The sequence below is a fragment of the Dermacentor andersoni genome, chromosome 7 (genome assembly GCF_023375885.2).
Source record: "Dermacentor andersoni chromosome 7, qqDerAnde1_hic_scaffold, whole genome shotgun sequence".
NCBI lineage: Eukaryota > Metazoa > Arthropoda > Arachnida > Ixodida > Ixodidae > Dermacentor > Dermacentor andersoni.
In genome coordinates this window covers 112,445,624-112,517,712 of record NC_092820.1, presented here as the reverse complement: position 1 = coordinate 112,517,712, position 72,089 = coordinate 112,445,624, and the positions used below count along the sequence as shown (strand labels likewise).

The following is a 72,089-nucleotide window of genomic DNA, read 5'->3' as shown; positions in this document are numbered from 1 at the left end:
GGCCCAGATGAACGATACATCGTCCCTCGTGAGTCTAGTCAGCGGCTCCACCATCTTCGAAAAATTTTCGATGAAACGCCGGTAGTATGCGCAAAGGCCCAGGAAGCGTCGGACACCTTTCTTGTCGGTCGGTGTTGGAAACGTGGCTATAGCGGCAGTTTTCGCGGGATCGGGGCTAACGCCTTCCGCGCTGACCACATGTCCCAAAAACATAAGCTCCTTGTAGCCGAAGTGACACTTCTGAGGCTTAAGGGTGAGGTTAAGCGATCGGATGGCTTCGAGAACTTGCCGCAGTCGTTTCAGGTGGTCGTCAAATGTCGCCGAAAAAACAACCACGTCGTCGAGGTAGACGAGGCAGGTTTTCCACTTCAGACCAGCGAGAACGGTGTCCATCATTCGCTGGAAGGTTGCTGTTGCCGAACAGAGCCCGAAAGGAAGTACCCTGAATTCGTAAAGGCCATCTGGAGGAAAGCAGTTTTTTCGCGGTCTCGTTCATCTACCTCAATTTGCCAGTAGCCGCTCTTTAGATCGAGAGACGAAAAATACTTAGCTCGCCGCAACCTGTCTAAAGAGTCATCGATACGTGGTAGTGGGTACACGTCCTTCTTGGTGACATCGTTGAGGCGTCGATAATCAACACAGAAACGAAGCGTTCCGTCTTTTTTCTTGACCAGAACGACCGGGGACGACCACGGACTGTGCGAAGGCTGAATGACACCATCATCTAGCATCTCCTTGACTTGGGCTTGAATTGCCTCACGTTCTTTCGGCGAGACACGATAAGGCTGTTGTTTGATGGGGCATGCGTCGGCGGATGTCGTTATTCGGTGCTTCGTGATCGGCGTTTGGCCCACCTTAGTAAACCGAGCGAAGCACGCGCGGAATTCGTTCAGAAGTTCCTGCAGTGCGCTCTTTTGGTCGTCCGTAAGCTCGGAGTCTACATCGATGTCTCTGAGTGAACCGTCGTCTGTGTCCACTTCACAAGCAAAGCACTCGATGATGTCCGTTGATGCTTCGGCGTAGGCGGCGGCAGTGCCATGAAAAATGTGCCGATGCTCAAAGGTAAAGTTGGTACCGAGGACCGCTGTCTGGCTATCACGAAGTTCCACAAGGCTTCGCGCTGCACAAATACCTTGGGTCAGCAACATAGAAATGTTGCCTTCTACAATGGCTTCACCGTCATGTAGCTCATCGGACTTGACCGGAACCATAACACTTGCACGCGGCGGTATCTGTGGTATCTGCGGTATCTGTGTCCAACGGCGTCGGTCTGTGTTGTTGCCCTTTGCGTCGAGAAGGTGATGCAGTGCTCGCGGAGGTCAATAATGGCGCCATATTCCCGGAGAAAGTCCATCCGAAGGATTAAATCGCGGGAACACTCGCGTAGAACCAGACAAGTGGCTAGAAAAGCAGCACCACGAATTTCTACTCTCGCCGTGCATAAGCCAAGTGGTGTGACGACGTGGCCACCTGCAGTGCGAACTGGTGCCCCGTTCCAGGGCAACGTAACTTTTTTCAGAACCCTGGCCAGTTTGCCACTAAGAATGGAGTAATCGGCGCCGGTATCTACAAGTGCACTCATTTTTCTGCCGTCGATCAACACAGGTATGCCCAGTGAAATCTTGTTCGCGGAAACTGGTTCTGGCGTCATCGTGTTTTCGTTGTTCTGCGGTCGGCACGATACGAGGTCTTGAGCGCGTCGAGCATCAGCGGCCCCGCCTCGGAAGGTCGCTGACGTCAGTTTTCCCGGCGTGGACTTGGTGATCTCCCTGGCGTCGTCCTCGAGGTGGTATCACGAGCAGGGAAATATCGCCGCGGTGATGGTGAGCGTGACTGCCGCTGCGATGTGCCCGGACTGCGCTGCTGTTCGATGAATTCTGCGATGTCGGGAGGCCTCTGGCCAAACCTAGGTCGAGGCGAATCGATGGAAAAACCCCGCAGCCCGAGTCGTCGATAGGGGCACTCCCGATACACATGGCGAGCTTCGCCGCAGTTGTAGCACAGCGGTCGTCGGTCGGGTGCTCGCCAAACCTCTGATTTCTTCGCGGGCGTTCGGCGGTCGTCGAAGTACGGTAGCGGAGTTGTCGGAGCGGCTTGCGCCGATTGCAACGCGACTGGTGACGCAACATAAGTAGGTGCGAAACCTTGGGCGGGGCTCAGTAATGTTTCTGCGTAAGTCTTCCGCCGGGAGTCACTTGGAAGAGGTGGCGCTTCACTGCTGGAAAGAGATGCCTGCAGTGCCTGCTGTACTTCGTTGCGTACGACGCTGGCGACGGAGCTGACTGGCGGTGGCGACGTACCGTGGTGCTTCTGCAGCTTGTCGCGAACCACTGAGTGAATCAGCTCGCAAAGCAAGGCGACGTCGCACCCGAAGCCTACCGGCGTATCCGGGGTGCAGGCGGAATTTACTTGTCGGTTGTACATGTTCGACCGTTGCTGCAGCGTCTTCTCCATTGCGGTGGCTTCGGTGAGGAACTCCGTGACAGTCTTGGGCGTATTCCGAACAAGACCACCAAAGAACTGCTCCTTTACGCCTCTCATCAGATGACGCACCTTCTTCTGTTCCGACATGCTCGGATCGGCACGCTGAAAGAGACGCGTCATGTCCTCCACGTACGTCGTGACGCTCTCGTTGGGCTTTTGGACGCGTAACTGAAGGGCTCGCTCCGCTTTTTCCCGGCGATCAGGGCTGGAGTAAGTCTCCAGTAGCTTGCGCTGGAATTCAGGCCATGATGACAGGGCACTTTCGTGATTCACAAATCACGTGCGAGCGCCATCCTGGAGGCTGAAGTAGACGTTCCTGAGTTTGGCGTTGTTGTCCCACTCGTTAAACGCAGCCACGCGCTCGAACTCCGCCAGCCAGTCTTCCACGTCTTCAAATATGTCGCCATGAAAAGGCGTTGGCACTTGGCGGTTCAGCAGCGTTAGGTAAGTCGGTGTCATCCTTTCCGTAGAAGTCGCAGTGGTCGTAGTCATCACTTTATCCTGGAGGTTTCTAAATTCTGGGGCGAGGCCTCGTATTCGCCGGCTTGTGCGCTGAACTGGAGTCAACTCCAATTGTGCGAGGTTCTTGCTGCCCAGTGGGGTCTCCTGCATAAGTTGGGTGTACCCAGCACCTCCACCAAATTGTCGCGTATACCTTGCCGAACTATACACGCTGAATGGGGATGCAGGCGTTTGTACTTCACGAATCCTAACCGTTGACGCGCGATGCCGAGACGAACCTCGTTCTCTTCCTCTTCAGTCCCCTTGCTGTGCCAAACCATGTGGCAATATTTAGCACCTCCATAATTTCGACACCTGTCCATGAAGTGCATGCCATTGCACTGTCGCAAGACAGATCCGAAAAAAAAGGCGGTAAGGCGAATTAAGAAAGCGAAGCGGCCCCAACCGTGTCCTTCACGAAGTGCAGTGTGCGTGAAGTAATAAGCGTCGAGCCAGACGAGCCGCAGAGCTACCTTCCCAGTACTGTCGCATGGCTACGGCAGATGGCGGCAGAGTAGCCGCAAACTCGACTGTACGGAGCCTATACATGCCTACGTGTAAGAGAGAGTGCTTGATAGTACTGACTCATTGCAGAGGACGAAATCGCACGTTGTATAGACTCTGGTATGTCCTGTTCAGATTTGTGTCGCGAGTGTGCTGGGTGGATAGAACCTATAGAAGCTATGCCTATGAGCTATTTGATGGATCTCCTATTCACTTGAACAGCGTTATGCAACAAGAGCCTAACGAATACTATCTTTTACTGAGTTTTCATGTTAGCTATTTTCGTGATGTTCTTGTCGCATTAGGCTATTTGTAAGTGCCTCCGGGGACGCAGAGAGATGTATGCTTGCTAGCGAAGCTGCATGCCTTCGGAAGGAAATTTCGAAGCTCAAAAAGATCGGCACGGGTTGTTATTCGCTCTGAGATCATAGAGTAGCGCCCTCTCGGGGGTGACGTGAGAGGCGCCCCCAGCCAATGAGCATTTCAGCAGCATACGAAATGGACGTGTCCACTAGGTGGACACTTAGAGGATGCACCCCTTGCTATTGTGCTTCGATACAAAAGTTGCGTAGACTCTCATATACCGCCCGGCGCGATGTTTTATGACTGAGTCACGAGATTTTGTTCCTGCCCGCGAGGGCTGCGGTTAATGATAATAGTTTTATACAAAAATGAGATTCTGGGATTTTACCTTGCGAAATGACCATATGATTATCAGGCATGGCGTATTGGAGGACTCCGGATTTCTTTCGCCCACTTGTGATTCTTTAATGTGCACTTAATTTTAAGTATATGCGAGTGACATCGAGCTTCGCAGCGCAGCGCCATAGCCGCTAGGCTACCACACGAGGTAGTGATCGATATAGCAGATACTATAAGTATACAGCGTTCGTTGTCTTTCAAATGCTGTCATTTATAGAACTAAAGCAAGAAAAAAATACAGACAGTGTTTGGAGAGCGCCGCGCTACGTAAGGCGCAGTCAGAGCGCGAGAAAACGCATAAATATGAAAGTTATATCATCTGAGCGTAGCAAACGAGAAAGACGGGTCCGCCTACTGATGTCACCGGATGGATGGGTGGATGTTATGAGCGTTCCCTTTGGAACGGGGCTGTGGGTTGCGCCACCAAGCTCTTGCTATTATACTGCCTAATGTCCTACCTACGCTCTTAAGCCAATAGACACCCTTTGGGTTGTATATTTGCCGCACAACAATATTCGTCATCTGTCTTGCTTGCGTTGCCTTCCTTGAAAACGCTGCGCTCGATACTTTCGTGTCGAGAATGCTATCCGTCCCTTGGAACTACCAGGCTCACTGCGTTAAAGAAAAGAAATGCGGGCAAGATAGATCACGATTATTGTTGTGTGGAAAAAGGGTGTAACTTTCCTAAAGAGTGTAGGTTAAAAAAGAAAAAAAAAACCACTCTGAACTCCGACAACCAAATTTTCTGACCCCCTATTGCGATCTTTGCTTTTGTACGTCGCCGTCTTTGTCGTTTCCCTACTTCCACCAATCTTCCCATCCCCTCTTACACCGGAGAGACCTTTATAAGGTACCTTTAACCAATTCCTCACAAAAAAAGATAAGAAGGAAGAAATATTAGTGTTCTGTAAAAGTGCAATGAAAATGGTGATTCGCACTATAGCAGGCTAGAGGGCTCACAGTTGGATTGTTTTGATGTTCGTATTAAACAATCAATGAAAATTACAACAAAGCGGGCGCTAAGTACTTTCAAAGTATGCAGTGCTACGCTTTCATGACTGCTCGTTATATTGCATGTTACTGTGCTTGTGGAAAATGGCTACATCTTTATGGCTACAGCCCCATAAAGATGGCTCAGTTTGCGTGGCGGCCGACCGGGAGACGCCACAAGACGTCAACAATTGACTTTTTGCGTAAACATGCTTTGTTGCGCTCCTCAAGCACCCAGTTTGAGTTTCCCAGCGCAAAAGTGAGACAATTTCTCGTGAGGGCAGGACCTAGGAGAAGGACATTTCGCGCAGTTTGAAAATTCATGTCAGATCTAATCGTCCCTATCTGCCAACACTTCATAGTCAGCAGCCACGTACCTGCGCTGTATATATATAGTATTATTTTATTTGACTAATCAGCCAGACAATCAGAACAGATAACCTGCTTTTGAACAGACAACGTCTGCTGTTCCCGATAATGCAGTTTTCTTAAAAATAAATATCTTGCCTTCAGTTGTTTGCTTTCAGGAATTTTCTGCAACCATCGCTGAAACACCCGGTATAAAATTGTTATTCACTTGTTCTTACTGTTGTAATACACAACTGCGTGTCATTAATATGTTTCTGTAATTTTTAGGCTGTGAACCCGGCTGGCGTTGTTTTTTCAACCTTGATGTAGTCGCTTGCATCGCACTTTTTTTTATGTGCGATGTATTTTTTTATGTGCAAGGTATTTTACAAATGAACAAATATAAAAAACAGCAGTTTTGATCGCAGAGCCCTGTGGTCTGCTAGATGTTACCAGTCTACAAGCCTAAAGATGTGTTTAAGTTTAACGGAATGATGTTTTATTTTGTTCAAGGGGTTCTGTATGATTAATACTAATTGCTTGTATTGGCAAAAAAAAAAATACGTTCACTAGAAAAATGAATGGTACGTTGTTGCAAACTTCTCCCGGACAGCTAATCCAGTGTCTGGATGCAGCCCCTCACACAGGCCCGCAGTACCACCGGCGGTTGAGTGAAACCCTTGCGGGCGTTCATTAGCGTCTTCGATATAAACACGCCAGGCATCATACCCCAGGTTGGGGAGACAGCGTCGTTTATCCGCAATGTTTCGACCCACCGCCTTCCGGTATTCACAGTATTGACATGCGGATATCACACCACATGACTGTGAAACTGGTACTGACTTGTGGGGTAAAAGTGATTAATGTAGCTTTAGAGTGTCCTATTGGCTTGTTGGTTGTATTGGCAGCATGGCTGAATGGAAACGTAAGTGAAGCGGATATCAGAATCTTTCGGGCCTGCGGACAGCCCGAGACCGAAAGTGCCATGCGTTAGCCCACGAGAGCCCGGCGCGCTTCGGTCCGTGATTCTTGATTAAGGACCGAACCTATATATATATATATATATATATATATATATATATATATATATATATATATATATATATATATACATATATATATATAAATATACATATATATGCGGTGAACGGGCGCCGGGTGGTCCTTAAGCTGCATCAAAGTAGATTTTTGCCCTACGGACCATTTTCCTGGCTACTCTGTAACTTTGAGAGAAATAAACATTTCATTGCAAGAAAAACTCGCACAAAGTATTATTCGATATTCGATTGCACGATTACAATGGACAGGGAAGAAAATAGGTAGAGATCAGGGATAGAAGCTGTTATTTGAAGTGGCACACCTCCTGCTTACTTCAGGAGAGACGATATACGAAAATAAATTGAACATTTATTTATTTATTTATTTATTTATTGTGACTTCAAGGCTTTACAGCATTGGAGAGGGGAGGGCCACAGAGAGAACACTTACAAATCTGGCAAGAAGCACGTTACCTAAAACAAAATCAGAAAGAACAGCAAAATGTAACTGTGTGAAAGATAATGGCATGTTGACAGAATGTACATGGAATGACAAGGTGTCACATAGGTCAATGCACTATGCACGCATACACGCGCCAAAGAACCAAAAAAATGATGAACAAGAAAGAACAAAGTACATCAAAAGGACCTGTTAAGTTGCTCGCGGAATCGTTCTGGGTTCTCAATACTGACCTTTGAACCTGGAAGGTGGTTCGAGTCACGGCTAGTTTTGGGTATAAATAAATGGGAATATGTTACCGTGTTACTTCGACGAATATTAACTTTGAAATTGTGATCAAGGCGCGAAAATATGTTAGGAGCAGGGTGTACCTTGCGCGATTTAAGTACGTCATTGTGATAATAGATCTTTTGAAAAAGGCAGAGGCGAGATAATTTTCCGCGCATTACAGGTTAGGGAGATTCAGGCTATTTTTCATGGTAGTTGCGCTTGATGTTCGACGATAGTTCGAAAGTACGAACCGTGCTGAGCTAGTTTAAAATGCTTCAAGCTTATTGATAAGTGTTACTTGGCCGGTGCCTCATAGGAAAAAAGAAAAACACCACAGAGGACGCAATTGCACGTTGTATATACTGTGATAGGGCTTATTAAGTTCTTTAGCACAACTTTGCTGGGTGGCTGGCACCTATCTAGGGGATGCTTATAAGATATTTGATTCATTTCCATTTTTATTTAACAATGTTATGCAGCAAACGCATAACGAATACTATCTTCTACTGCGTCGTCGTATTCTCGTATTTTCGTGATGTCCATGTCGCATTTGGCTATTTTCAGCAAGTCGATGAAACTGCTTCCAAGAGCGCAGAGAGATGTACGCGTGCTAGCGAAGCTGCATGCCTCCGGAAGCTAATTTTGAAGCTCATAAAGAGCGTCACAGGTTGTTATCAGCCACGAGATAATTGATGGCGCCCTCTAGTGTGCGACGTCAGAGGGGGATGCCGCACCGCATGCGCGCTTGCTATGTGAAGGCAACTTGGCGGTGTCAGCTGACCTGTTCTGCTCAAGTTTTTGAAGTGCGAGTGTTCCGTTGTCGCGGCGCACTCACATGTTGTCGACGGTGAGTTGCAGCATTTGGCATTCAGCAACTGCGTCTGCGCTGTAATAGTGCGTTCGTCTCTCCAGCGCGTACTGCATGTTTGGTCGCGCGCTCTGTTGGCCAGACATGCCATTTTTGTTGCTGCCAGCGCGTTAAGCAAATCACGAAAGACGTTCGATGCCATTCTCATGAAACAAAGTAGTCGCTGCGGTGCGTTAATGCTTGCACTACTTTAGCAGCATTGACTCAAGATTCAGTCTGGAATGTCTGATAGAAGGGCGGACAAAATTAGTGGGACAAACCAAGTTAACTAGATTTGCGCTGCTGTGCTGACCTTCGAAATATAATTTCATTTAAGCCTAATTACTTTCATCGTGACACAGCTCGCTCCTGCAACTTGCTCAGCCTAACCATTTTTTTTTATTTGCTCTTGCCTTGGGTAGCGAGAATATTTTCCGGGCTACGCTCGTCCAGCGGTGAGAACTAGCGCTGTAAAAACAGGTGACAACCTTAGCTTAGATCACCGTTGTCAATATACTTTGTTCTGTAAAAGCGCCATACGTGTTTAATACCAAAACAAGAAAATTCAGAAATTCAGGGTGGCTGGTATATGTCAGAATAAGTAGCGGGAGCGCTAAACAGATTACAATAAAGGGAGATGGAAATGTCGACGTACAAAGTCGCAATAAAATGTTCACAGGCGTCCCGGCGTTTCTTTTTTTTTAATACTTTTATTTCTACGCCGACAAAGTGACGTCTTCCGTGTGATGTCCAGTATTCTGAAAGTCCGTTGCACAGAAATTATCCTACGCTAATTAAACAAACCATACTTTTGCATTAGAAAGTGGGCATGAGATTTGCTTGCAAGAAGATAGTATAAAGCATGCTTGAGGATTGCGAAACATGATAGAACTGATAAAATTATTGTTTCATATATGTAACACTAAGTGACTAGAACTGTCAGCGAAATTAAAAATTTGTATTCAGCTAGAATACAAGTGAGCCAACGTGAAGTTTAGTCAATGAGCCGTGAGATCATGCTTCAGTACAAATGATGCGTAGACTCATTTAGTCGCTCGGCACGATGGTTTATGGCTGACTCACGAGATCTTTTTCCCGCCTACGAAGGATATAGTTAATGAAAATTGTTTATTAAAGAAATGAAATTCTGGGATATTACGTGCCAAACTTGCGCCTAATATTTAAGTACGCGCCAGCGTTTTCGCACTCTGCCCCCATCGACATGCGGAGTTCGTGGTCGAATCAGCGGCCTCGAGCTTAGCAGCGCAACGCCATAGGCGCTGGACTACCACAGTAAGTGGTGATATAGTAGATAAATTAAATATACTGCGATCGTTGTCTTTCCGATGCTCTCATATATAGAACTAAAGCTGGAAAAGATACAAACAGCCATTGGAGAGCGCCGTGTTCAGGGCGGAAGGAAATATGTCGTCTGCAGCAGCGTCTGCCATTTTTGCGCCCATTGCTTCCGCGCGCACAGCCAGATGCTGGCGTTAGGGGAATGTTTTAAAAATACAGCACCAAAAATTTGTATATGCCAAGGGCCAGGTGTACAAAATAATGCAAATAAAATACCAAATAATGCAAAACGCGTACTTGGGCTTTTGAGTACGCAACGCAGATTGGGTACTTTATTTCTAAAGTCCCTGTAATCAAGTTCTCACTAGAAGCAAAAGCAAAAAAAAAAAGATTAGTGTTCAGTAAAAGTGCAAAGGAAGCGGTGATTTTCACAATAGTAGACGATGAGCCTCACATTTGGACTTTTTTGGTGCCCTTGCCTGAAACAAAAAAAATCACAAAAAATAAAAACAAGAAAGGAGGTAAGTACTTTCAAAGGTCGCATCTACGTTTTCGTGGTTTCTTGTTATATTGCATATTACTGTGCATGTAAAAAACGCGGCGTGCAATACATTCTTCAGCCCCAAAAAACAAAGGCTCGGCTTGCGTGGCGGCAGACAGGAAGACGACAGAAGACGTTAACAATTGACTTTTTGCGTGCGCGTGTTCTGTTACGCTCCTCAAGAACCACGTTTCACTTTCCCAACGCAAAAGTGAGGCAATTCCTCATGTGGGCAAGGCCTAGGAGAAACATATTTCGCGCAATTTGAAAAATCATGTCGGATCACCTCGTCACTATCTACCAACTCCGCATAGTCAGCAGCCACGTAACTGTGCTAAATATTTACTATTATTTTATTTAACTAATCAGCCAGACAATCAGAACAGATAACCTGTTCCTGAACAGAGAAGGTCTGTTGTTTCCGATATTCCAGTTCTTTTAAAAATAAAAATTTTCCCTGTATCAACATGGCCCCATGCTTGCGGTAGCCAGAGCACGAGTGCCCGGGATTTATTGAACAGTTATTTTATAGAGTAAAAGAGGGCAACGCCCCTCAGATGATCAGGCCACGATATACAGAGAAGCGGGACTACGCCCCCTCAGCTTATGATGCATAGCACACGTGTGAGACGCGATACGATACATCCTCGTTCGTTACGAGAAAGAAACAAATATAATATTGACACAATGATGTGGGGCTCCCGCACCGCGGGACGGCGCGAGCAACGGCCGGCGCCATGGAAGACGACGAAGCTCGTACGCTTCACGCTCTTCTTCTGGCCCGCCATTAAAGAGAAACGTATATTTTGTAAGACTCGTCTTCAATCTACGTTACATTTTTCTGGTGGAGGTGCGGGGTACATGCTACCACGACCAGATCGAGCGCCGTCTACAAGCCCAGTACGAAGTCCGGTCGAGCTGACTCCTGTTCACGTACGGACAAGCCGTCGACTTGAAGGACTGTCACCTGAGTACGAGCCTCTACCCAATCGAGTCAGAAAGATGAGTACATCAGTTGCGTCTTCTTCTTCAACGGCACCGACCGAGGTCGTCCTTAACCAGCCGCGAATCCCCACATCCTTCCATGGCGACATATTCGAGGATGTTGAGGACTGGCTCGATCACTTTGAGCGTGTCGCAGAATTCAACGGCTGGACTCCAGAGCGCAAGCTACGCAACGCCTACTTTGCCCTCGAGGACTACGCGCGGGCATGGTTCGAGAAGCGTGAGGCGGCCTTATCGACATGGGACAAATTCCAACGCCAGCTAATCAGCACATACGCCAGCCTCGATCGCAAGGAGCGAGCTGAATCTGCAATTCAGGCGAGAGTACAGCAGCCGAAGGAAAGCGTCGAAATGTTTGTCGAAGATATGTGCCGACTTTTCCGACGCGCGGATCCATCCATGCCGGAAGAAAAGAAGGGCAGGAACCTGATGCGTGGTGTCAAGCAAGAGTTATTCGGTGGCCTAATACGCAACCCATCAAAGACCGTCGTAGAGTTTCTCGCGGAAGCCATATCAATGGAAAAGGCACTGCAGCAACGAACAAGGCCGTACAACCGCGACGTGTCGATCCTATCGCGTGAGCGTCTCGTTATACCCTTGGACAATACCCACGCCTTGCGGGAGCTCATTAGGCTTGTTGTCCGAGAGGAGCTCCAAAAGCTTCAGGTGGCTCCGGTATCGGTACCGCGACTCGCTCTGGCTGAGGTGGTCCAGGAAGAAATCAGGCACGCAGTACTAGTCCCGGAGCGAAGCGAGGCACCACAGCACGAGGTACGGCAGCCACCGCCTCACATATCGTAAGCGGAAGCTGCGCGAAGTTCGTTGTCTCCAGGTTTTCACGATGCGCGCGATGTCCGAGACTTTCATGGTGTGCGCGCCGTTGAACAAGCAACTGCCGACTTCAGGACTCGCCGCACGCCATTCATGGCTGAAACACGACTACCCCGCAGGAGCGACGTATGGCGCACTGCAGACCGGAGACCCTTGTGTTTTCATTGCGGTGAAGTCGATCACCTCTACAGGGCCGGTCCTTACACCGAGCTGTGCTCCGTGGATTTTTACTGAATGCGCCTTGCCCACGCAATGGTGAACGTCCCCTCGACAGCCTACCTCGCGGACGCCAGGAGCTCGTTTGTCCCACGATTCCGTGACCCCCGGTCACCGTCACCTGCCCGATACAGGTCTTCCAGCCCCGTTTTCACGCCGAGCGCAACAAGGCGTCGCTCACCGAGCCCCGCCTCCCGGGAAAACTGAGTCCAGCGACCTGCGGAGTTGAGGTCACTGACGTTGCGAACGCTGAAGATTCTCTATTACGACGACCGCGAAATGACGTAATTGAGACGCAGAGAAAGCAGTGTAGTTCGGTGTCAGTATCTTGCGACGTACCAGTTGCCATAGATGACCACGAAGTCACGGCGCCAACCTACACGGGTGCGGACACGTCTGTTATGAGCCAGAATCTCGCACGTACAGTGAACAAAGTTTCGACGCAAAAGACCGGAACTCAGATTCGTACTGCAGGAGGGCACCTCATTACTCGAATGGGCCGGTGCACGGCACGAGTCAACATTCGGGGCTACACGTACATAGGCGACTTCGTCATTCTTCCCGTATGATCAAAGGGCCTTATACTCGGCATGGATTTCCTTCAGGCGAACGGTGCCATCATCGACCTGCAGGAGTCCAGAGTTAGCTTCGCTACTACGCAAGCCATAGCGAACAGTAATGACAACGACAGTGACATCGCGCTTCGCGTAGCTGACGATCACGTCACGTTGCCACCAAAGAGCAGCGTGCTTACCCTTGTCCGATGCGACATGGAAGACGACGCCGAAGGAATTGCTGAGGCCAACATCCCCCTGCTTCTTAAGAGGAAGCTTTAGCTCGGCTGCTCCTATCTAAATACATGTAAAAGGAGAATTCGTTTTTCTCGGCAACCACTGCACTAAATTTCACTGGGTTTGCTGCATTTAAAAGAAAAACTTAAACTCTAGTGACTGTTGGTTTCGAATTTTTCAGTTAGGTCGTCAATATTTTATAAAGAATTGACAAAAATTGCAAATTTTCAGAAAACGAAACCATCAAGTTTACAACTCTGTAACTCAACAAGAAAAAATGATATCGCATTTCCGTGAATTGTATCTGATAGCACATTTAAAGCGGACAAAATTGATATGTTACACATGAACCTCAAGAAATGTATTAATATGTAATTACAACTTTTGCAGAACCCTTGTAAACAATGTAACAAATTCACGTAAGATGTAAAATGACATAATATTTGTCCGCTTTTAATGATCTAATGGATGCCGTTTACAGAACCGCAATATCTGTTCTTGATGTAGAGCTATTAGTTTGTAAACTTCATTCTTCTATTTTTTCCAAACTTCTGAATCTTTGAAAATCTCTCTAACAAAATTCAAGCCCTAAATCAAAATTCTGCTTCCAACAGTCACTAGAATTTATTTTACTCTCTCAAATGCAACAAATTTCATCAAAATCGGTCCAGGGGTTATCTCAGAAAAACGTTTTTGCGTTTTTACATGTATTTGAATAGGCCGCGTCGGAGTTGGGCCCGAGCTAAAGCTTCCTCTTAAGCGCCACATTTGCATAGCCAGAGGGCTTCTTGAGGTGCGAAACAAGTGTTCAGTCGTTTTGCTAACAAACTTTAGCAAACAGTATCGGCATCTTCCGCGAGGAACGACAATCGCATTCCTTCGCGAAATCATTGATGTCACTGACATTGCCACATTGGAAATCGCATCGTCTCAGCAATCTGAGTTACCCAGCCTAAAAGAACGGATTCACGTTAACGCTGCTCTGCCAGACCATCAGAAGGACCGTCTACTGAGTCTCGTGACTGAATTTGCTGACTGTTTTTCAATGTCGTCCAAGGTACGGCGCACTTCCATCACAAAGCACCGCATTATTACGGACGAGTCTGCACGTCCTGTTCGTCAGCATCCTTACAGAGTGTCTCCAGTGGAAAGGGAAGCGATCAAGCATCAGGTGAAAGACATGCTCCAACACGACGTGATCCAGCCGTCCACAAGCCCGTGGGCCTCCCCTGTAGTGGTGGTCAGATAGAAAGATAACACACTACGGTTCTGTTTAGATTACAGGAAATTGATCAGTGTCACCAAGCGCGATGTTTATCCATTGCCCCGTATCGACGACGCATTAGATCATCTACAACATGGCAAGTTTTTTTCTTCGTTGGACCTTAAATCAGGGTATTGGCAAATCAAAGTTGATGAACAGGATCGGGAAAAAACAGCGTTTGTGACACCTGACGGGCTTTAAGAGTTCAAAGTTCTCCCCTTCGGTCTCTGTTCCGCCCCTGCCACTTTTCAGCGGATGATGGATACCGTGCTTGCTGAACTCAAATGGCAAACCTACCTCGTATACTTGGACGACGTCGTCGTGTTCTCGAGCACGTTTGATGAACATCTCGCACGACTCGAGAGAGTCCTCGCTGCGATCCGTACTGCCGGCCTCACCATCACGCCTGAAAAGTGCTACTGCGGCTTCCAAGAGCTCAAATTTCTTGGCCAAGTCGTTGGTCCTAAAGGCGTCCGACCAGACCCCGACAAGTTAGCTGCCGTCGCCGAGTTTTCGCCACCCACAGACAAGAAGGCTGTCCAACGCTTCCTAGGTTTGTGCGCATATTATAGGCGCTTTGTCGAGGGATTCTCGAGAATTGCTGAGCCTCTGACACGACTTACACGCGACGATGTGCCTTTCATTTGGGCGGACGAGCAGCAGCAGTCGTTCAATGAATTGCGCCAGCGTTTGCAAGCGGCCCCGACGCTTGCTCATTTCGACGAAGACGCTGACACTGAAATCCATACTGACGCCAGTAATACGGGTCTCGGTGCAGTTCTTGTGCAGTGTCAAGCTGCCGCGGAACGCCCCATTGCTTATGCAAGCCGCAGTCTCACCAAGGCTGAGAAGAACTATTCAACCACTGAAAAAGAATGCTTAGCGGTTGTGTGGACCATTGCTAAATTCCGACTCTACTTGTACGGTAGACCCTTTAAGGCTGTCCGCGATCACCACCCCCTGTGCTGGCTTGCCTACCTCAAGGATCCTTCAGGCAGGCTAGCCAGTTGGAGCCTGCGCTTACGAGAGTACGACATAACAGTTGCCTACCGATCTGGGAGGAAGCACAGCGACGCTGAGTGTTTGTCACGTGCACCACTCCCTACGATGTCATCGGATCCTGACCATGACTTGCCATTTGTCGGCGTTATTAACGCCATAAAGATGGCTGAGCACCAGTGCGCTTGCCCGCATTTGCTGCCGCTGATCGAGCACCTTCAAGGAGTTGCAGGTGTTTTACCCCGCTCGCTCGTGCGCGGCTTATCATCGTACCGCTTGAACAACAGCGTCCTTTACAGGAAAAACTGCTGAAGCGGTCCGAATACGTACCTCCTTGTCGTGCCGTTGGCACTGCGCCAAGACATTTTGCAAGCCTGTCATGATGAGCCATGCGCGGGACAGCTGGGATTCCCTAAAACATTAGCAAGAATACGACAGAAGTATTAATGGCCCCGGTTTTATTCTTCTGTGAAACGGTACGTGAAGACCTGCCGCGATTGTCAGCGCCGCAAGAAACCACCAGTTAAACCGGCTGGCTTTCTCTCCCCCTGTGGACCCTCCTCAAGCACCGTTCGAACAAACAGGAATGGATCTACTTGGGCCATTCCCAGTGACCTCTTCGCACAACAAATGGATAGTCATCGCTACCGACTACTTAACTCGGTACGCCGAAACCGAAGCTATTCCTCAAGCAAACTCGTATGAAATGGCCAACTTCATTGTACGCCACATCGTCCTACGACATGGTGCACCGTCTGTTGTCATCACCGACCGCGGTACAGCATTTACAGCCGAACTTATGGAGGACGTTCTCCAGCTGACGCATTGCTCTCACCGCAAGAGCACTGTGTATCACACTCAGACCAATGGATTAACGGAACGTCTGAACAGAACGCTGGCTGATATGCTCTCCATGTATATCGACGTAAAGCACAAGACGTGGGACGAGATTTTACCCCATGTGACCTTCGCGTATAACACTGCTGTACAGGAGACTACGCAGTATACGCCGTTCGAGCTTGTATACGGCCGTCACGTCACGTCCACACTGGACGCCATGCTACCTCTGGCTGATAATAGCCCAACCAGCGAACACGTAGAAGAGTTCGTACAAAGAGCTGAAGAAGCCCGCCAGCTTGCTCGGCATTGTATCCGGAGCCAACAGCACGCCGACACCCTTCGGTACAATCAGGGTCGATGCGACGTCCATTACAATACCGGCGCCTTCGTGTGGGTCTGGACGCCCATCCGTCGCCGTGGACTCTCGGAAAAGTTGCTCCGCCGGTATTTTGGTGCCTACAAGGTTACACGCCGCCTCAGTGACGTTACCTACGAAGTCATCCCCTGCAGTTCTGACCCCGGTTCGCCCCGTCGTCGTCCTCGCGCTGAAGTTATTCATGTAGTGCACATGAAACCCTAGTCTGCGCGTACGTGAACGCTGAGCTGCACCTGAGGAGCTCCATTTGTGGTCGTCGCTGAAAGAACTTTTACGCGCGACCGAGACGGTCGCTTTTCGCATGGGGGGCAATTGACACAATGCTGTGGGGCTCCCGCACCGCGGGACGGCGCGCGCAAAGGCCGGCGCCATTGAAGACGACGAAGCGCGTACGCTTCACGCTCTTCTTCTGGCCCGGCATGAAAGAGAAGCGTATATATTGAAAGACTCGTCTTCAATCTACGTTACATTCTACGTTATAATATATACAGCGCAATTATTTACAGATGTGGTATAGCGATGATTCCGAGGTTACACATTTGTAACGAAAGTAAAGCATATAGATATTGACGCAGTGTGTTTAGGAAATCTGTTCGGAGTTCTGATCATACTGCAGTCGTCGGGGTGGTCTTGCTTGTCTTAGGGACCTTTTCGGTGCTGGTGTAGGCGCCGATCTGTCCGAAATGTCAGCATTTGCCGTAAGACTGGCTGGCGTTGGCGGCGCACTATGGGACATGTCCGAGGCTGTCGTAACATCATTACTCGGCGCTGCGTCGTCGCTGTGCCGAACAGATGTCGAGCACTCGGGTTCCGCGTCGCTACCGTCGGGAATGGAGTTCCGCTGGAACGCTTCCTCGGTGGCTAGTAAGTGTTTGCGATTGCGCCGAAAGGACTGCCCCTCCGGCGTGATGACATGGTTCGAGCTTGTGTACGTCGACAGTTTCAGAACCTGTGCTTTCGTGGCCCTCGTGCCAGTCTGGACTGGCACGACATCGCCTTCGTGGAGTGGTGCTAGTGGCTGCGCGGAGGTTTGAAGTTGACGGTGCTTGACAACTTGGTGGGTTGGTCCACATTCGTAAGCAGGCAGCAGTGTACGGAATTGGCCGCCTTGGAGAATCTCTGCTGGCGACCGGCCACACTCCAATGGTAGGTCCTGTAAGCCAAAAGTGCCAACCAGAAATCCTGTTTAGCTTCGCTCGTTTTCTTAAGGAGTCTCTTCACCACCTGTACCCCCTTTTCCGATCACCAATTGGAACGTGCGAATCCGGGATTTGGGTAGCGTGTTTGTAATCGTAAGTGCGCGAAAACGTGGCGAATTCACCGCTCGCAAATTTCGGACCATTGTCCGAAAGAACCTCCATTGGAATGCCATAACGAGCAAATATAGCACTAGTCGCTTCAACGACTGTCCTGGCTGTAGTGTCTCGGAGGCATTCCACGTCTGCGAAGTAGGCCTTGCCACCGTAGTGGAATATGCCGATTCCCACGCGATACCAATGGTGGTCCGGAAGGGGACGCATCATAAGTAGCTCCTTCGGCTGGTTATACGCATAGGTTTTGCATGCAGCGCAGCTCTGAGCGAACACCTAGATTACCGAGTTCATTCCAGGTCTGAAGACGAGACGACGAGCCCTAGCTTTACGTTTGCCGATTCCTAGATGACCCTCGTGAATCTTGTGCAATGTCACTCGCCCCATACTGCTTGGAATTACGACCTTGCTCTCCTTGAATAGGACACCTTCAATATGAGATACCTCAGGTGAAACTGGATTCAACGGTCCGTCCATTGGCTCATTCATTATTAGGTTTTGCAGTACCACTTTCAGATGACTATACTTGGCTGTTTCTGATGAGGAACGTTACCGTACTCATGGCGTGCACTTCTACATCAGCGGTGCCAACCGCATCCGTGTCCCAATTGCTGGGTGCTCGAGACAGCATGTCCGCGAGCACGAGCTGTTTTCCTGGCACGAATTGCAGGTCGAAGTCATATCTGAACAATCGCATAAAGAAACGTTGTAGCCTGGGTGGCATGTCACCGATTGCTTTCTTACAGATAACAATCAAAGGGCGATGGTGAGTCTCAAATGACGACCTTTCGACCGTACACAAAGTGGTCGAATTTTTCGCAGCCGTATGTAATGGCCATCGTTTGTTTGTCTATTTGCGAATACCGTCTTTCCGATTCCGAAAGTGTTCTCGATCCATACGCGACCGGTTTCCAAGTGGCGCTGTAGTTCCGCTAGAGTGCGGCGCCTACGTCACTGCGTGATGCGTCACGCGAGAGTTTTGTTTCTGTTGCTGGGTCGAACACAGACAGCAACGGTTGTCCACCTAAAATGTGGCCTATCTGAAGCCATTCTTCCGCGTGGTTCGGCGTTCAATCAAACACCGCGTCTGTCTTGTCTATGCCGTGCAATAGCTTTGTCCTTTCTGCCAGTATTGGAATAAACTTGCCAAAATAATTTACAACTTGGAGCATTCTCTGCGCGGCTTCTTTGTCACGCGGCTTTGGAATCTGGAGCATAGACTGAACGAGGGAAGAACTTCTGCAGAAATTACGTCCCCTAGAAAGTCTGGTTCGTTGACTCCAACAACGCATTTGTCAGGGTTGAATGGTAGCCCTGCTTTTTCTGCAGTCTTTAGCACCAACCTCAGTCGTTCGTCATGCTCTTGACTTGATGAGCCCCAAACTAATTTGTCGTCAACATATACCTTTGTTCCTGGTACAGTCTCAAAAATGCCGTTAGGGCCTTTTGGAACACTTCGGATGCTTACGATACGCCGGAAGGCAATCGTAGAAAACGGTAGCGACCGAAAGCCGTCGTGCAGATTCTCGACGTTGCGTCGTGATGCGGAATCTGGTAGAAACCTGAATTAGCATCTAGGCGCGTGGACACTTTGGCTCCTGCGAGTTCAGATTCAATGTGGTCTCACCTAGGCATTCGTAAGTGTTCTCCTTTAATGGCCTCATTTATCTTAAGCGGATATATGCACACGCGTATTTTACCGTTTCTCTTGCGCACAATGACAAGAAGGCTCACCGATTCAGTGGGCTCAGTGTACTTACCGCGATACGATACAGCCTTCAGTTGCTTGCTTTCAGGAATTTTTTGCACTCATCTCAGAAACACCCGGTATCAAATTGTTACTCAGTTCTTATTGTTCTTATACCCAATTGAATGTCGTTAATATGTTTCTATATTTCTGAGGCTTTGCACCCGGCTGGTGTTGCTTTTTCAATCTTGATGTTGTCGTGCGCTTGCCACTTTTTATGTGTGCACTTGGTTCTATGGCCCTTTACTCAAAGCAAGGCATTTTACAAATAAATATATAAAGAACAGAAGTTTTGATCGTAGAGCGCTGTTGTCCGCCTGATGTTACCAGTCTAAAGGCTTAAAGATGTGTTGAAGGTTAACAGAGTGATGTCGATTTGTTTAGTTCAAGTGGTTCTGTATGATTAATACTAATTGCTTGTATTGGCAAAAAAAAAAGAATACGTTCACTAGAAAAAGGAATGGTACGTTGTTGCCAACTTCTCCCGGACAGCTAATCCAGTGTCTCGATGCAGCCCCTCACACAGGCCCGCAGTACCACCGGCGGTTGAGTCAAACCCTTGCGGGGGTTCATTAGCGTCTTCGATATAAACACGCCAGGCATCATTCTCCAGGTTGGGGAGACTGCGTCGTATATCCGCAATGTTTCAACCCACCGCCTTCCTGTGTTCACAGTATTGACATGCGGATATCGCACCACATGACTGTGAAACTGGTACTCACTTGTGGGTTAAGAATGATTAATGTAGCTTTAGAGTGTCCTATCAGCCGGTGGTTGCATTGACAGCATGGCTGGATGGGAACGTAAATGAAACAGATATCGGAATCTTTCGGGTCTGCGCACAGCCCAGCCCCTAAGTGTCACTCGTTAGCCCACCTGAGCCCGGCGCAGTTCGGTCTGTAATCCTTAACCAAGGACCAAGGACCAAACACACACACACACACACACACACACACACACACACACACACACACACACACACACACACACACACACACACACACACACACACACACACACACACACACATATATATATAATATCTTGTGATGAAGCAGTTATCACGACGTTTATTACGCGTCGGAGATGCGGCGAACCGACCACGCCCAAAGCACGGATCACACAAGAGCGAGCCCCACAAGCGATGAAGAAGAACCCCATATTAACCCCACATGATGATGATCATGTACAGATGACAATGTATAGCTTAAAAATGCCCGCACTAATGCCCCCTCGCGCGAGAGCGGCCATCCTGGCCGCAATTCAAAGGGGCGGCGAACGCCGCGTGAAAGGCTTCATACGGGAAACGTGCACAACCTCAGCAGCGCGGCAGCGGCGGTCATTTGGAAGAATAACTGGTGCCACGCGATAATTAACCGGAGAAGTCTGCTCCAAGACTTTGTAGGGGCCGATGAACCGAAGCTGAAACTTGTCACACAAGCCAGGAGTACGAACTGGTGTCCAGAGCAGCACTTCCCCGCCAGGGCGGAAGCACACGACGCGGTGAGAGGCGTCGTAGTGCTGCTTGCGGTCCTGTTTCCGTGCTTCAGCGTTGATGCGGGCGAGCTGGCGACAACGCAGAATGCGGGACACATATTCTTCACACGAGGATGGGCATCGATCGACAGTTGGTGCGAAGAAAGAGACGTCAAGGCAGGAAGAGGGTGAACGACCATAAACAAGGTAAAACGGCGAGCAACCGGTCGTGCGTTGAACGGCGGTATTGTACGCAAAAGTCACGAATGGCAAAATTGCGTCCCAGTTTCTGTGATCTGGTTCGATGTACATAGCGAGCATGTCGGACAGCGTGCGATGAAATCGCTCCGTTAAGCCGTTGGTTTGCGGATGGTAACTGGAGGTAGTCTTGTGGGTGGTTCCGGAGGCTGAGTACTTCGTCTACTAGTTGCGAGAGGAATGCTTTTCCACGGTCGCTCAGGAGGACGCGAGGAGCACCGTGACGCAGTATTAAGGCTTGAAGTATGAATGCAGGAACTTCAGACGCTGAGGCAGAGCTCACACAAGCTGTTTCGGCGTAGCGTGTCAAGTGGTCAACGGCTGTCACAATCCATTGTTTACCGGTGAGAGTCACAGGAAGAGGACCATACAGGTCAATGCCAACGACTTCAAATGGTTGCGACGGACACGGAACCAGTTGCAGTTGTCCGCTTGGATGCGGCGAACCGACCACGCCCACAGCACGGATCACACAAGAGCGAGCCCCACAAGCGATGAAGAAGAACCTCATATGAACCCCACATGATGATGATCATGTACAGATGACAATGTATAGCTTATAAATGCCGACAATATATATATATATATATATATATATATATATATATATATATATATATATATATATATATATATATATATATATATATATATATATATATGTCGTTACCAATACAACACAAATCGCGGCGGACGGAGCTGGGGATCACGCGGACGCCGCCTGCGATGTCAAGGAGTTTCCGGCAACGTACAGAGAGGTGCTTGGTCACTATAGAAAACAACGAAGAAAATATCCACAACCCCACGGGCGTCTAGACATGTCCCAGGTGGTCGACCTGAGACGGTTGCAGACGGGCACTTTCATAAACCCCTACCACCTGCACCGCCTGTGGCCCGCGCTGCACCCGTCGCCCGGCTGCCCGTGGTGCGAGCACGAACGGGCCGATATGGCCCTTGTGCTTTGGGAATGCCAACGCCACGGGGAACAAGGACAAAGAGGAAGGGGGAATACAACAGCAGAACCCTCTGAAGCGGGGCGCCTCGCTGAGAGATGGCAGGCCGCCCTCCTCAGCGAGGCACCCGAAGACCAGGAGTGGGCCGTCCAGTGGGCCAAGGCCGTTGCCGAGGATCTCGAAAGATCTTCCTCGGGCGATGGACCCCTGGCAGCCTAGCCCCGGGCACCAACATCAACAACCGTTGGACAAATAAAGTTTATTCCTATCCTATCCTATCCTGTGTGTGTTTAATAGGTCTTTACATTCCAACTATCGCGATAAATCAAAGAGGGCGTTCCCCCTGGTTCAACACTACTTTAAAGCGCTTAAACAATGAGAAAAAACGATTATTTCGTGTAGCCAAATGCTCAGGTTCTTCTTCTGCCTGGGAAAAATATAACAAAGCTACTAAAGAATATAACTCTTTAAAAGAACACACAAAACGTAATTTCTTTTCTACTACCGTCCCAAACATGTTGCACTCTAACCCGCGGCGTTTTTGGAAAACGATAAAACCCGAAACTAATAGCTCTATTTCTCTATGTGATAATTCTGGCTCACCCATTTCTGACTCAAATGTTCCTGATGCCTTGAACCTTGCATTTTGTTCAACGTTTACAAAAGAACCTGCCAATGAACTACCAGATTTACCATTTTTCGATTTTACACCAATGGAAGGTATTAATTTTAGGCCGGAAGGCATCGTTAAGGTAATAGATGGCCTGAAGTGCTCATCATCCTGTGGAACCGACGGAATTAATGCCAAAGTGTTAAAAAATAAGAAGTATGTCTGTAGTTCGATCCTCTGTATCATCTTTCAGCAATCACTTGACACAGGCATTGTTCCAAGAGACTGGAAAACAGGGAAGGTCATTCCAGTCTTCAAGAAAGGTGATCGGTCTTCCCCAGGTAACTACCGCCCCATTTCACTCACCAGCGTATGCTCCAAAATCATGGAACATGTCATTTACTCTCACGTTGCTAATTTCCTAACTTCAGTGAAGTTCTTTCACCCTAATCAACATGGCTTCAGGAAAGATCACCTATGCGAAACGCAGTTAGCTTTATTTATTCATGATATTCATTTAAACCTCGACTCTAACATTCCGACTGACGCCCTGTTTTTAGATTTCGAAAAGGCTTTCGATAAGGTTCCACATTCTCGCCTTCTACTCAAATTATCACGCCTAAACATCCACCCACTTGTTCTTAACTGGATCCAGTGTTTTTTAACTAACCGAAAACAGTTTGTATATGCTAACAACCTTATATCTTCCGTTTCCTCCGTTCTATCTGGTGTACCTCAGTACACTGTTCTTGGGCCACTCCTATTTTTAATCTACATTAATGACCTGCCATTCACTGTAACCTCTGCAATACGTCTTTTCGCTGATGATTGTGTCTTATACCGCCCTATCAATACCGTCGCAAACGTCTCTACTCTTCAGGAGGACCTCTTTCGTATTCAAGACTGGTGTGCTACATGGCTCATGTCCCTAAACGTTAGTAAGACTGTGCATATTTCATTCCATCGTCGACCTAACTACATTCCCCCTGCCTACAAGATTAACAACTGCACTATATCTACTACCGACTCCTTCAAGTACTTAGGAATTCACCTATCCAAAGATTTGTCTTGGACAAATCATGTAAGCCACATAATTAATTCAGCTAACAAAATTCTTGGTTATCTTCGTCGTAATCTCTTCATGGCACAACCACCCGTTAAATCAGTTGCCTATAAAACGCTTGTGCGACCAAAACTTGAATGTGCATGTGCTATCTTTGACCCTTACCAAACTAATCTCACTAAAGCCCTTGAAAGCGTTCAAAACCGTGCTGCTAGATTTATTCTTTCAGATTACTCATATCACACTAGCGTTTCATCACTAAAATCTAAACTAGACCTATCGCCTCTTGCCTCTCGTCGTCGCATCTCTCGCCTATGCCTCTATCACAGGTTTTTTTTATTCCATACCTCGTGACAGCCAGCTGGTTCAGCTGGCTCATCGTGTTCGTCGAAAAGGCCATCTGAACTCCGTAATCCCACCACAAGCCCGCACCACTACGTTCCTGCAGTCATTCTTCGTCCGAAGTGCCCGAGACTGGAATGGCCTTTCCAGACAAACTGCACTCATCCGCGATACAGCACGCTTTAGATCTGCCATTGAGTGTTCCGACTCATCTTTGTAATTTCCACATCATCAATCCCGCCTTTTACATGTCCACCCCTCATGTAATGTCCTATTTTGGACCCTTGAGGAATTAATAAATAAAACAAATAAATAAATAAATAAATATATATATACATATATATATATGTGTGTGTGGTGAACGGGCGCCGGGTGGTCCTTAAGCTGCATCAAATAAATTTGTGCCCTACGCAACCTTTTCCTGGCTACTCTTTAGCTTTGAGAGAAATAAACGTTTCATTACAAGATAAACCTGCACAAAGTATTATTCGATATTCAAATGCACGATTAGGAAGGACAGGGTAGAAAATAGGGAGAGATCAGGGATAGAAGCTGTCATTTAAAGTGGCACCACTTCTGCTTACTCTTCAAAACACGATATAGCAAAAGAAGTTGCACATTTATTTACCGTTCTAGTACGTAAACCTTGATAGGAAACGTACCAATTTTTCTCGGGCTGGCCTTCCTGGCTGGGAGTATTACGCAGCAGTATCGCCGGTTGCAATTGTTATATTTAGCACCTCCGTAATTTCGACACCTCTCCATGAAGTGCACGCCATTGCATTGTCGCAAGACGTATCCGAAAAAAAAAAGGCGGCAAGGCGAATTAACAGACCGAAGTGGCCCCAAGTGTGTCCGACACGAAGTGCAGTGCGCGTGAAGTAATAGGCGTCGAGCCGGACGAGCCGCAGAGTCACCTTCCCAGTACTGTCGCATCGCTGCGGCAGATGTACTCGACTGTACGTAGCCTATACATGCCTACGTGTAAGAAAGAGTGCTTGATAGTACTGACTCGTTGGAGAGGACGAAATCGCACGTTGTATATACTCTGGTATGGCCTGTTCAGATCTGTGTCCGAGTCTGCTGGGTGGATAGAACCCATCGAGGCTATGCCTATTAGCTATTTGATGAAACTCCTATTCATTTGAACAGCGTTATGCAAGAAGAGCCTAACGAATACTATTTTCTATTGAGTTTTCATGTTCGCTATTTTCGTGATGTTCTTGTCGCATTCGGCTATTTGTAGCAAGTTGATGAATGTGCCTCCGGGGGCGCAGAGAGGTTTATGGATGCTGGCGAAGCTGCATGCCTTCTGAAACTAATTTTGAAGCTCATAAAGAGCGGCACGGGTTGTTATTCACTCTGGATGGATGGATGATTGAGGCTCAACCCTTTGAATCGGGCGGTGGCGGCGCGCGCCACCTAGCCTTTAATGTTTCTATATGCATGCATACCTATGTATTTACTCCTTTACTTTTGCGTTGATATTATCCACCAATCAGATAGTCTCCGTTTAGTTATTTCTACCTGTTCAAAGTCTATTCTACTTTCACTGTCTTTAAAACCCAAAGCTTTGAATAGTTCCCCGTTAGATTCAGCTGCAGGGTGAAGTTGTTTACAAGCAAGTATCAGGTGTTCAGCCGTTTCCTCCTCCTCTCCACACGCCTCGCACACCAAATCTATCTCCTGGTATCTGGCTCGGTACGTTTTAGTCCGCAGTACACCTGTCCTGGCTTCAAACAACAATGAGCTTCCCTTAGAGTTATCGTAAATATTTTCTTTGGCTATTTCTTGCTTAAACGTCCTGTATGTCTCCAATGCCGATTTGGTTTGCATCTCTGTACTCCACATACCCCTCTCTGTCTCCTTAACCTTTTTCTTGACAGATGATTCCTTACTTGTCCCCCCGCTACTGCCCAAGTATTTGCTTGTCAATTTTCTAGTTCGCTTCCTCCACCTCGTGTCAACATTCCTCGTGTATAAGTAACTGAAAACCTTCCTAGCCCACCGAATTTCCCCTATTTTTCTCAACCGCTCCTCAAATGCTATCTTGCTACTAGCCTCTCTGCCCTCGAAAGAAGACCATCCCAGATCCCCCTGCTTTTCAAGATTTGGTGTCTTGCCATGTGCTCCCAGAGCGAGCCTACCCACACCACGTTGCCTAATTTCCAACTGTTGCCGGGTCTCTGTTCTAATACATAGAACTGCATTGGCAAAAGTCAGGCCTGGTACCATTGCCCCCTTCCATATCCCTCGTACTACCTCGTACCTATTGTAGTTCCACAGTGCCCTACTCTTCATAATCGCTGCACTTCTGTTACCTTTAGTCGTTAGATATTTTTCGTACTCTGTCAGATACTCAATGCCATTATTTATCCACACCCCAAGGTACTTGTATTTACTTTTCCAGCGTGGCCTCCTGTATCTTATGCTCACCGCAAATGTTATCATTAAAAATCATCACTGCTGATTTTTCTTTGCTAAACTTCAAGCCTAATCTGTCTCCTTCTGTACCACATATGTCCATTAATTTCTGCAGATCTTCTGCATTGTCAGCCATTAATACAATATCATCCGCGTACATCAGTCCTGGTAATGACTGTTCAATCAATTTTCCTTGTTTGAAAAATGATAGGTTGAAGCCGAGTCCGCTTTGCTGTATTTTGGCCTCTAAACCTTGTAGGTACAGCATAAAAATCAGAGGTGACAATGGGCACCCCTGCCTAAGCCCCCGCCGAATCATTACAGGCTCCGAAACCTGCTTTTCCCAGTGTATAATCACCCGGTTACCTTTATAGATATATTTTAAGAAATTGGTTACTCCATCTTGCACTCCTAAAGTTTCCAGAATGCCCCATAAGCCCTCTTGAAGTACACTGTCATAGGCTCCCTTGATGTCCAAAATAGCCAGCCATAGGGGTCTGTGTTCCTTTTCAGCTATTTCAATGCACTGTGTTAGCGAGAACAGATTGTCTTCTAGCCTCCTATGCTTCCGGAACTCATTTTGTAGCTCTCCAAGTACCCCCTCGTTCTCTACCCATGCCTGCAGTCTGTCCTTTATAATCTGCATAACCACCCTGTAAACCACTGACGTCACTGTTATAGGCCAGTAGTTATTTATGTCAGCTTTGTCCCCCTTTCCCTTATATATCATTCTCATCCTACTTAGCCTCCATTCGTCAGGTACTTTACCATCCACTAGCATTTTGCTCACCACCTCCCTCAATGCTTTCTGAGATTTCGGGCCCAATTTCTTTATTAACGTAATTGGAATACCATCGGGGCCTGCCAATGTGCTACTTGGTACCCTCTTCTCAGCCCTTTCACACTCTTTTTGTCCAAGCGAAAGCAGTGGGTTGACCGGGCTATCCCTCTCCGACGTACTGCATGTACCATTTCTCTGTTTTGTAAATTTTTCCCTCATTATGGTTCCTATATGCTCCATTGCCTCCTCTCCTTCTAACCGAGTACCTTGAGCTGTTACTATACACCTCTGCTCTAGGCTTGTCCTATTACCCAAGGAGTTCAGATGTTGCCAGAATTTTATAGCTGCCTGTTTATTTTTTTATTGCTTATTTTTGACAGCCATTGGGACCCTTTTGACTTGATTTTCTCGTTGATCAAATGGGATGCTTCCCTTTTGCATTTTATGTAGTTTACCCATTTCCTCTCTACTTCTGCTTCAGGTTCTCCCTTACTTTTGGGATACCTGTGTTCCCTGGAGGCTTCCTGACGTTTCTTCATGGCCTTCTTAACCTCTTCATCCCACCAGCTCTTGAGTTTTCGTATCCCTTGCCTTGTTTTCCTGACTCGCGCCTTACCTAGCTCACGCTCAAATAGTCTCATTAACTTTGGGTAAGTCCAATCAGTTTCAGTACCCTCTGATATTTCCTCTTCAATTTGTTTGGCTGCTATTTCCACTTGGTCTTCTGAGCGAAAAATCCCATCTGGCGTTTCCTCGCGCGTCGTTCGTGCTTTAGTTTCCCTCTTAAAACTCAACTTGATACGTTTGTGGTCGCTACCTATACTTCTGGAGCCCTGTTCATCTATAATCATGGCTCCTAATCTATCGTACATCCTATGTGACATTAACGCATAATCTATTGTCGAGTGTCGACCCCCTACCTCCCATGTTATGATCCCGTCACACTTTTCAGTAGAGTTACAGACAGCTAAGTTAAGCCTCTCACACATATCCAGCAGCATGTTACCTGTGGAGTCTGTGTACCCATTCATATCTTCAACATGCGCATTCATGTCTCCTAATACAATTAGTTCACATCCTTTTCCTACCTCATTGATGTCCGCTGCTATACAGTCCAACATTTTTTTGCTTTCCTCTTTAGCATTTGATCCTGTCCAAAGGTATACAAAGCCTAGAAGCGTTTTCGCCCCTGCTGCTTTTCCTTTTAGCCATAAATGCTCCTTGCATTCCTGTTTGACCCTTTGCCAATTTGTATTTTTATGAATGAGTGCTCCAATTCCCCCACCCTTTCTGCTACCCTGCACTCTGTTGCAGTATTCCCATGCATAATCAGGGTTACAGGGCGGTTGTTCCATGTCCCTAGGATGTGTCTCTACAAACCCATAAACCATTAAGTTCTCCTGTCTTAGTTGCTCTTCGATTTCCTCCCATTTTAGCCTATTTCTGCCACCTTGCATGTTAATGAACCCTATGTCTGACTTAATTTGGCTCTTGCGCTTATTCCTGTCACCTCTCCTACAGTACCGATGTTTGCGTGTTTGTGGCTCCTGCCTCGAATCGTCCACGCCTACACTGCTTCTTTCAGGGCTCTGGGTCCCCCTAAAAAGCTGTTGCCTGGCGACCCATCCTGCCCCCTATCCTTTTGCCAGTGGCACCACTGTAGTGAATGCCATCCTGCACAAAAGGCCGGAAGCCGGTTCCGTACACGTCCCTGTTGACCTCCATCACGCTGCACCCAAGTCGTCCGCTCAGACTCCTAATGAGCCGATTGGCCTCAACGACCCTCCTTTCTACCTGGTAAGCCTGGCCCTGGACCTCTGGGATAGTGCATATGGTCACATGCACCCTCCCGGAGGCCTCTCTAAGCTTACTCAGCCCAATCTCAATGTGCCTCTCAAGGTCCTGGCGTCTCCCCTTAAGCACGTCATTGAGCCCAGAATGCATAATGACCAAGCTGTCGCTCTCCGTGCGGACCCCAACTACTTCCCGCGCCTTGGTCATTGCTTCCGCCATGCCCTTGCCCGCTTGCGCCTCCACCTGTACTCGCCCGTTCGCCTTCACTATCGCCATCACGCCCTGTTCGGCCCTCCCCACATTGGAGTCCCCAATCACCAGGACCCTTCTACGTGCAAACCGTTCGACTGCAGCCTGTGTCCGCTGCCCCTTCCTTTGCGCCCGCTGGCGCCCCTGTGGCTGCAGCGTCGCCTCACTCGGGGCGCGTTGTGCAGCTTCACTATAACTACGCCGTTTCACCGGCGGCGAGCGGAGGACGGCTTGCTCTGGCTCCCTGCCTCCCACTTCGCCTGTAGGTTCTACCCTACTTTCTGAGTTTTTGCCAGCACTTTGTTGTCCTGACCCGACCTTCTCCGCTGCCCGCGTCTCCAGCGCGTCGAGCCGCCTTTCCAGTTCGGCGCTCCTTTCTTTTTCTTCCTCAAGCTCGGCCACGGTCCTTACTAACTGCGCGGCCTGGGCCACCTCCACCTTGACGAAATTGTCAACTTTCGCCTGCAGTGCTACCCGCTTCTCCTGTTCCTTCCTCAGGTCTGCCTTAAGCTCGTCGAACTTAGCCGCCCAATTCCCTTCCCGTTTTTGGACGGCTTCCCTGACGCCCTCGCACGACCTGCACGTGAAGCTAGACCCCCCCGCGTCTTCTAAATTCTGGAACTTAGTTTCGTCGAGGAAGCACCATCGCAGGCACTCGTTGCACTGCACTTGCTCCCCGTCCCCCGCGGCCTTCACGTTCTTCGATTTCATCGCTAGGCCTACTCCCTAGGCCCAACGAGGAAGTTCGCCAAATCACTCAAGCAAAGCCGACCTCGACCGCTGTCCCAAACTAAAATAAAGAATTATCACTCCCTACCCCATGTAAGAATCCGAGGAGCTAGCTGAAAGAATTAACTAAGCCTATCAATAGGTCCCTCCTACCAACTAGGCCTAACGGCGGAGCCGCCAGACCTAGACAAAGCCGGTACGTTTGCTACTCTTACCAAGAATTCAAAATTTGCGCCTCTACTCCATGCAACAGAAAACACTTCAAAACGCTAGCTAATAAAGATAAAAAAGTACTTAGCTACGAACGAAGTCGCTGAAGCCTCGACCACAGGAGCGTCCGTACGAACAGCTTACCTTACCTTACCTCTGAGATCGTAGAGTGGCGCCCTCTCGGGAGTGACGTGAGAGGCGCCCCCAGCCAATGAGCACTTCAGCAGCAGACGAAATGGAGATGTGCACTAGGTGGATACTTAGAGAATGCACTCCCTGTTATCGTGCTTCGATTCAAAAGTTGGGGAGACTCAAATATAGTCGCCCGGTGCGATGTTTTATGACTGAGTCACGAGATTTTGTTCCTGCCCGCGAGGGCTGTGGTTAATTATAACAGTTTTATTTAAAAAATGAGATTGTTGGATTTTACGTTGCAAGGCCACCACATGATTATGAGGCATGCCGTAATAGAGGACTCCGGATTTATTTCGCCCACTTGTGGTTCTTTAATGTGCACTTAATTTTAAATATATGCTAGTGACCTCGAGCTTCGCAGCGCAACGCCATAGCCGGTGGGCTACCACACGAGGTGGTGATATAGAAGATGCTATAAATATACAACGTTCGTTGTCTTTCAAATAGAACTAAAGCAAGCAAAAAATACATATAGTGTTTGGAGAGCACCGTGCTACGTGAGGCACACTCAGAGCGCGAGAAAACGCATGAAAATGAAAGTTATATAATCGTAGCGTAGCAGAAGACAAAGGCGGCTCCGCCTACTGATTTCACCGGATTGATGGATGGATGTTATGAGCGTCCCCTTTGGAACGGGGCGGTGGGTTGCGCCACCAAGCGCTTGATATTATAATGCCTAATGTCCTACATATACTCTTAAGAAAATAGACTCCGTTTGAGGTGTATATCTGCTACACAACGATAGTCGTCATCTGTTTTGCTTGCGTTTCCTTCCTTGAAAACGCTGCGCTCGCTACGTTCCTGTCGAGAATGCTCTGTCATGCTGATAACGGGCATGCCATTCGTGACTTGGAAGTACCGGTCTCGCTGCGTTATAGAAAGGGAATACGGACAAGACAGATGACGATAATCGTTGTGTGGCAAAAGGGTGTAACTTTGCTTGAGAGTGTAGGGTAAAAAAGAAAAAAAGACACACTATGAACTCCCACAACCAAGTTTTCTCACCCCCTATTGCGATCTTTGCTTTTGTACGTCGCCGCTTTTTGTCGTTTCCCTACTTTTCTTCCACCTATCTTCCAATCGCCTGTTACACCGGAGCGCCGTTCTCAGCGCCGCCGTCGCTCGCCCACGAGACTAATAGGTAACAACGATGGGGCCACTTGAAATTACGGTGCAGCGCTTAACATGTTGCTCACGTCACTTCCTATAGCTTCTCCACAGCGTAAGTCAAAGAGGCCCATGGTTGCACGAGTCAGTCGATGAGTGTGGAGCAGGGCGTCACCGCTAACTCCGGCCGATGCTACTCTACGCCTCTTCGTCCTCCGCGACGGTACTCTGTACCGTCGTAACCTTCATCCGGACGGCTCAGTTCCTACTTGCAATGCCTAAACACCTCCGCTCCACCGTTATACAAGAGGCGTAGAGTGCGTCGGCTGGAGAGTGTTCAAAACGGTCGATGAGTGCTCTGATGTAGGCGTCACGGCGTTGCTCGTCGGCGAAATGAAGCAGCTGTGATACAGAGAATACGCAAGAAGCACTGGCAATATTAGAGGAGTCAGAGTCCTCAACAGGGCAACGCGACAAGCTGTCAGCGTCTTGGTGCAGGCGGCCAGACTTGTACACCACGGAATATGAAAATTCTTGTAGCCTGAAAGCCCATCGACCAAGCTGGCCTGTAGGATCTTTTAGGGAAGAGATCCAGCAGAGGGCGACCGTAAAGGGAAGGACGGAACTTTGCAACCGCCCAGACAACAGCAAGGCATTCTCGTTCCGTAATGGAATAGTTGCGCTCCGGTGGTGCTAGGAGGCGGCTTGCATAAGCAATCACGCGATCCTGGCCACACTGACGCTGGGCTAAGACGGCACCTACGCCATGACCGCTGGCATCTGTACGCAATTCTGTAAGGGCATCAGGGTCGAAGTGGGCGAGAATGGTTGGTGAGGTTAGAAGAGTGACGAGACGAGAGAAGGCGGCGGCCTCTCCAGTGCCCCACAAAATTGTACGCCTTTCTTCAGAAGATTAGTTAAGGGTCTAGCAATTGTCGCAAAATCTGGAACAAAACGACGAAAGTACGAGCATCTGCGGCTGTCTTCGGCTGTCTTCGGAAGCGGAAACTCTCTGACAGCGCGAGTTTTGTCGGGATCAGGCTGTACTCCGTAAGCGTCAACGAGATGGCCCAGAAGAGTAATTTGCCGGTGGCGAAAACAACATTTGGACGAGTTAAGTTGCAGCTTCGCCTTTCGAAATACATCAAGTATAGTTGTGAGACGTTCAAGGTGAGTCTCGAACGTTGGCGAGAAGACGATGACGTCGTCGAGGCAGCAGAGGCATGTGGACCATTTGAAACCTTGGAGCAAGGAGTCCATCATATGCTCGAAGGTGGCAGGGGCGTTGCATAATCCAAACGGCATTACTTTAGATTTGTATAGGCCATCAGGTGTGATGAACGCGGTTTTTTCTCTGTCCACATCGTCAACAGCAATCTGCCAGTATCTCGAACGAAGATCAACATACGAGAAATACCTGGAACCGTGCAGGCAGTCAAGGGCGTCGTCTATACGTGGGAGCGGGTAGACGTCCTTCTTAGTAATGTTGTTCAGATGACGGTAGTCTACACAGAAGCGCCACGTGCCGTCCTTCTTCTTAACCAACACCACAGGTGACGCCCAGGGACTCGAAGAAGGCTCAATGATGTTTTATCGAGCATTTTGTTGACATCGTTTTGAATTACTCGGCGTTCCGACGCAGAAAGTCGATACGGCCGTCGGTGAATAGGCGTAGCATCGCCAGTAAAAATCTGATGCTTGACAGCGAGCGTCTGGCCTAAAGGGCGATCGTCGATGTCGAAAATATCTCGGTAGGACGATAATACTTTGCAAAGCTCTTCAGCCTGCGCCGAGGACAGGTCCGTCGCAATCATTTTCTTTATATTGGGATCGGCACCCGAGGCTGGCGCGAGGGGCCTGCTTAGCTCGCGAGAACCATCGGTCGATAACGCTGCCACGTATTGGTCGCCGAGACAATCAACGGTGGCAAGGCAAATACCTTGCGGTAGAATTTGCAGAATTTGCTTTGCCAATCCAAAGTTACAGGCAGGCATGCGAGTGTGGTTCCCAGTAATATTAAGTATGCTGTGAGGCACTGTAACGTCATACCTTATTGGAATGTCGGGCAGAGGAGTGACGAGGTACTCGCCATCAGGAACTGGTGGGAAAGACAACAGTTCAATGTAGGCTATGGACTTTGGCGGCAGGCGAAGAAAGCCGGTGGAGCGTAAGCGGCAGTGGGGTGCGTCAGAAGGTTCTGCGAGCATCGGCAACTCAAGGCGAAGGGTACTGGAAGAGCAGTCAATAAGAGCAGAATGTGCGGAGAGAAAATCTAGGCCGAGAATGAGGTCGTGGGGGTAATGAGCAATTACGGTGAAGAGGACAGGAGTGTGGCGGCCGGCGATGCTGACGCGTGCCGTACAAATGCCGATGATAGGCACAGTACCGCCATCCGCAACGCGGACGACGCGTGCCGACGCTGGGGTGAGGAGCGTGTTCAGTCGTCGTCGGAAGGCAGCACTCATAATAGAAAGATGTGCTCCTGTATCGATGAGTGCCGTGACAAGATAGCCGTCAACGCCAACGTCAAGAAGGTTTCGGTTCGTGGGTAACATGAGCAGAGGATTTGAGGGCAGGGTCGACAACGCAGCTTCACCTCCAGAAGCTGCAGTGCCTAGTTTCCCGGCTGGATCCGGGAAGCGATAGGCGGCGAAGAGAAGCGACAGGGTTGGGGCGAACAAGACTGATGGCGTCGAGGTGAGGGCGAGTGGCTGCACCGAAGGTTCGGAGCAGGAGCATCAGCGGCAGTGGATTCATGGCGGGTGGTATAGGGAACGGAAGGTCCAAAGGTGCGGGAATAAGCGGCGGTGTATGTCTGAGGAGGTGGTGGCCATCGGTTGCGGCAGTGACGAGCAACGTGGCCGATGCGACAGCAGTGGAAGCAGATCGGCCGGTCATCAGGGGTACGTCATTCCGACGGGTTGCGGCGAGATGTGGCGGAAAAGGACTGCCGAGGACGAGGAGGGCCTCTAGAGAACTTGGGAACGCTGGGTTGAGACGTGGTACACACGGAGTTAAGATCCATGTTCTCAAATTCCTGTCGGACGACGGCCTGGATCATCGCAATGGTGGTTGCTGGCGGATCAGGTGGCGTCGTGGAGAAAGCTGGCGAACAGGTGGCCTCGAGTTCGCGGCGAACAATACGGGTGACGTCGTCACAGGTGGTGGTCTGACGTGATCGACCCTGACATGTCGACGTAGCAGCAGTGTTGGGTAGCCGCGTGATGTGGTGTGTGATACGGCGGCTCTTAGCTTGTTCAAGGCGACGGAATTGTTTGTTGATGGCGTAGATAGTCGAGACGTTGCCGAAAACAAGCAAATTGAAAGCGTAGTCGGCGATGCCTTTTAGAACATGTGACACTTTATCGGCTTCGGACTTAGCATCGTAAGCTTTGAGGCATAGAGCCAAGACGTCGAGGATGCAGGAAACGTACGGCTCCGTAGATGACTGAACACGAGACGCAAGAGCCTTTCTCGCGACAGCCTTGCGCCCAATTGGGTCGCTGAACAGTTCCCGTAGCTTCTCTCTGAAATTGTCCCAACTGGTTATCTTGTCGTCATGCGTTTGGTGCCACACGCGTGGGGTGCCGCCGAGATAAAAGATTATATTGGCGAGCATAATCGTTGGGTCCCACCTGTTATTAGCACTGGCGTGTTCATAAAGTTTGATCCAGTCGTCAACATCCTGTCCCTCCAGGCCAGAGAACACACCTGGGTCGCGATGTGGGGCCACCGTGACGATTGGAGTAGTGGGACAAGCCGAAGCCGCTGCAGAGGTGGGCGCGTTACCGGGAGGCCGGGTGACAAGCTCGGTGTGCGACTACTTCTGAGTTCCATGGTGAGGACGGGGATCGCTGACCTCCACCAGAATGTTGCGTGTGAAAAGACACAGACAGAAGAGGCTATTTACAGGCTATTTACACTGGAGCCAAGCAGACAGGCGACACTCGCTCGCGCCAAACGCACCGACCAACTTCATCGTCGTTCTCGCGGCGGCTCGTTTCTTGAGCATCGCTCGATGATATCGTAATATATATAGATATACGTATATATATATATATATATATATATATATATATATATATATATATATATATATATATATATATAGGACTCAAAATTAGTTTCTACAATTACCTTTGAAGGTTGGCACTGCTGCATAGGCCGAGCGAAATCACGACGCTAATCACACTAACTTGCTGCCAATAAACATCTTTATTATAACACCGTCGATGTTTACATGAAATAAAAAGCACGTGAGTAGCGTTTCAGAAGATATACTGGTGCGTAACATGCATAGTTCTTTATGTCAAAAAAGATACTACGTACAGTCTCGACACACATTCCTGGTGAACACAAGCTGTCCGCCGCTGAATGAAGAAATACATACGACCACATAAAGCCATCGCCCGCTGGTAGGCTGCTACTAAAGTTCGTCCACTTTTGTAGCTGACGAAGTCACGCCACCTAGTTCACAATATTCACAAACTGCTACTTGATATGAGCCAGTGCCTCCTGTACGAGTAGAACCACGCAGCTTTCACAGGGGCGAATTCTGTCGCGACTGTTCATATTCTGGACCAGAATGCCTGCTCTCTTGCAGTTAACCATACGAGAAGTCACGTTATAAAAATTTTCAGCGTTTAAGCTGAATTTGCTTCGAAAAGATTATTATTTCTCACAGAAATGTTTTTCTGTACGTGCTGGTTTGATGCGTTGCAAATAAAGTTTACATAAAGAAGGCTTAGCTGGCGTTTCGACTACCGCTGCCGGCGGTGCGCTGTCGTTGTTTCGATGGTGGCGCCACCCCAAGTATTGGACGCGAAACACGCCACATGCCGCCGTGCAGGCGCGGCGGAGTTAGCGGCGACGCCCTGCTCCACACTCATCGACTGACACCTGCAACCATGGGCCTCTTTAACTTACGCTGTGGAGCAGCTATAGGAAGTGACGCGAGCAACATGTTAAGCGCTGCACCGTAATTTCAAGTGGCCCCATTGTTGTTACCTATTCGGGGTAGCTTCGGGTTGTTACCTTCGGGGTAGCCGAGTACCTAAGGCGCTAGTATACTCGGCTCGAAACTGCGGGCTAATCCCCGGCTCCGGAGATTGCAGTTTGAATGGTGGCACACTGCGAAGACGCCCGTGTGCATCGTAGCGCACGTTAAAGATCCCCAGTTGGGCAAAATTCTCCGTAGACCTCCACTACGGCGTCCGTGCGACGTAAAACCGCCCCCCCCCCCCTCCGCCTAACGGTGGTGAGGGTTTGCGCCTACTTTATTTTTCCGTTCCTTTTCGACCAAGGGGCCACATAAAGCTATTAGTCTCGTGCGCGACCGATGGCGGCGCTGAGAACGGCGCTCCGGTGTAAGAGGCGATCGGAAGATAGGTGGAAGAAAAGTAGGGAAACGACAAAAAACAGCGACGTACAAAAGCAAAGATCGCAATAAGGGGTGAGAAAACTTGGTTGTGGGAGTTCATAGTGTGTCTTTTTTTTTCTTTTTTACCCTACACTTTCAAGCAAGGTTACACCCTTTTGCCACACAACGATAATCGTCAACTGTCTTGTCCGCATTTCCTTTCTTCAACGCAGCGAGCCCGGTGCTTCCAAGTCACGAATGGCATGCCCGTTATCAGCATGACAGAGCGTTCTCGACAGGAAAGTAGCGAGCGCAGCGTTTTCAAGGTAGGAAACGCAAGCAAAACAGATGACGACTACTGTTGTGTAGCAAATATACACCCCAAAGGGAGTCTATTTTCTTAAGAGTATAGGTAGGACATTAGGCATTATAATAGCAAGCGCTTGGTGGCGCAACCCACCGCCCCGTTCCAAAGGGGACGCTCATAACATCCATCCATCAATCCGGTGAAATCAGTAGGCGGACCCGCCTTTGTCTTTTGCTACGCTACGATTATATAAGTTTCATTTTCATGCGTTTTCTCGCGCTCTGAGTGTGCCTCACGTAGCACGGTGCTCTCCAAACACTATATGTATTTTTTGCTTGCTTTAGTTCTATTTGAAAGACAATGATTTAGTTCTATTTGAAAGACAACGAACGTTGTATATTTATAGTATCTGCTATATCACCACCTCGTGTGGCAGCCCACCGGCTATGGCGTTGCGCTGCGAAACTCGAGGTCGCTCGCATATAATTAAAATTAAGTGCACATTAAAGAACCACAAGTGGGCGAAATAAATCCGGAGTCCTCTATTACGGCATGCCTCATAATTATGTGGTGGCCTTGCAACGTAATATCCAACAATCCCATTTTTTTATAAAACTGTTATAATTAACCACAGCCCTCGCGGGCAGGCACAAAATCTTGTGACTCAGTCATAAAACATCGCACAGGGCGACTATATTAGAGTCTACCCAAATTTTGAATCGAAGCACGATAACAGGGAGTGCATTCTCTAAGTATCCACCTAGTGCACATGTCCATTTCGTCTGCTGCTGAAGTGCTCATTGGCTGGGGGCGCCTCTCACGTCACCCCCGAGAGGGTGCCACTCTACGATTTCAGAGCGAATAAGAACCCGTGCCGCTCTTTATGAGCTTCAAAATTAGTTTCGGAATGCATGCAGCTTCGCCAGCATCGATAAACCTCTCTGCGACCCCGGAGGCACATTCATCAACTTGCTACAAATTGCCGAATGCGACAAGAACATCACGAAAATAGCGAACATGAAAACTCGATACAAAATAGTATTCGTTAGGCTCTTCTTGCATAACGCTGTTCAAATGAACACGAGTTTCATCAAATAGCTCATAGGCATAGCCTCGATAGGTTCTATCCACCCAGCAGACTCGGGCACAAATCTGTACAGGCCATACCAGAGTATATACAACGTGCGATTTTGTCCTCTGCAATGAGTCAGTACTATCAAGCACTCTTTCTTATACGTAGGCATGTATAGGCTCCGTACAGTCGAGTTTGCGGCTACAGTGGCGCCATCTGCCGTAGCGATACGACATTACTGGGAAGGTGGCTCTGCGGCTCGTCCGTCTCGACGCCTATTACTTCACGCGCACTGCACTTCGTGTCGAACACGGTTGGGGCAATTTCGCTTTGTTAATTCTCCTTACCGCATTTTTGTTCGGATACGTCTTGCGACAGTGCAATGGCATGCACTTCATGGACAGGCGTCGAAATTACGGAGGTGCTAAATATAACAAGTGCAACCGGCGATACTGCTGCGTAAGACTCCCAGCCACGAGGGCCAGCCCGAGAAAAATTGGTACGTTTCCTATCAAGGTTTACGTACTAGAACGGTAAATAAAGTGCAACTTCTTTTGCTATATCATGTTTTGAAGAGTAAGCAGGAGTGGTGTTACTCTATATGACAGCTTATATATATATATATATATATATATATATATATATATATATATATATATATATATATATATATATATATATATATATATATATATATATATAATGTTCGGTCCTTGATCAAGGATTACTGACTGAACCGCGCCGGGCGCAGGTGGGCTTACGCGTTTCACTTCCGGGCTGGGCTGTGCGCGGTTCCGAAAGATTCCGATATCTGTTTCATTTACGTTCCCATCCAGCCATGCTGTCAACGCAACCACCGGCTGATAGGACAGTCTGAAGCTACATTAATCACTCTTAACCCACAAGTGAGTACCAGTTTCACAGTCATGTGGTGATATCTGCATGTCAATACTGTGAATACTGGAAGGCGGTGGGTCGATACATTGCGGATATACGACGCTGTTTCCCCAACCTGGGGTATGATGCCTGGCGTGTTAATATCGAAGGCGCTAATGAACGCCCGCAAGGGTTCGACTCAATCGCCGGTGGTACTGCGGGCCTGTGTGAGGGGCTGCATCAGACACTGGATTAGCTGTCCGGGAGAAGTTTGCAACAACGTACCATTCCTTTTTCTAGTGAACGTATTTTTTTTTTGCCAATACAAGCAATTAGTATTAATCATACAGAACCACTTGAACTAAACAAATCGACATCAATCTGTTAAGCTTAAACACATCTTTAAGCCTTTAGACTGGTAACATCTGGCGGACCACAGGGCTCTACGATCAAAACTTCTGTTCTTTATATATTTATTTGTAAAATGCCTTGCTTTGAGTAAAGGGCGATAGAACCAAGTGCACACATAAAAAGTGGCAAGCACACGACAACATCAAGATTGAAAAAGCAACACCTGCCGGGTGCAAAGCCTCAGAATTATAGAAACATATTAACGACATTCAATTGTGTATTATAACAATAAGAACTGAGTAACAATTTGATTCCCGGTGTTTCTGAGATGAGTGCAAAAAATTCCTGAAAGCAAGCAACTGAAGGCTGTATCGTATCACGACAAGTACACTGAACCCACTGAATCGGTGCGCCTTCTTGTCATTGTGCGCAACAAAAGCGGTAAAATACGCGTGTGGATGGATCCGCGTACGATAAATGAGGCCATTAAACGAGATCACTTCGAATTGCCTAGGCGAGTCGACATTGAATATGAACTCGCAGGAGCCAAAGTGTTCACGCGCCTAGATGCTAATTGAGGTTTCTACCAGATTCCGCATCACGACGAAACGTCGAGAATCTGCACGACGCCTTTTGGTCGCTACCGTTTTCTACGATTGCCTTCTGGCATATCGTAAGCATCCGAAGTGTTCCAAAAGGCCCTACCTGCATTTTTGAGACTGTACCAGGAACAAAGGTATATGTCGAAGACATATTAGTTTGGGGCTCATCAAGTCAAGAGCATGACGAACGACTGAGGTTGGTGCTAAAGACTGCAGAAAAAGCAGGGCTACCATTCAACCCTGACAAATGCGCTGTTGGAGTGAACGAACTAGACTTTCTAGGGGACGCAATTTCTGCAGAAGGCATCAGGCCGAGTTCTTCCCTCGTTCAGTCTATGCTCCAGATTCCAGAGCCGCGTGACAAAGAAGCCGCGCAGAGAATGCTCCAAGTTGTAAATTATTTCGGCAAGTTTATTCCAATACTGGCAGAAAGGACAAAGCTATTGCGCGGCATAGTCAAAACAGACGCGGTGTTTGATTGAACGCGGAACCGCGCGGAAGAATGGCGTCAGATAGGCCACATTTTAGGTAGACAACCGTTGCTCTCTCTTTTCGACACAGCAACAAAAACAAAACTCTCGTGTGACGCATCACGCAGTGGCGTAGGCGCCACACTCTAGCAGAACTACAGGGCCACTTGGAAACCGATCGCGTAATGATCGAGAGCACTTTCGGAAGCGGAAAGACGGTATTCGCAAATAGAGAAAGAAACGATGGCCATTACATACGGCTGCGAAAAATTCGACCACTTTGTGTACGGCCGAAAGGTCGTCATTGAGACTGACCATTGCCCTTTGATTGTTATCTGTAAGAAAGCAATCGGTGACATGCCACCCAAGCTACAACGTTTCTTTATGCGATTGTTCAGATATGGACATCGACCTGCAATTCGTTCCAGGTAAACAGCTCGTTCTCGCGGACATGCTGTCTCGAGCACCCAACAATTGGGACACGGATGCGGTTGGCACTGCTGATGTAGAAGTGCACGCCATGAGTACGGTAACGTTCCTCATCAGCGACGAAACCTGGAAGCGTCTCGCAGCAGAAACAGCCAAGGATAGTAATCTGAAAGTGGTACTGCAAAACCTAATAATGAATGAGCCAATAGACGGTCCGTTGAATCCAGTTTCACCTGAGGTATTTCATATTGAAGGTGTCCTATTCAAGGAGTGCAAGGTCGTAATTCCAAGCAGTATACGGCGAGAGACATTGCACAGGATTCACGATGGTCATCTAGGAATCGGCAAATGTAAAGCTAGGGCTCGTCGTCTCGTCTTCAGACCTGGCATGAACACGGAAATCGAGGTGTTCGCTCAGAGCTGCGCTGCATGCAAAACCTATGCGTGTAACCAGCCGAAGGAGCCACTTATGATGCGTCCCCTTCCGGACCACCATTGGTATCGCGTGGGAATCGGCATATTCCACTACGTCGGCAAGGCCTACCTGTTCGTCTATGACGCCTTGCCTAACTTCGCAAAAGTGGAATGCCTCCGAGACACTACAGCCAGGACAGTCGTTGAAGCGACTAGTGCTATATTTGCTCGTTATGGCATCCCAATGGAGGTTCTTTAGGACAATGGTCCCCAATTTTCGAGCAGTGAATTCGCCATGTTTTCGTGCACTTAGGATTTCAAACACGCTACCCCAATCCCGGATTCGCACGTTCCAATGGGTCATCGGAAAAGGGGGTACAGGTGGTGAAGAGACTCCTTAAGAAATCAACCGAAGCTAAACAGGATTTCTGGTTGGCACTTTTCGCTTACAGGACTTCCCCCTTATAGTGTGGCCGGTCGCCAGCAAAGGTACTCCATGGCGGCCAATTACGAACACTGCTGCCTGCTTACGAATGTGGACCAGCCCACCAAGTGGTCAAGCACCGTCAGCTTCAAACCTCCGCGCACCCACTAGCACCACTCCACGAAGACGATGTCGTGCCAGTCCAGACCGGCACGAGGGCCACGAAAGCACAGGTTTTGAAACGGTCGACGTACCGAGGCTCGTAACATGTCATCACGCTGGAGGGCCCATACTTTCGACGCAATCGCAAACACTTACTACCGACCGAGGAAGCCTTCCAGCGGGACTCCATTCCCGACGGTAGCGACGCGGAACCCGAGTGCTCGACATCTGTTCGGCACAGCGACGACGCAGCACCGAGTAATGGTGTTACGACAGCCGCGAACATGTCCCACAGTGCGCCGCCAACGCCAGCCAGTGTTACTGCAAATGCTGACATTTCGAACTCGCCGCCTAGACCAGCACCGAAAAGGTCCCTGAGGCAAGGAAGACTACCCCGACGACTGCAGTATGATCAGAACTCCGAAACGATTTCCTAAACACGCTTCGTCAATATTTATACGCTTTACTTTTGTTACAAATGTGTAACCTCGGAATCATCGCTATATCACATCTGTAAATAATTGCGCTGTTTATATTATAACGTAGAATGTAACGTAGATTGAAGCCGAGTCTTTCAAAATATACGCTTCTCTTTAATGGCGGGCCAGAAGAAGAGCGTGAAGCGTACGCGCTTCGTCGTCTTCCATGGCGCCGGCCGTTGCGCGCGCCGTCCCGTGGTGCGGGAGCCCCACAGCATTGTGTCAATTGCCCCCCATGCGAAAAGTGACCGTCTCGGTCGCGTAAAAAAGTTCTTTCAGCGACGACAACAAATGGAGCTCCTCAGGTGCAGCTCGGCTTTCACGTACGCGCATAGTAGGGTTTCATGCGCACTACATGAACAACTTCAGTGCGAGGACGACGACGGGGCGAACTGGGGTCAGAACTGCAGGGGATGACTTCGTAGGTAACGTCACTGAGACGGCGTGTAACCTTGTAGAGACCAAAATACCAGCGGAGCAACTTTTCCGAGAGTCCACGGCGACGGATGGGCGTCCAGACCCACACGAAGGCGCCGGTATTGTAATGGACGTCGCGTCGACCCTGATTTTACCGAAGGGAGTCGGCTTGCTGTTGGCTCCGGATACGATGCCGAGCAAGCTGGCGGGCTTCTTCAGCTCCTTGTACGAACTCTTCTACGTGTTCGCTGGTCGGGCTATTATCAGCCAGAGGTAGCATGACGTCAAGTGTGGACGTGACGGCCGTATACAAGCTCGAACGGCGTATACTGCGTAGTCTCCTGTACAGCAGTGTTATACGCGAAGGTCACATGGGGTAAAATATCGTCCCACGTCTTGTGCTCTACGTCGATATACATGGAGAGCATATCAGCCAGCGTTCTGTTCAGACGTTCCGTTAATCCATTGGTCTGATGGTCATACGCAGTGCTCTTGCGGTGAGAGCAATGCGTCAGCTGGAGTTCGCCTGCATAAATTCGGCTGTAAATGCTGTACCGCGGTCGGTGATCACAACAGACGGTGCACCATGTCGTAGGACGATATGGCGTACAAAGAAGTTGGCCAGTTCATACGAGTTTGATTGTGGAATAGCTTCGGTTTCGGCGTACCGAGTTATGTAGTCCGTAGCGATGACTATCCATTTGTTGTGCGAAGAGGTCACTGGGAATGGCCCAAGTAGATCCATTCCTATTCGTTGGAACGGTGCTTGAGGAGGGTCCACAGGGGGGAGAAAGCCAGCCGGTTTAACTGGTGGTTTCTTGCGGCGCTGACAATCGCGGCAGATCTTCACGTACCGTTTCACAGAAGAATAAAGCCGGGGCTATTAATACTTCTGTCGTATTCTTGCCAATGTTTTAGCGAATCCCAGCTGTCCCGCGCATGGCTCATCATGGCAGGCTTGCAAAATGTCTTGGCGCAGTGCCGACGGCACGACAAGGAGGTACGTATTGGGACCGCTTCAGCAGTTTTTCCTGTAAAGGACGCTGTTGTGCAAGCGGTACGATGGTACGCCACGCACGAGCGAGCGGGGTAAAACACCTGCAACTCCTTGAAGGTGCTCGATCAGCGGCAGCAGCTGCGGGTAAGCGCACTGGTGCTCAGCCATCTTTATGGCGTCAATAACGCCGACAAATGGCAAGTCATGGTCAGGATCCGATGACATCGTAGGGAGGTGTGCACGTGACAAACACTCGGCGTCGCTGTGCTTCCTCCCAGATTGGTAGGCAACTGTTATGTCGTACTCTTGTAAGCGCAGGCTCCAACTGGCTAGTCTGCCTGAAGGATCCTTGAGGTAGGCAAGCCAGCACAGGGCGTGGTGATCGCTGACAGCCTTAGAGGGTCTACCGTACAAGTAGAGCCGGAATTTAGCAATGCTCCACACAACCGCTATGCATTCTTTTTCAGTGGTTGAATAGTTCTTCTCAGCCTTGGTGAGACTGCGGCTTGCATAAGCAATGGGGCGTTCCGCGGCAGCTTGACACTGCACAAGAACTGCACCGAGACCCGTATTACTGGCGTCAGTATGGATTTCAGTGTGAGCGTCTTCGTCGAAATGAGCAAGCGTCGGGGCCGCTTGCAAACGCTGGCGCAATTCATTGAACGACTGCTGCTGCTCGTCCGCCCAAATGAAAGGCACATCGTCGCGTGTAAGTCGTGTCAGAGGCTTAGCGATTCTCGAGAATCCCTCGTCAAAGCGCCTATAATATGCGCACAAACCTAGGAAGCGTTGGACAGCCTTCTTGTCTGTGGGTGGCGAAAACTCAGCGATGGCAGCTAAACTTGTCGGGGTCTGGTCGGACGCCTTTAGGACCAACGACTTGGCCAAGAAATTTGAGCTCTTGGAAACCGCAGTAGCACTTTTCAGGTTTGATGGTGAGGCCGGCAGTACGGATCGCAGCGAGCACATTCGCGAGTCTTGCGAAATGTGCGTCAAACGTGCTCGAGAACACGAGGACGTCGTCCAAGTATACGAGGCAGGTTTGCCATTTGAGTTCAGCAAGCACGGTATCCATCATCCGCTGAAAAGTGACAGGTGCGGAACAGAGACCGAAGGGGAGAACTTTGAACTTATAAAACTCGTGAGGTGTCACAAACGCTGCTTTTTTCCGATCCTGTTCATCAAGTTCGATTTGCCAATACCCTGATTTAAGGTCCAACGAAGAAAAAAACTTGCCATGTTGTAGACGATCTAATGTGTCGTCGATGCGGGGCAATGGATAAACATAGCGCTTGGTTACACTGTTCAATTTCCTGTAATTTAAACAGACGCGTAGTGTGTTATCTTTCTATCAGACCAACACTACAAGGGAGGCCCACGGGCTTGTGGAAGGCTGGATCACGTAGTCTTTTGAGCATCTCTTTCACCTGATGCTTGATCGCTTCCCTTTCGACTGGAGACACTCTGTAAGGATGCTGACGAACAGGACGTGCAGACTCGTCCGTAATAATGCGGTGCTTTGTGATGGAAGTGCGCCGTACTTTGGACGACATTGAAAAACAGTCAGGAAATTTATTCACGAGACTCAGTAGATGGTCTTTCTGATGGTCTGGCAGAGCAGCGTTAACGTGAATGCGTTCTTTTAGGTTGGGTAACTCAGATTGCTCAGACGATGCGATTTCCAATGTGGCAATGTCAGTGACATCAATGATTTCGCGAAGAAATGCGATTGTCGTTCCTCGCGGAACATGCCGATACTCGTTGCTAAAGTTTGCTAGCAAAACTACTGAACACTTATTTCGCACCTCAAGAAGCCCTCTGGCTATGCAAATGTGGCACTCATGAAGCAGGGGGATGTTGGCCTTAGCAATTCCTTCGGCGTCGTCTTCCATGTCGCATCGGACAAGGATAAGCACGCTGCTCTTGGGTGGCAATGTGACGTGATCGTCAGCTACGCGAAGCGCGATGTCACTGTCATTGCCATTACTGTTCGCTATGGCTTGCGTAGTAGCGAAGCTAACTCTGGACTCCTGCAGGTCGATGATGGCACCGTTCGCCTGAAGGACATCCATGCCGAGTATGAGGCCCTTTGAACATTCGGGAAGAATGACGAAGTCGCCGATGTACGTGAAGCCCCGAATGTTGACTCGTGCCGTGCACCGGCTCATTGGAGTTATGAGGTGCCCTCCTGCAGTACGAATCTGAGTTCCGGTCGATTGCGTCGAAACTTTGTTCAGTGTGCGCGCGAGATTCTGGCTCATAACAGACGTGTCCGCACCCATGTAGGTTGGCGCCGTGACTTCGTGGTCATCTATGGCAACTGGTACGTCGCAAGATACTGACACCGAACTACACTGCTTTCTCTGCGTCTCAATTACGTCATTTCGCGATCGTCGTAATGGAGGATCTTCAGCGTTCGCAACGTCAGCGACCTCAACTCCGCAGGTCGCTGGACTCAGTTTTCCCGGGAGGCGGGGCTCGGTGAGCGACGCCTTGTTGCGCTCGGCGTGAAAACGGGGCTGGAAGACCTGTATCGGGCAGATGACGGTGACCGGGGGTCACGGAATCGTGGGCCAAACGAGCTCCTGGCGTCCGCGAGGTAGGCTCTCGAGGGGACGTTCACCATTGCGTGGTCAAGGCGCATTCAGTGAAAATCCACGGAGCACAGCTCGGCGGTAAGGACAGGCCCTGTAGAGGTGATCGGCTTCACCGCAATGAAAACACAAGGGTCTCCGGTCTGCAGTGCGCCATACGTCGCTCTTGCGGGGTAGTCGTGTTTCAGCCATGAATGGCGTGCGGCGAGTCCTGAAGTCGGCAGTTGCTTGTTCAACGGCGCGCACACCATGAAAGTCTCGGCCATCGCGCGCATCGTGAAAAGTCGGAGACAACGAACTTCGCGCAGCTTCCGCTTATGATATGCGAGGCCGTGGCTGCCGTACCTCGTGCTGTGGTGCCTCGCTTCGCTCCGGGACTTGTACTGCGTGACGACCTCAGCCAGAGCGAGTTGCGGTACCGATACCGGAGCTACCTGAAGCTTTTGGAGCCCGTCTCGGACAACAAGCCTAATGAGCTCCCGCAAGGCGTGGGTATTGTCCAAGGGTATAGCGAGAGGGTCACGCGATAGAGTCGACACGTCGCAGTTGTACTGCCTTGTTCGTTGCTGCAGTGCCTTTTCCATTGATATGGCTTCCGCGAGAAACTATGCGACGGTCTTTGATGGGTTGCGTATTAGGCCACCGAATAACTCTTGCTTGACACCACGCATCAGGTTCCTGACCTTCTTTTCTTCCGGCATGGATGGATCCACGCGTCGGAAAAGTCGGCACATATCTTCGACAAACATTGCGACGCTTACCTTCGGCCGCTGTACTCTCGTCTGAATTGCAGATTCAGCTCGCTCATTGCGATCGAGGCTGGCGTACGTGCTGATTAGCTGGCGTTGGAATTCGTCCCATGTCGATAAGGCCCCCTCACGCTTCTCGAACCATGTCCGCGCGTAGTCCTCGAGGGCAAAGTAGGCGTTGCGTAGCTTGCGCTTTGGAGTCCAGCCGTTGAATTCTGCGACAAGCTCAAAGTGATCGAGCCAGTCCTCAACATCCTCGAATATGTCCCCATGGAAGGATGTGGGGATTCGCGGTTGGTTAAAGACGACCTCGGTCGGTGCCGTTGAGGAAGAAGACGCAACTGATGTACTCATCTTTCCGACTCGATTGGTTAGAGGCTCGTGCTCAGGTGGCAGTCCCTGAAGTCGACGGCTTGTCCGTACGTGAACAGGAGTCAGCTCGACCGGACTTCGTACTGGGCTTGTAGACGGCGTTCGATCTGGGCGTGGTAGCATGTACCCCGCACCTCCGCCGGAAAAATGTAACGTAGATTGAAGAAGAGTCTTACAAAATGTACGCTTCTCTTTAATGGCGGGCCAGAAGAAGAGCGTGAAGCGTACGAGCTTCGTCGTCTTCCATGGCGCCGGCCGTTGCGCGCGCCGTCCCGCGGTGCGGGAGCCCCACATCATTGTGTCAATATTTTATTTTTTTTTTCTTTCTCGTAACGAAAGAGGATGTATCGTATTGCGTCTCACACGTGTGCTATGCATCATAAGCTGAGGGGGCGTAGTCCCGCTTCTCTGTGTATCGCGGCATGATCATCTGAGGGGCGTTGCCCCCTTTTACTCTATAAAACAACTGTTCAATAAATCGCGGGCACTCGTGCTCTGGCTACCGCAAGCATGGGGCCATGTTGATACAGGCAAAACTTTTACTTTTAAGAAAACTGGATTATCGGGAACAACAGACGTTCTCTGTTCAAGAACAGGTTATTTGTTCTGATTGTCTGGCTGATTAGTTAAATAAAATAATACTATAAATATTTAGCACAGTTACGTGGCTGCTGACTATGCGGAGTTCGTAGACAGTGACGAGGTGATCCGATATGATTTTTCAAATCGCGCGAAATATATTTCTCCTAGGCCTTGCCCACGTGAGGACTTGCCTCACTTTTGCGTTGGGAAAGTGAAACTTGGTTCTTGAGGAGCGTAACAGAACACGTGCACGCAAAAAGTCAATTGTTAACGTCTTCTGTCGTCTTCCTGTCTGCCGCCACGCAAACCGAGCCATGTTTTTGGGGCTGTAGAATGTATTACACGCCGCGTTTTTTACATGCACAGTAATATGCAATATAACAAGCAACCACGAAAACGTAGATGCAACCTTTGAAAGTACTTATCTCCTTTCTTGTTTTTATTTTCTGTGATTTTTTTTGTCTTTAGCAAGGACACCAAAACAGTCCAAATGTGAGGCTCGTCGTCTACTATTGTGAAAATCACCGCTTCCTTTGCACTTTTACTGAACACTAATCTTCTTTTTTCCTTTTGCTTCTTGTGAGAACTTGATTACAGGAACTTTAGAAATAAAGTCCCCAGTCAGCGTTGCGTACTCAAAAGCCCATGTACGCGTTTTGCATTATTTGGTATTTTCTTTGCATTATTTTGTGCGCCTGGCCCACGGCATATACAAATTTTTGGTGTAGTATTTTTAAAACATTCCCCTAAAGGCCAGCATCTGGCTGTGCGCCCGCAAGCAATGTGCGCGGAAATGGCCGACGCTGCTGCAGACGACATTTTTGTCTCCGCCCTGAACACGGCGCTCTCCAATGGCTGTTTGTATCTTTTCCAGCTTTAGTTCTATATATGGCAGCATTGGAAAGACAACGAACGCAGTATATTTAATGTATCTGCTCTGTCACCACCTGATGTAGCAGCCCAGTGCCTATGGCGTTCCGCTGCTAAGCTCGAGGCCGCTGATTCGACCACGAACTCCGCATGTCGATGGGGGCAAAAGGCGAAAACGCTCGCGCGTACTTAAATATTAGGCGCAAGTTTGGCACGTAATATCCCAGAATTTCATTTCTTTAATAAGCAATTTTCATTAACTATATCCTTCGTGGGCGGGAAAAAGATCTCGTGAGTCAGCCATAAAGCATCGTGCCGAGCGACTAAATCAGTCTACGCATCATTTGCACTGAAGCATGATCTCACGGCTCATTGGCTAAAGTTCACGTTGGCTCACTGGTATTCTAACTGAATACAAATTTTTAATTTCGTTGACAGTTCTAGTCACTTAGTGTTACATATATGAAACAATAATTTTATTAGTTCTATCATGTTTCGAAATCCTCAAGCATGCTTTATACTATCTTCTTGCAAGCAAATCTCATGACCGCTTTCTAATGCAAAAGTATGGTTTGTTTAATTAGCGTAGGATAATTTCTGTGCAACGGACTTTCGGAATACTGTACATAAATAAAAGTATTTTTATAAAAAAAAAGGAAACGCCGGGACGCCTGTGAACATTTTATTGCGCCTTTGTACGTCGACATTTCCATCTCCCTTTATTGTAATCTGTTTAGCGCTTCAGCTACTTATTCTGACATGTACCAGCCACCCTGAACTTCTGAATTTTATTGTTTTGGTATTAAATACGTATGACGCTCTTACAGAACAAAGTATATTGAAAACGGTGATCTAAGCTAAGGTTGTCACCTGTTTTTACAGCGCTAGTTCTCACCGCTGGACCAGCCTAGCCCGGAAAATATTCTCCGTACCCAAGGCAAGAGCAAAAAAAAAAAAAAAAGAAGGTTAGGCTGAGCAAGTTGCAGGACCGAGCTGTGTCACGATGAAAGTAATTAGGCTTAATTGAAATTATATTTTGAAGGTCAGCACAGCACCACAAGTCGACGTAACTTGGTTTGTCCCACTAATTTTGTCCGCCCTTCTATGAGACATTCCAGACTGCATCTTGAGTCAATGCTGCTAAAGCAGTGCAAGCATTAACGCACCGCACCGACCACTTCGTTTCCTGAGAATGGCACCAAACGTCTTTCGTGATTCGCTTAACGCACTGGCAGCAACAAAAAATGGAATGTCTGGCCAACGGAGTGGGCGACCAAGCGCTCAGCACGCGCTGGAGAGACAAACACACTATTACAGCGCAGACGCAGTAGCTGAAGGCCAAATGCTGCAACTCACCGTCGACAACATGTGAGTGCGCCGCGATAACCGAACACTCGCACTTCAAAAACTTGAGCGGAACAGGTCAGCTGACACCGCCAAGTTGCCTTCACGTAGCAAGCGTGCATGCGGTGCGGAATCCCCCTCTGACGTCGCACACTAGAGGGCGCCATCAATTATCTCGTGGCTGAAAACAACCTGTGACGCTCTTTATGAGCTTCAAAATTAGCTTCCGAAGATATGCAGCTTCGCTAGCACGCGTACATCTCTCAGCGCCCTTGGAAGCAGTTTCATCGACTTGCTGAAAATAGCCAAATGCGACATGGACATCACGAAAATACGAGAATACGACGACGCAGTAGAAGATAGTATTCGTTATGCTCTCGCTGCATAATGTTGTTAAATCAAAATGGAAATGAATCAAATACCTTATAAGCATCCCCTACATAGGTTCCAGCCACCCAGCACAGTTGTGCTAAAGAACTTAATAAGCCGTGCCACAGTATATACAACGTGCAATTGCCTCCTTTGTGGTGTTTTTCTTTTTTCCTATGAGGCACCGGCCAAGTAACACTTATCAACAAGCTCGAAGCATTTCAAAATCGCTCAGCACGTTTCGTACTTTCGAACTATCATCGAACATCAAGCGCAACTACCATGAAAAAAAGCCTCAATCTCCCTAACCTGTAATGCGCGGAAAATTATCTCGCCTCTGCCTTTTTCAAAAGATCTATTATCACAATGACGTACTTAAATTGCGCTAGGTACACCCTGCTCCTAGCATATCTTCGCGCCTTGATCACCATTGCAAAGTTCATATTCGTCGAGGTAACACGGTAACATATTCTCATTCATTTCTACCCAAAAATAGCCGTGACTCGAACCACCTTCCAGGTTCAAAGGTCAGTATTGCTAACCCAGAACGATTCCGCGAGCAACTTAACAGGTGCTTTTGACGTACTTTGTTCTTTCTTGTTCATCATTTTTTTGGTTCTTTGGCGCGTGTATGCGTGCATAGTGCATTGACCTATGTGACACCTTGTTATTCCATGTACCGTCTTTCAACATGCCATTATCTTTCACTCAGTTACATTTTGCTGTTCTTTCTAAGTTTGTTTTAGGCAAAATGCTTCTCATCAGATTTGTAAGTGCTCTTTCTGTGGCCCTCCCCTCTCCAATGCTGTAAAGCCTTGAAGTCACAATAAATAAATAAATAAATAAATAAATAAATGAATAAGTAAATAAATAAATAAATAAATAAATAAATAAATAAATAAATAAATAATCGTTCAGTTTCTTTTCATATATCGTCTCTCCTGAAGTAAGCCGGAGGTGTGCCACTTCAAATGACAGCTTCTATCCCTGAACTCTACCTATTTTCTTCGCTGCCCATTGTAATTGTGCAATTGAATATCGAAGAATACTTTGTGCGGGTTTTTCTGGCAATTAAATGTTTATTTCTATCAATGTTACAGAGTAGCCAGGAAAATGGTACGTAGGGCAACTTTGATGCAGCTTAAGGACCACCCGGCGCCTGTTCACCGTATATATATATATATAGGTTCGGTTCACGGACCGAACCGCGCCAGGCTCTCGTAGGCTAACGCATGGCACTTTCGGTCTCGGGCTGTCCGCGGGCCCGAAAGATTCTGATATCCGCTTCACTTACGTTCCCATCGAGCCATGCTGTCAACACAGCCACTGGCTAGTAGGACACTCTAAAGCTACATTAATCACTCTTAACCCACAAGTGAGTACCAGTTTCACAGTCATGTGGTGTGATATCTGCATGTCAATACTGTGAATACTGGAAGGCGGTGGGTCGAAACATTGCGGATAAACGACGCTGTCTCCCCAACCTGGGGTATGATGCCTGGCGTGTTTATATCGAAGACGCTAATGAACCCCCGCAAGGGTTCGACTCAACCGCCGGTGGTACTGCGGGCCTGTGTGAGGGGCTGCATCCAGACACTGGATTAGCTGTCCGGGAGAAGTTTGCAACAACGTACCATTCCTTTTTCTAGCGAACGTATTATTTTTTTTTTTTGCCAATACAAGCAATTAGTATTAATCATACAGGACGACTTGAACAAAACAAATCGACATCACTCCGTTAAGCTTAAACAGATCTTTAAGCTTGTAGACTGGTAACATCTAGCAGACCACACAGCTCTGCGATCAAAACTACTGTTTTTTATATTTGTTAATTTGTAAAATACCTTGCAAGGCCCTTCATGGGGCATTGAGTGAAGGGGCATAGAACAAAGTGCACATAGAAAAAGTGCGAAGGAAGCGACTACATCAAGGTTGAAAAAACAACGCCAGCCGGGTTCACAGCCTAAAAATTACAGAAATATATTAACGACACGCAGTTGTGTATTAGAACAGTACGAACAAGTGAATAACAATTACATACCGGGTGTTTCTGCGATGATTGCAAAAAATTCCTGAAAGCAAGCAACTGAAGGCAATATATTTATTTTTAAGAAAACTGGATTATCGGGAACAGCAGACATTGTCTGTTCAAAAGCAGGTTATCTGTTCTGATTGTCTGGCTGATTAGTCAAATAAAATAATACTATAGATATACAGCGCAGGTACGTGGCTGCTGACTGTGCAGAGTTGGCAGATAGGGACGAGGTGATCTGAGATGAATTTTCAAACTGCGCGAAATGTCCTTCTCCTAGGTCCTGCCCTCACGAAAAATTGTCTCACTTTTGCGCTGGGAAACTCAAACTGGGTGCTTGAGGAGCGCAACAAAGCATGTTCACGCAAAAAGTCAATTGTTGACGTCTTGCGGCGTCTCCCGGTCTGCCGCCACGCAAACCGAGCCATCTTTATGGGGCTGTAACGGTGCTACGCGCCGCATGTTTTACACCCACAGTAATGTGCAATATAACGAGCAGTCATGAAAACGTAGCACTGCATACTTTGAAAGTACTTAGCGCCCACTTTGTTGTAATTTTCATTGAATGTTTAATACGAACATCAAAATTGGTTAAAGGTACTTTAGAAAGGTCTTTCCGGCGTAAGAGGGGAAAGGAAGATTGGTGGAAGAAAAGTAGGGAAACGACAAAGACGGCGACGTACAAAAGGAAAGATCACAATAGGGGGGCAGAAAATTTGGTTGTCGGAATTCATAGTGGTTTTTTTATTCTTTTTTAACCTACACTCTTTAGCAAAATTACACCCTTTTTCCACACAACAATAATCGTCATCTATCTTGTCCGCATTTCTTTTCTTTAACGCAGTGAGCCCGGTAGTTCGAAGTGACGGATGGCATGCCCGTTATCAACATGACAGAGCATTCTCGACACGAAAGTAGCGAGCGCACCGTTTTCAAGGAAGGAAACGCAAGCAAGACAGATGACGAATATTGTTGTGTGGCAAATATACACCCCAAAGGGTGTCTGTTGGCTTAAGAGTGTAGGTAGGACATTAGGCAGTATAATAGCAAGAGCTTGGTGGCGCAACCCACCGCCCCGTTCCAAAGGGGACGCCCATAACATCCATCCATCCATCCGGTGACATCAGTAGGCGTACCCGCCTTTGTCCTCTGCTACGCTCAGATTATATAACTTTCATTTTCATGCGTTTTCTCGTGCTCCGAGTGTGACTCACGTAGCACGGCGCTCTCCAAACACTGTCTGTATTTTTTTCTTGCTTTAGTTCTATAAATGACAGCATATGAAAGAGAACGAATGCTGCACATTTATAGTATCTGCTATATCGATCACCTCATCGTGTGGTAGCCCAGCGGCGATGGCGCTACGCTGCGAAGCTCGAGGTCGCTCGCATATACTTAAAATTAAGTGCACATTAAAGAACCACAAGTGGGCGAAATAAATCCGGAGTCCTCCATTACGGCATGCCTCATAATCATATGGTGGTTTCGCAACGTAAAATCACAGAATTTCATTGTTTATAAAACTATGATCATTAACCACAGCCCTCGCGGGCAGGAACAAAATCTCGTGACTCAGTCATAAAACATCGCACCGGGCGACTATATTAGAGTCTACCCAAATTTTGAATCGAAGCACGATAACAGGGAGTGCATTCTCTAAGTATCCACCTAGTGCACATGTCCATTTCGTCTGCTGCTGAAGCGCTCATTGGCTGGGGGCGCCTCTCACGTCACCCGCGAGAGGACGCCACTCTACGATCTCGGAACGAATAACAACCCGTGCCGCTCTTTATGAGCGTCAAAATTAGTTTCCGAAGGCATGCAGCGTCGCTAGCAAGCATACATCTCTCTGCGCCCCCGGAGGCACTTTCATCGACTTGCTACAAATAGCCGAATGCGACAAGAACATCACGAATATAGCGAACATGAAAACTCAATAAAAAATAGTATTCATTAGGGTCTTGTTGCATAACGCTGTTAAAATGAATAGGAGATTCATCACATAGCTCATAGGCATAGCTTCGATAGGTTCTATGCACCCAGCAGAGTCGCGACACAGATCTGAACAGGCCATACCAGAATATATACAACGTGCGATTTCGTCCTCTGCAATGAGTTAGTACTATCAAGCACTCTTTCTTACACGTGGGCATGTATAGGCTCTGTACAGTCGAGTCTGCGGCTTCTCTGCCGCCGTCTGCCGTAACGATGCGACAGTACTGGGAAGGTGGCTCTGCGGCTCGTCCGGCTCGACGCCTATTACTTCACGCGCACTGCACTTTCGCTCCGTTTCGCTCTGTTAATTCGCCTTGCCGCCTTTTTTTTTTCGTATACGTCTTGCGACACTGCAATGGCGTGCACTTCATGGACAGGCGTCGAAATTACGGAGGTGCTAAATATAACAAGTGCAACCGGCGATACTGCTGTGTAAAATTCCCAGCCACGAAGGCCAGCCCGAGAAAAATTGGTACGTTTCCAAGCAGGCTTTACGTACTAGAACGGTATATAAATGTTCAACTTCATTTGCTATATCGCCTGTTTTGAAATGTAAGAAGGAGTTGTGGCGCTTTAAATGACAGCTTCTATCCCTGATCTCTCCTTATTTTCTTCCATGTCCACTGTAATCGTGTATTTGAATATCGAATAATACTTTGTGCTGGTCTTGTAATGATATGTTTACATCTCTCAAAGGTACAGAGTAGCCGTGAAAAGGGTGCGCAAAGCAAAAATCTACTTTGATGCAGCGTAAGGACCTCCCGGCACCCGTTCACCACATGGCAGTATACTTAAAATGCGCGAGAACTGACCCTACCGTCGTATAGGATGAAGGAATATATATATACATATATATATATTGTAACGACGTGGGATCGACGAGGATGCGGAGTAGAACCGCCAATAAATGCACTTTATCAGTCGTCCGAGGCAAAACAACAACCTCTTCTTCGTTTTCCCCGCTTCACCTAAAAACCCGCGCTACTTCAGCGTCGTCCCCATTGGCGCATACCCGCGGCATTATGGTTGTGCCGAATATAGTTGTGTCATTTGCTCCCCCTTTAGAAAGATCATCGTCCCGATAATGGAGGCTTGGAAAGCAGCGGTAAAAAACTGCGCAGTCTTGTCAGTCCTCATAGTACGGCTTTATACGAAGCACGTGAACGACCTCGGGTAAATGCCATCGGCGCTTTTATCAGTGAGAGCTGTCTGCAACGACTTCGTAGTTGACGTCACTGAGGAGTCGGAGAACTATGTAGGGCCCGAAGTATTTGCGCAGGAGCTTTTTAGAGAGCCCATGCGGTCGAATTGGTGTCCAGACCCACACTTTGTCGCCGATGTTGTATGTTACGGCTTTGTGCCGAAGATTGTAGCGTCTGGCGTCACAGTCCTGTTCGTGGATTCGCAGACGCGGAAGCTGCCTAGCTGCCTCTGCTCGTTGCGTTATCTCTTCAGCACCCGTATCATTCTTGTCAAATTCATGAGGGAGCATTGGGCCTAATGTTGTATCCTCCCGGCCGTATACGAGACTGAAGGGTGTCTTGCGAGTGGTCACTTGACGAGCCGTATTGTACGCGAAGGTGACATAAGGTGAAACCTCGTCCCAGTTTTTATGCCCTACATCTATGTGCATGCTTATCATATTAACCAGTGTCCTATTGAGTCGTTCTGTCAGTCCGTTTGTTTGAGGATGATACGCCTTTGTCTTCCGGTGGGCGGTACCACTTAGACGTAGAACGATATCTAAAAACTGGGCCATGAACGCAGAACCTCTGTCTGTGACAACTACTGCGGGAGCGCCATGCCTTAAAGCAACAGATTCCAGAAATACTAGTGCCGCTTCATCTGCTGTTGCCCGTTGCAGAGCACCTGTCTCGGCATATCTAGTGAGATAACCCGGGGCGACGATTATCCACCCATTACCAGTAGTAGACGTTGGGAAGGGGCCCAGAAAGTCCATGCCTACTTGTGCAAATGGTGTGGCCGGTACGTCAACAGGGTGCAGTAAGCCGGCTGGTTTGACGGATGGCGATTTGCGACGTTGGCAATGCAGACATGTCTGAACGTAACGTTTAACGACCGCGGTAAGTCTCGGTCAGTAGTAATTCTGCCGAATCCGTGCCAATGTGCGAGTGTAGCCAAAGTGCCCAGCAGTCGGCTCGTTGTGGCAGGCGTGTAAGATTTCACGTCGAAGCGATGATGGGGCAACAAGCAAGTAGTTGCTGCCACTAGGCGAGAAGTTCTTCTTGTAGAGGACGTTGCGACGCAAGCAGTGCGATGCCAGCCCTCTTGCAAAGAGCCTCGGCACGCTGTTGGTTCGTCCTTCGATGTAATCAATAAGCGGCAGCGATTCAGTGTCATCCCGCTGCTGGCGTGCAAGATCGGCAGTATCCACGAGTCCCAGAAAGACCGTGTCGTCATCGTCTTGTGCTGCCGGCTCAACAGGAGACCGAGAAAGAAAGTCGGCGTCTGCGTGCCGTTTTCCCGACTTGTATGCAACAACGAAGTCGAACTCTTGGAGTCGAAGACTCCAGCGTGCGAGCCGGCCCGAAGCGTCTTTCAAATTAATGAGCCAGCAGAGGGAATGGTGATCGCTAACGACGGTGAAACACCGACCATACAAATACGGACTAAATTTCAGAACTGCCCATACCATTGCGAGGCATTCTTTTTCAGTGGTGGAGTAGTTAGCCGCGGCTCGGGATAGTGTCCTACTGGCGTAAACAATCACTTTTTCGCTGTCGCCCTGCCATTGTACTAGCACCGCCCCTAGACCGACATTACTAGCGTCTGTATGCAATGTCGTCGGGGCTTCCTCATGGAAGTGTGCTAATACGGGAGGCGATTGCATGCGTTTCCGGAGCTCGTGGAATGCCCGCTGCTGGTCTTCACCCCAAGTAAAAGGCATATCTTCTCGGGTGAGTTGTGTTAACGGCCATGCGATGCGCGAGAAATTCGCAATAAATCGCCGATAATATGCACAGAGCCCCAGAAAACATCGCACGGCTTTTTTTGTCTGATGGAATCGGGAAATTAGCGACGGCGGCAATTTTATCCGGATCAGGTCGGACTCCTTGGCTACTGACGACGTGACAGAGGAACTGGAGCTCGTGAAAACCAAAATGGCACTTCTCAGGCTTCAAAGTGAGACCGGCTTCAAAAACAGTTTTCAGCCTTCGTAAGTGTTCGTCGAACGGTGCGGAAAAGACAATCACGTCATCCAAGTACACCAGGCATGTTTGCTATTTGAGTGCGGAGACCAGTGTCCATTAGACGCTCAAGTGTTGCTGGCGCCGAACACAAACCAAAAGGAAGTATCTGAAATGCATAAAGTCCGTCAGGCGTCACAAAGGCTGTTGTCTCATGGTCTCTCTCATCCACTTCAATCTGCCAATAACCGCTTTTGAAGTCCATTGAGGAAAAGTAGCACGCGTTTCGCAACCTCTCCAAGGAATCATCAATACGTGGCAGTGGATAAACGTCCTTTTTTGTGACCTGATTGAGCTTCCGATAGTCGACGCAGAAGCGCAGGCTACCGTCCTTCTTCTTCACTAAAACTACAGGTGATGCCCAAGGACTATTAGATGGTCGAATAACGCCATCTTCCAGCACCGTCTTCACTTGTTTTTGTATTGCTTCGCGTTCCTTTGGGGTCACACGATAAGGGTCTTGTCGGATGGGTCTGGGGTCGACATCAGTAATGATGCGGTGTTTGGTAAGGGGCGTTTGACCAACTCTGGACGCAGAGGAGAAACAGCCCTGGTACTGATTGATGAGCTCAAGGAGACGGTACCGCTCAATGGCTGTTAACGTCGGATTAACGTCTACAATAGGCGTAACTGCGTGGATTGTAGAGGCCGACTCCTGCGCTAAGTGGCAGTCTTGGGGCGCTATAACGTAAAACTATTCCAAACTTTTCTATTCCAATTCTGCTATCAGCCCTCCACGAATGGTCAAAACTTTTTTCGACCACCCTCACTTCACCTGTCTGTCACGCGACGTCACGAAAACCGCGATACCTCCCCATCTGATATGATGCGTACACACTGATAATGAATGAGTTGACAGAAAAAAGAAAAAACTGTTATTTGTGATTCGACCCCTTTTCGCCATTAGCCCTCGGCTATTGGTAAAAAGTTTTCGGGCTGCACCCACTTCACCTGCCTGTCACGCGACGTCACAAAACCGCAAAAACTCACCGCGTCAAAGTGACGTGTACGCGATAAAGATGCATTAATATGCCGAACAAAACTGAATTTTCTTCGGAATAGCCGCAGGCTGCCCCGTTCCGAAAGGAGTGAAAGATGGCTGCCGCCGATCACTCAGACGCTGGCTACTTGCACCTGCCGGAGAGCATGGGTGTATTTGCGTATAATAAAACTTCTTGCGTGCCCGTGTAACGTTTTCGAGCACTTTCGACACATTTACCACCTCATTCTGACACCTCTTGTTTGCTGAGGGTCAGTTTTAGCGCCATTCTTAAGCTTCCGTTGCATGCCGCCGCGATTTTCGACCAGCCACCACAAGCTAAGTTAGGGAAAGCCGACCAATCGCAGACGCCGGCACCACCCTCTTCACCCGGTTATCGATTTTCAGTGCACTGGCTCTGCCCCAGCGAATCCCTCTCCACTTTAGCATTCTCCTCGCCTCTTGTCAGCCAATTAGATACGACAAGCGGCTCAGTGTAGGCAACGTTATTCGTTTTTCAAGCAAACAAAAGTGACCTCCTGTGAACGAGGAGTGCGTTTAATTGGTCTGAACTGTTCAGACAACCCTGCGGGTGACCGCCCGGTGCTTGCGTCGGTGGTCACGCAAATTCGACGTAAGGGGATTGGAATATAAACACATTGGAATAGTTTTACGCTGTAGGGTCCTTGTATTTGTGTCACTTCGTCGAAATAGGCGACAGCAGTGCCTCTAGCGATGTGTCGGCGCTCCTTACTAAAATTCGTCAGCAAGAGTTCGGCGCTTCCGTCGATTACATTGATAGGTGCTCTGGCAATGGAGACACCGCAATTCAGTGCTAGCGCACTGATGTGTTCAGCTACTCCAGCACCATTCTGCAGGCTGTCACAGCGCACCTGTACGAGAGAGCAACTCCGCGGCAAAAGTATGACGTCGTCCGCGGCAATACGTAAGCGAGGTTGTTGTTGCTTCTCATGGGTGACATTATCCGAGCTCGTGGCAAATGTGACGCTTCTGTCAGGGATGTTAATCACGGCGCCGTACTCAAGCAGGAAATCCATGCCCAATATAAGTTCTTTACAACACTCAGTAAGGATGACGAGGGTGGCGACGAAGGTTGAACCGGCGATTAAGAGTCGGGCCGTGCATTTCCCGACAGGCGTCATCAACTGACGTCCAGTGGTTCGTATGTGGGCTCGTGCCATGGTGTCTTCACCTTCCTTAATTTGTCGGCGACCTGTAAGCTTATGATTGAAAAAAATGGGAGCCAGTGTCAACCAGAGTGGCTACTTCGTGGCCGTCAATGCGAACGATGAGCTCGGCGCTGACGATGTGTTACGTCTTTCGTACTTGTATCCGTCGTATTCGTCGTATTCGTCGTATTTGTCGTTGTACTGGGCATCTTTTTCGTCATCGTAGTCTTCACGTCGTCGTTCGTCGATAACGGGGGATGTGGAGAAGTTAGAGTATTGGCAACCTCACCCCCGGAGGTCGCTGCGGCTACTTTCCCCGTCGAGGGCTAGGGGATCTGCCCCTAGTGACGTCGGCAAAACTGCGACGAGTCGGTGAATTGTAGCGCGCAGGAGATGGAGAAGGAGAACGTGGTCGGGGCGTCGTCGTATATTGAGGCTGACTGTTCACAGGAGCGTCGTTGTAAGCGCGTCGACCGTCGTACGGAGAATAAGCATAGTTGGCAGGAAAGCTTGGATGTTGAGCGACACGATAATTTTTCCATTTGTGGCAAACTCTATAGACGTGTCCAGCTTCGCCACAATGGTAGCACACTGGTCGACGGTCGACGGTGCGCCACAAATCGGTTTTCCGGCGCTGATAGTTCGGCGGTAACTCTCCATGGAGCCAAGGAGTGGCGTGCGCATGTCGAAAATACGGCATTGTTTGTGCTGGCATGATCGGCGGGGTCGGTAGAGTCGACGAGGGTGATGATGTCGGCTCTGTTTGTGGCGTAGGGGGTATTGTAGTTATGGGTGTCAACGGCGTTGAGGTTGCGTTGATTGGACGGCGAATCGCCTCCGCATAAGTAAGGCGCCGCGGAATGTTCCCACAGTCTGGCGCTGAAAAAGCTTGCCGGACTTCCTCCCGGACCAGATCAGCAACAAAAGATAACGCTGGCGTCGGTTCCGTAGGCGCAACAAGAAAGCCGAGCTGCCGAAGCTCTTCTCGCACCACCTCTCGGACAACTTCACGCAGACACATGTCGTTACTCGCAGCCAGTACGGAAGTGTTCGCCGCCGAGTTGCTGATATCATGCTGGCGGTATCGTTGATGCAGGGCCCGATCAATGGCTGTAGCCTCTTTTGTGAACTGTGCCACTATGGTCGGTGGATTTCTCACAAGGCCGGCGAACAGTTGCTCCTTCAATCCTCGCAAGAGATATCGCAGCTTTCTTTCCTCTGGCATGTCTGGGTCTGCCCTACGGAAAAGACGGGCCATGTCTTCGGAGAACATAGTAACACTCTCATTTGGTTTTTGAACGCGGATTTCAAGGAGACGCTGCGCGTTTTTCCTCCTGTGGATGCTTGAAAAGGTATCCAGCAGCTGTGCGCGGAAGTTGTCCCACGTGGCAAAGCTCCTCTTCCGGTTTACGTACCACGTACGAGCATTGTCCTTCAAACAGAAATAGACACTTGAGAGTTTGTCCGCCGAGCTGGTCTTATGGTTGTACTGGGCGACGTGCTCGAACTGGTCTAGCCAATCTTGGACGTCTTCAAAGGCATCACCATGAAAGCTCTCCTGGACCATAAGAAATGAAATTCTGGGATATTACCTGCCAAACTTGCGCCTAAATTTAAGTACACGCGAGCGTTTTCGCACTCTGCCCCCATCAACATGCGGAGTTCGTGCTCGAATCAGCGGCCTCGAGCTTAGCATCGCAACTTCATAGGCGCTGGGCTGCCACATCAGGTGGTGATATAGCAGATGCATTAAATATACTGCATTCGTTGTCTTTCCAAAGTGGTCATTTATAGAACTGAAGCTGGAAAAGATACAAACAGCCATTGGAGAGCGCCGTGTTCAGGGCGGAAAGAAAAATGTTGTCTGCAGCAGCGTCTGCCATTTCCGCGCCCATTGCTTGCGGGCGCACAGCCAGATGCTGGCGTTAGGGGAATGTTTTAAAAATACTGCACCAAAAATTTGTATATGCCGTGGGCCAGGCGTACAAAATAATGCAAATAAAATACAATATAGTGCAAAACGCGTACTTAGGCTTGGGATTTTGTAGTGAACTTGGGCTTTTGAGTACGCAGCGCTGATTGGGGACTTTATTTCTAAAGTTCCTGTAATCAAGTTCTCACAAGAAGCAAAAGGAAAAAAAAAGATTAGTGTTCAGTAAATGTGCAAAGGAAGCGGTGATTTTCACAATAGTAATGATGAGGCTTACATTTCAACTATTTTGGTGCCCTTACTGAAAACAAACATTCACAGAAAATAAAAGCAAGAAAGGAGGTAAGTGCTTGCAAAGGTTGCACCTATGTGTTCATGGTTGCTTATTATATTGTGTGTGTGGAAAACGCGGCGTTTAGTACATTCTACAGCGCCAAAAACATGGCTCGGTTTGCTTGGCGGCTGACAGGGAGACGCCAGAAGGCGTCAACAAGTTACTCTTCTTGTGCATGCGCTTTCTTGCGCGACTCAAGCGCTTAGTTTCAGTTTCCCCGCGCAAAAGTGAGACGGTCTCGTGCGGCAGGACCTCGGAGAAGAACATTTCAAGCAATTTAAATATTCATGTCTGATCACCTTGTCACTAGCTACAAACTTTGCAATGTCACTAGCCACGTAACTATGCTAAATAACTATGGTATTATTGTATTAAACTGACTAGGCAGACAGAACATATAATCTGTTTTCTGCCGTCTGTCGTTCGCGATAATGCAGTTTATTCTAATTGAAAATCTTGTCTTTAGTCCTTTGTCGTGAGGAATGTTTTGACTGTATTCGCAGAAACGCCCGGTATATATAAAGAATAAATGTTTTAATCGCAGCGCCCTGCGGTTGCCCCCAGATGTTGTCAGTCTACGGCCTTAAAGTTGTGTTTAAGCTTAACGGTTTGATATCGAATTGTTTTGTTCGAGTGGTTCTGTATAATCAATGACGATTGGTTGTGCAGGCCAAAAAAATATATTCACAAGAAAAAGGAATGGTACGTTGTTGCAAACTTCTCCCGGACAGCTAATCCAGTGTCTGGATGCAGCCCCTCACACAGGCCCGCAGTACCACCGGCGGTTGAGTCAAACCCTTGCGGGTGTTCATTAGCGTCTTCGATATAAACACGCCAGGCATCATACCCCAGGTTGGGGAGACTCCGTCGTATATCCGCAATGTTTCGACCCACCGCCTTCCGGTATTCACAGTATTGACATGCGGATATCACACCACATGACTGTGAAACTGGTACTCACTGGTGGGGTAAGAGTGATTAATGTAGCTTTAGAGTGTCCCATTAGCCAGTGGTTGTGTTGACAGCATGGCTGAATGGGAGCGTTAGTGAAACAAATATCAGGTGGAGGACGTTCTGGCATAAATTATTTGCATTTGAATCATGTATTCCTTATGTGAATATCTATCTCAGCTTAGCGTACCCGGGACCATTATTATGATTGCGCTTTTTTTGTTCTAGTGCGTTTTAGTACGTTCTAAATATCGGCAGGGGTCTGGGTTCCTATGTAGATTAGAAGAACTTCTTGTTGGGCAGGTTGGTGCTTATTACGAAACAGTTTTATAACAGCGCAAACAAACGACTACAGAGTGAGAGCACGCAAGGACTGCGCCTCTCCTTGCGTGCTCTCTCTCTTTGGTTGTTTGTTCGCGCAGTTATAAAACGGCTTGGGTTCAGCACTTGCAAAGCTTTCGTTTTGGATACAAATTTTAGTTCGTGTTCGGTGGGACGCCCCGCTAATAATTCGATAAACTACGGCATATTACTGAACTCACTTGAACAAGGAATGAAGAAATTAAATGAAAGCCAGCAGTGAGCTGTACCGTGGCGAAGGAATGAATACCTGAATTTGTGAATATTTATTCGGCAATATATTTGCTGTAGCGTTAATGATTTAGTTCAGTAGATTAATAAAGCAATGAAATTAGTTAATTTTTCTTTTTGCAATAAAATAAAATCAGACTAGACAACGCAGGCGGCACATTTTCACTGCTGCCAAAAGTCTACATGTTTTCGAGCTGGAACAAAATATTTTCCAATCATTCTGCCTTGAGACATGTCTTCCACGTTTGCAAAATATGGCCGGCTGCATTGAATTTTCTTCGCTGCTTGCCCTTGTGGCTGGTATTCAAAGAATACATTTACCAAGGGAAGACAAGCTCGGGAAGTTTTTGCTGTGAGTCTTCCACTCTTCAAGAAAATTTACCATCTCTTCAATGCCATCGTTATGCAGCTACCTGCCTGACTTGTCATTTTGTTTTGGCTATCCAACGTCTTGTGCGACACTTGAAATTCGTCCTTCAAGCTCCATGTTGGTTTCTTTCGCAATGTGGAGGCACAGTCAACGCTTTGAGTGGGTGTAGAAGGTGGGGGCATATTGAACACCTTTCCCCTGACATCAATATATGCTGTGCACTATTCTGTTTCAATGGCGGACACAGAAGCTATGCAACAGTCTGTGCTTCTTTGAGGTGACAGGAACTTTATTGTGACAGGAACAGGAACTTTATTAGAGCGTCCTGAGGAACTTGATTGGGGGGAACCAAAAGCTCCCCAATCAAGTTCGGGGCTCCGCCCACGACAGGTCAGGGAGGTGGTGACTCTCCGCGACGTTGCGGGCCCTCTGCACGGTCTGCAGTTGGTTCGTGAAATCCGAGCTCTTCAGCAAGACGTCCCACTTGGACTTGTATTGAAGGTCGGAGCCCGCGTTGTGCGGGCACAGTCAGAGCATGTGGTCGAAGGAGCAGCGTGCGTGACCGTATTTGGAGCATGACTGCGGGAAGTTGGGGTCTATCCTTCTAAGCACTCTGGCGGTGAGGTAGGATCTGGTCTGTAAGAGCCTGAAAGTGATGGCCCGAGCCCTGTTCCGTTTGGGGCTGGGGGGAGGGAATTTCCTCCTGCGGTGTCTGTAATGCGACGTAATTTCGTGAAAGCTGGTAAGAGGATCTTTGAAGGGGCAATCCTGTGGGAAAGGACTGTTAGCTCGGGCGCGGTTCGTGCATTCACGCGCCAGTCAGTTGGTCGAGCTCGTTAGGGTTGCAACCCACTTGGTCAGTTACATCGTTCACGTGGGTCGCGAACCACGCTTTGGTATGAGTTGCAGTTTCTTCGCCCGTAGTAATACGAAAGGATCTGTTGACGATACCGGCAGCGTGTTTAGAAACTAGAGCGGACGAGGAAGCCCTGACCGCCTTGCGCGAGTCGGAGTAAATGGTTGTCGGGCCTTTTGCGGCTTGAAGAGCCAAGCCTATCGCGGTTTTCTCCGCCTCGTTCGCGTGTTTGGTGTAGATTGACGCGGCACTGATAAGTGTTCCGCGCGCGTCAATGACCGAGATTTCAAACCTGTCTTCGCTGTCATATTTGGCGGCGGCGACGAAGAATGCATCTGCCCCGTAAGGATCGATTCGTTGAAGGATGGTTCTAGCCTGCGCTCTTCAGCGTCCTCCGTTATATATTGGGTGGATGTTGCTCGGTGCGGGCTCAACCTGTATACCTTTCCGGGCTAATTTAGACGGGGGTGTCTGTCGAGCGGTGCCTGTATAGGGAGTATACCAACCTGATCAAGAATCTTAATTTCCGGCTTAGTTGACGAAAGCCTGGAGACCTGTGAAATAAACTGTGCTTCTATTAATTCGTCTGTGGTATTGTGAATTCCGAGCTCAAGTAGTTTTACCTTACTAGCGGACTGTGAAATACCGAGTATTCTTGTGACGCCGGACCAGATGAGCGTGTCCAGCTTGTTCTGTTAGATTTTGCTCCATTTGAGGTACGGTGTCGTGTAAGTAATATGACTGATGAAGAAAGCTTGGAAGATCCTGAGTAGGTTGTCCTCCTAGAGTTCCCCCTTTTGCTTGTGGTTCTAATGATTAGTCTTAGTATATTTTTCGCCTGCGCTCCTAACTTGTTTAGAGCTTCTGCATCACAGCCTTTGGCGTTGATTAAATGTCCAAAAATTTTGAGCTCACCCTCGGAATGGGGTGTCCTTCTCGAGTCGTTATTTCGACTGGCAGCGTGTCCAGAGGCTCGAGATTCCTAACGCCCTGCCTCGACTGTCTGTAGAGGAGGAGTTCGGATTTGGTCGGTGACAGCTTGAGACCCCTGCATGTAAGAAATTCTTCCGTTACATCTATGGCTGCCTAGAGAGATTGCTCTAGATCGGCAAGAGATCCCCCCGGGGACCACATTGTGATATCGTCTGCATAGATTGCGTGGATTATTTTTGGAAGCGTGGCCACCCTCTCGGAGAGTTTATGCATGGCGATGTTAAATAGTAGCGGGGAAAGGACCGAGCCCTGAGGGGTTCTGCAGCTGCCCAGTTCGTAAGGACCACCCGAAATCGTGCCCAGTCGAAGGGACGCTTTCCTTTGAACGAGAGAGGGAAATTAAAGAATTTCCGCCCTAGGTTGAGATAGGAAATTTGAGGCACATTATCAAAGGCCTTAGCGAGGTCGAGTACAATGATACCTCGTACGTCCCGCGTCTCGTTGTCGAATATGGATCTTTTCAGGAGGAGGATTGCGTCCTGTGTGGCGAGTCCCTTTCTAAAACCCATTAGATTATGTCTAAATAGTTAGTGGTTTTCTATGTGTTCGACGATTCGATTGTGTACGGCATGTTCGGCCACTTTGCAAATGCACGATGTTAGAGAGATGGGACGCAGGTTATCTATGGGCGGATATTTCACCGGTTTGGGGATGAGCATCAACTTGGCCGTGCGCCTTCCGATGGGACCTGCCCCAAGCTCCACACCTCGTTTATCTCTGCCGTTAGGATTTCGATGGCCTTGTCGTCCAGGTTCTGGAGGAGCTTGTTGACTCCGTCTGGCCCCGGGGCCGATCTTCCATTTAAGTTGAAGAGTACGTGTCGGATTTGTGAAATTGTAAAAGTTTAATCTAATTATGGCCTGTCTAGCCCCGTGTAACCCGCTCTCGCATTTATGCCTTGCGAGTCACCTTCCTTGACGGGTAGGTAACTTCGTGCCAGGTCGTTGACAATTATTTCGTTTGTGAGGCCCGAGGTGACCCGTTTATGTATGAGTCTATCGACGGCGAGATTTAACGCATTCCTGGAATGTTTGTCGTTGAGGAGGCTTTTAAGCAGATTCCACTTACTACCTCTTCTCATGCGACCATCGTTTTCTTTGCATGTCTCGTCCCACTGTTGCAGGGCCAGTTGTCTTGAATACCACTCTATTTCCTTGTTTAGTGACGTTAGTTTTGCTCGTAGTCGGAGATTTAATTTCTGCATTTTCTACCTCTCCCCAAAAGCGTGTTTAGCCTCCAGGAGATGCGCTAACCGCGAGTCCATTTTGGGAACTTCAAGTTGTGCGCTGATTTCATTGGTCGCGTTTTTGACGGCCTGTTTGAGATTGGCAATTAGATCTTCGAAGAATTTGCTTGAAGGGGCCGTTTCGGATCGAATTTGCCGGAACAGATCTCATTCGACGTATTCGTATTTGACCGGAGGTTTCGGTTTGACCTGCACCGCGATTTGGAGAACGTAGGGGTCACTACCCGAGTCCTTCTTTAGATTATCCCACGTGCCCTCGATATTTTGGAAGAATGCGAGGTCTGGCGTTGTGTATCGACTGACCGAACTACCCCTTCCAGTGCGAAACCTAGGATCCCTAACAAGCGTGAGGTTAAAATCGGCTGCACATCCGGCTAAGTGTGTGCCCTTCTTGCTGTTAAGGCCGTATACCCATTCAGTGTTCGGAGCGTTGAAGTCCTCCGCAATTAAGAGGGGTGCGTTTCTGGCTGCCCTGATTGCGGAATGGAATAGTGCATTAACGCCTCGGTTCCTTTCTGCAGGCGAACTGCAGACGTTAGGAATAAAGACATTCGCGTTGCTCGATCTACTGGGCGCGAGCTCGATTAGTTGTACTTCTAGTCCACTCCGATATGTTGGAACGGCGTGCTCCACAAAGGAGACGCTCTTTTTAACTAAGGCGGCAATGCCTGTCCCCGTTTCGCCTTTGTGCGCTACTGCGCGACACCCCGACCGAGTGATCTTTTTCTCCACGAGCGTCTCCTGCAGTAAGATGACTTGTGCCTTGTCTGACGAGCTGACCTAACGGAGCCTCGCGCCACTGGAAGCTAGCGCAGTTCCACTGCCAAATTTTATCGGTATTCTTATTTGTGATCGCGATCTTGTTTACTGTGAAATCTTTAGAAACGTTTGGCGCCCCGGTCGGGATTTGATTAGGTTGGGAGCGGTGCCGTATGTGTTGTTTGTCTAGTTTTGGGCTGAGCCCTAGGTCTTTTTAGCTGCGTTGCTCTCAACTCTATGGCGGAGAGCATTTTCATAATACCACTCTGGGTCTTTTCCAATTTACCCTCGTTTTTGACGGGGGAAGCCGAGGCGGTAGACGGGGTCTCACTGACCTCGTTTATGTCACGCTCTTCTTCCTCCGCCGTGTCGCTAAATGGTTCCGGGTTGAGCGCCTTGCGTTTCGACTGACCGGCTAACGGATCTAGTTTACTGTTGCTAATCTCGTGCCGGTTTATGAGTTTTCTTTTCATGCTGTTAAAGATTTCCTTAAGCTCTGTGAGCTTGCGTCTAAGTTGCCTATTTTCTGTTTCGAGCGCTTGGATACGGGGATCGATCCTATGCTCTGGCTGTGCCTCACCTTTAGTTTTATTGTTTGATGCGTTCTTCTTCCCAGACGTTTTTCGTTCAGGTGCAATTCGCTTTGCAGAAATTGTGTTCCTGTCTGAAAGCCGCAACTGTCGGCGAGTCTGTACAGGCAGCAGCGAGTTGTTTTTTCAACTTTGTGCAGTACAAGAGGACCAGAGGCAACGTTGGCTGCTACTTCTGATCTACCTTCTCGTAGGCTTCTCTGAGTGGTTTCAGTAAGTTTATGATGTATTTTATGGCGAAGCTTACTGAGATTATTCTAGATGAACTTACTATTTCTCAAAGAAAACTAAATTTCATGCAATTGTGTGTGCATGCATGTCAGATTTGCAAGTTTTCAGTTGCATCATGTGGTCACATCTTAGCAGACGCCATGAGGCAAATGACTGGTGCGACTGGTTTTCTTCATGTAGGTAACCACTAACTTCCTTTTCTGAAGGTGGCAGTGAAGGTAAAGCAGGATTTAAGCAAGGTATGCCTCATAAAACGTGCGCTGAGAATGGTGCTGTGCAATGCTGGAGTTAACTATTTTATAAGAGCCTATTGCAGTTGTAAAGGGGTGTATTTAATAATCCAGCTGGTAGCGTCAAGCGTAACCGGGAAGTCGGGCGACGCAAAGCAAGAACCGCTGGAGGGCCGAGTAGCTATCGGTCATGCCGAGCACTGGCGTTCCGGCTGGCTCAGTGGTTGCACGCCAGGCAATGAATAGGTGATCTGGCTGGCCTTGTCCGTATGCTCTTCTTCTTCCTTACATATTGGTATTATTCGCACCTTCGTTAATCAGAAGTAATACATTATGTAGGATTATAGGAATTTCAGGTCCGCTTCTGATGGCGAGACTGATAGACATGACGTTCGCAGGGGTGTTCCGCAGGGTGGCGTCCTTAGCCCAATATTGTTCAATGTCATACTGGTGGGCCTTGCAGACGAGCTACCTGAAACAGCGCATATCAGCACGTACGTGAATTATATTTGTACCTGGTCATCTCGGGTCACACGCCCACAAGTGCGTGCAAGGCTTCAACGTGCGGCTGCTATCACGGCGAGGTACTTGCGCCGTAGAGGCCTGTAACTCTCAGTAACTAAGTGTGCAGTGTTGGCATTCACGCCCAAATCAATGTCCCACCAATCGTTGTCGACGAAACTGCGCTCCCTTTAGTCACCCACCACCGATTTCTTGGCGTTATAATAGAACGCAATCTTTCTTGGACCAAACATGTTACTGCACTTATGGCATAACTGACCAACTTCATACACGTTCTTCATGTAATATCTGGACTGAGATAAGGCCTCTCTGAATGAACTTTGCTCCAATCGTACCAGGCACTTTTTGTGGGCTACATACGCTACAGCATGCCTGTGCTAGCTAATATGGGATCATCCTGTATACGCACGCAGGAGAGCGTTCAGGAACAAGCACTGCGGATATGCCTTGGCTTGCCACGCTGTGTGTTAACTAAGGGCACAATAGCGGAACCACGGGCTTGTCCAATCGACATATACAGGTCTTGTGAACCTGTACGAACCTATCTTCGCCGGCTGACCAGACACTCTCATCATCCTCTGTCAACACTTCCAAGAACCAACCTTCACTGTGGTTTTTCTAAAGCAATTGCATGTCATGCAAGCCTTCCACCTGCAAGGTTCCAGGCCCCCAACATCACCGAGACACCTCCATGGACATTGCCAAGACCACTAATGAGGCTTCAGATACCCGGAATGATGAAGAAATCCCAGGTTTCCTCCATTGGCTTGAAACAGCTCACCCTGTCCCATATATTTACAATATATATTGGGACTGTACAAGTATATACCGATGGTTCGATCACGCCATCTACCAAAACGGCCGCATTTGTCATCCCACAACTTGGGATTACTCGGCAATTCAAATTAGACCACAAGTCGACATATACGACTGCGGAACTTGCGGAAATACGGGAGGCTGTCTGCTTTATGAGAACGCGGACACCTCATAAATAGACGGTATTCTGCGATGCCAAATCAGCACTACAGGCACTAGCATGTTTTTGAAAGAAAGGACCATACTACCTGCTCAGGCTGGAAATCGCCGAACTTCATCACAGTGCCGAGTTAAGTGGCCCCGTGATCACTTTTCAATGGGTGCCTAGTTATTGTGGTGGTATTGTGGTTATTGTGGCGTCGTCCCCGAAGAGGTCCGACGCCAGACCAGAATCGACCCCATACCGAAGAACATGAATCCCGAGTTCAACAAGGGAAGAAGAGCGGCGAGGGCCAAGGCTCTCATCGACCAGCATGCCAACGACGAACACGCGCGGTACGTGGACGCGGCCGAATACCAACGGAACGCCTTCGCAGCGGTCGTCATAGAGGCGTCAACCGGCGCCACGAGGACGGCAGCGAGCGTGAGAAGCACCGAAGCGGAGCAAGCGGAGGAGGTAGCCATCGCCCTGGCCATCGCCGACGCAGAATGCCATACGGTGCTGAGTGACTCAAGACAGGCGGTGCGTAACTTCGCCAAAGGGCAAATCTGCAGGAAGGCTGAGCGCATACTGCGAGCGGTAAAACTAGACGAACGCAAAGTACGACTCAAGTGGTTCCCGGCGCACGCGGGCGACGCGTCGGAACGCAATGAGAACCATAATGAGACGGCACACGCCGCGGCGCGAGCGCTAACCAACCGCGCCCCGGCGAGAGACCGTCCGACGTGGTTCGGAACTAAGGACCGCATGACGGATTACAATGAAATCGCGAAGGCCTACCGCTTGGCTCGCAGGACTCTTCCACCCCCGCACCCGAGACTGAGTCGAGCGGAGGCGGTAGTGCTGAGACAGCTCCAGACCGGATCGCTACCGAGCCCGAAACTGATGCATCGCATGTACCCCGAGACATATCCGACAGATATGTGCAGAGTCTGCCGGAGGGAGACCGCAGACTACACGCACATCTTGTGGGACTGCATGAAATATCCAGAAGACGCTAAATCAAGAACACTCCCACCGCGGCTCGAGGCAGCCGCAAAGAGCTACGACCGAGACGATCAGCTCTGGGCCGTCCAGCAGGTCCTCGAGGCGCTCGAAAGGCACGGACCCAGCGAGCCGGCAACGGCGAGCGGAGACCCGCGCCGAGTAACGGCAACTTCGAGGATGACGTAGGCCCTCGTCGGGGCGCGCGAGCGCCCAACTGCAGGCATAAATAAAGTTTCTCCAATCCAATCCAATCCAATCGCTGACAGTGAGGAAAGATCGGCCTTCCCTTCCTCTGATGAAGTACGGATTGCCTACTCGCGACCTGA

At 48.7% G+C, this 72,089-nt stretch overlaps 1 pseudogene; it reads right to left on the bottom strand.

The window, feature by feature from the left end:
- Positions 1 to 28,836: 28,836 nt before the first annotated feature.
- On the bottom strand, positions 28,837 to 68,700 carry LOC126534700 (uncharacterized; annotated as a pseudogene).
- Positions 68,701 to 72,089: the final 3,389 nt, after the last annotated feature.